The sequence below is a fragment of the Rattus norvegicus genome, chromosome 1, assembly GCF_021556685.1.
Source record: "Rattus norvegicus strain SHRSP/BbbUtx chromosome 1, alternate assembly SHRSP_T2T, whole genome shotgun sequence".
Taxonomy (NCBI): domain Eukaryota; kingdom Metazoa; phylum Chordata; class Mammalia; order Rodentia; family Muridae; genus Rattus; species Rattus norvegicus.
In genome coordinates this window covers 56922745-56976847 of record NC_141534.1, presented here as the reverse complement: position 1 = coordinate 56976847, position 54103 = coordinate 56922745, and the positions used below count along the sequence as shown (strand labels likewise).

Sequence of the window (54103 nt, the reverse complement as noted above, 5' to 3'; positions counted from 1 at the left end):
ACAGATAATGTTTTGTAGGGTCCTTCAGTCAACCACACAGGTTCTATGTTCATTTCTCACACCGTTAATTAAATTAAAATTAAATAACTCTGTTATGCTGAGAAAGAGATGCAGACTCAACTGCGACAAAGTGTTCTTCTAGCACTTAAGTCACAGGAGGCACAGCAACACGGTTCTTCCTTTCCTGACAGTGTATCTACATCTCCTTACTAAATGTTCAAGTTCTGAGATAGCTGTGTTTGCCTGCCACCCACGAGCTCCCATTCTTCTCAGACGTCTTTGCTCCTACCTGCAAGAATGCTGTGTAATGCTTTGAGAGCTCTAGAGCCTTTGGGGCCTCTGAAATATTAGTTAACTTTAGAACGGAATTGTCATCTTTAATTTCCACCAGTGATTAGTCTAATGATGATTTGTATTTTTAAAATTAAATCCCTAGGATCAAATCCAAAATCTTTCTTTAGAATTTTTGAAATTAAATAATGAATTAGATATTCAATCTCAAATATTTACAATAGATAGGGAGGCTCACATTTTTGAAGAATGATATGTTGTGCACCTTACATAAAAACCTCCTTCTAGCCACCTCATGCAAATTAAAGAAGGTACAGCCAACATTTCATCTGCACTGAGAGACTTTATCCTGCAGACAGGGTCCACTATGACACAGTAGTGGTCTGAAATTCTCGGATATCAATCTCCCGTAGGCAAATGGAGTTTGGAGAAAGAAGGGAAAGATAATGTCTAGGCCTACTGACCTTGGAATGACAATGGAAAAGGTAGGGTAGAGGAAACACCCTGTCATCTTTACAGCCCATCATTCTGCCCTCTAAGTCCAAGACTCCCCACAGCTAACAAGAACGGGTACCTTCACCTTAGTCAGATCACTAAGAACTAGGCAGGGTTTTTCTTGGTAAAGTAAAACAAAGTTTCTTGGATTTGGAACAATTGCAACCATTTCAGAAAAAGAAATTAAATATCACTTAGAAGTACATTTGTTCCTTCTTCTTCAGGCCCACTCCCACAAATCCACTGCCTAGGTCAGACCTGCTTGAGTACAGGTGACCTGTCTCTTCTCACTTACTGTTCAGTTCATTCTCAAGCTCTGTTAACTTAAGAGAGACTTTCATTTTGTCAGACACATCAGGACCTTGTGAAAAGTGGGGCAGATGCTCTTTAAATATCAGGTTTTCAGGGGCTCCAGAACTGCCAGGTAAGTCTGCATCGTGGCTGGAGAAGAAGAAAATACAAACGATCATGCATAAAAATACAACTAACTTGCCTAACTAAATTTTCATCAGAATTTTCATGTTTCAGTGAAATTTATTCTTTGTTGCATATTATTTCAGTAATTTTATGTATTGCGGCTGAGACAAGCTACACCTACGCTTTGGTCTGAGCAGAACTTTAAAACCCAATCTGTGCTCATCAACTAAATGTAAGTTCAAGGAAAAGGGCAGGGTTTGTGACATAGGCCTATAACCAGTCTCCCAAAAAGTTATGAATACAACTTAAAATATAACAAAAGTCTAATAAACCAAGAAACAATTCCATGTAGAAAAGGGACAATATATTTTCTTGACAGTAACTTTCAAAAATAAATATGCACACTACAGATGGCCCAGTGGTCAACCGAAGATTACATAAATGCTAGAAAGACAAGGCAAACAGCTTAGCCATTGAGAGACCCTCTTTCAATGAGTAACAGACAGTAATTTGAGGATAATTTCTGTCAACCTCAGGGTAAGCCTCCACGTGCACCTATGTACACAGATATATATGGTAATGCAACAAACCCACACTAAAAATGGAGAAAGAAAATAACGAAGACAGTGTTCTCAATTTCAGTAAGCAGGCAATTTGTGCCACCTAAGCAAGCATAACTACGGGGGTTGTTTAAAAGTACAGCGTTTCCAAAAACTTTCCCCAATCTAATACGGAGAGTCAGAACAGCCCTGATTAATGTAATTCAGTTTTACAAAGGCAGAGGACATCTAACCTGAATGGATGTTTAACTATTTACATATATACTTATGTAGATATATAACCATATACAACAAACAGACAATATCAAACAAAATGGAGAGAAATTTGAAGCAATACTACTAAAATCAGGGACAAGGCAAGCCTTCTCATTCTCCCAGTATCTATACAGTATATTATGGGAGGTTCTAGCCAGAACAATTAGATAACAAAAATAGATCAAAGGAATGCAAATTGGGAAGGAGGAAGTTAAGATATCACTATTGGTGGATGATATGATAGTATCAACCGGTGACCACAAAATATTCTACCATAGAACTCCTTCAGCTGATAAACAATTTAAGCAATGTGGCTAGTTAGAAAAATTCACTCTAACAAATCAGCAATCTTCCCCTACTCAAAGGAAAAATGGGCTGAAAAAAATTAGGGAAACAGCACCCTTAAAATTAGTCGCATATAATATAAAATACCTCAGGGTGACTCTAACAAAGCAAGTGAAAGATCTGAACAATAAGAACAAGACTCTGATAAAAGAAATTGCGGAAGACCTCAGAAGATGGAAAGATCTCCCATGTTCTTGGATCAGCAGGATAAACATAGTAAAATGGCCATCTTACCTAAACCAATCTATAGATCAAAGCAATCCCCATGAAAATTCCAACTCAATTCTTCATAGAGTTAGAGCAATTCTCAAATTCATCTAGAATGACAAAAAACACAGGATAAAGAGAAAATATTCTCAACAATAAAAGAAATTCTGGGAGAATCAGCATTCCTGACCTCAACCTGTACTACAGAGAAATAATTTTAAAAAACCACAGTTATTGATACAGGGACAGGCAGGTAGATCAAGGTAATACACTGTACAACCCAGAAAATAACCCCACACACCTATGGGCACTAATGTGTGACAAAGTAACCAAATCCATCCAGTATAAAATAGACAGCAGTTTCAACAAAAGGTTCTGGTTCAAATGTCAGTGAGCATGTAGAAGAATGCACATGATCCCTAATGTTTATACAAGTCTTATTTATAATACCCAGAACTTGTAGCCAATCCAGATGTCCGAAAATGGAAGAATGGATATAGAAATTGTGATACATTTTCACAATGGAGTACTACCAAACTATTATAAACAGTGACTTCATGACTTCATGAAATTTGCAGGGAAATGGATAGAACTAGAATATATTAATCTGACTGAGTAAACAAGACGCAAAAGGACTCACATGGTATGTACTCACTGATAAGTTGATATTAGCCCAAAAGCTCAAAATGCCCACAATAACCCTCACAAACCACATGGAGCTTAAGAAGAAGGAAGACCAAAGTGTGGATGCTTCAGTCCCACATAGTAGGGGGAACAAAATAATAACAGGTGGTGGAGCAAGGCAGGGACCAGGGAGCAAGAGAGGAGGGGAAGAGAAATATGCAAGGGTTGGGGAGGATAGGATCAGATTTTAGAAGGGAAATGGGCAAATTAGAGTTTCAGAAAATTGATTAAAAATATGTAGCAGTGGGGGATGATGAACTGGGTGTAGCCAGTATAAGGTCCCAGGTGTTAGGGCAGTGAGAGTCTCCTAGGACGCAAAAGGATGGCTTTATCTGAAGTATGCAACAAAGGGACATACAACCTGTAGAGACACCTCCACTAATCTAGACACGGCTCCAAGTTGAAGGATTGGGACACACGACATTCTCAAAATTTTTGCTTAGATATATTCCTGTCAAAAGTAAACACAAAAATAAAAAACTGGAACAGACACTGAAGGAAAGGCCATACAGAAACTACCCCACCTAGGATTCCATCCCATCAGCAGATACAAATTCTATACATTATTCCTAATGCCAAGATGTGTTTACTGACAGTAGCTTGGTATTGCTGATCCCTGTTATATCAGCATCTGACCAATACACCTGCAGATACTCACAGCCAACCATCAGCCTGAGCCTGGGGACCCCAAAGGAAGAGCTAGGTGAAAAACTGAAGTAGCTGAGGGAATTGAACCCCATAGGAAGAACATTATCAGCTAACTAGACCACCCAGAGCTCTGATAGACAAAACAGAAACTAAAGAGTACACATGGAGGGAACCAGGGCTCCAGATACATGGCCTTCGCTGACATCAATGGGAGAGGAGGACCCTGGTCCTGTGGAGGTTTGATGTGCCAGCCTAGGGGGATGTTAGAGTAGTCAGGCGGGAGTAGGGGAGAGAGTGGAGGAGCTCCCTCATAGACGCCAAGCTGAGGGGCATGGGGAAGATGGAATGGGTGGTTGTGGAGGGGCAACAAAGAAGGGGGATATCATTTGAAATTAAATAAATGAATTGATTAATTTAAAAAAAATCTCATGATCATCTCAGTAGATTCTGAAAAGGCCTTTGACCAAATGTGACAGTCCCTCATGTTAAAAGTCACAGAGAGAGAGGGTTACAGAAGAGTACATGAACACAATTAAGGTAACATACAGCAATCCACTAGCCAACATCACATTAAATAGAGAGAAACAAAGCAATTGTCCTAGGCTCAGGGGCAGGGCAAGGCTGTCCACCCTCTCCCTATCCTTTCAATATGGTTCTTGAAGTTCAGGCAGAGCAATAAGACAACTAAAGGTGAACAAGGAGATATACATTGGAAGGGAAGAAGACATCGTATTGGTATTTGTGATGATATCATAGAATATAGAAGAGACCCAAAAAATTCTATCAGAGAACTCCTACATTTGATATATACCTTCAACAAAGTTAATGGATACAACATTAACTAAAAAATTCAGTATCACTCTTTTAAACAAACTATAAAGGGGCTGACAAATAAATTAGGGAAACACCACTCTTTACAATAGCGACAAATAATATAACAAAAAGGTCTCAGTGCAGTTATAAGAAAATGAAAGATCTGTATGACAAAAATTTTAATTTCTGATTAAAGCAATTGAAGAAGATATCATAAGAAAGGTCATGGACAGGTAGGATTAATAATTTAAAAATGACCATCTTACTAAAACCAATCTAAATTGTGAATGCAATACCTGTCAGAGCTGAAAACAAGTCTTTACAGACCTTAAAAGAGCAATTCTCAACTTCAAGTGAAACATTTAACAAACCCAGGATAGCTAAAACATTCCTGAACAATAACAGAATTTCGGGAGGAATCTCCATCTCTGATTTACTGCTGTCCTACAGAGCTATAGCAATAAAACTATATGGTATTGGTATAGGAACAGACAGGCTGATCAATAAAATGAAATCCAAGACCCTGAAATAAACCCACACAACTATGGATGCTTATTGTCAACAAAGTAGGCAAAATCATATGACAAAAAACAAGAAAGCATCTTTAACAAATGGTCTGGGCTAATTGGATATAGACATAGGGAAGAATGCAATGAGCCTTATCTATAAACCTGTGCAAAACTCAAGTCCAATTGCATCAAAAACCGCAACATAAAACCTTATCCATCAAATCTGATACAAGAGAATGTGGGAAATACGCTTGAGCCCATTGTACAGGAGACAACTTCCTGGATAGAACACCCATGGTGCTCAGACATTGAGATCCACAATTAATAAATGAAATTTGATGAAACTGAGGAGCTTATGTAAGGAAAAGAGTACACTTAATGGGAGAAATAACAGCTGAGCTCAGGTGTCCTGGAGTCCTCCCTAGTCTGTGTCAATGATCTCAAGTCCAAGTCACAGCCGCCTGATTTGTAGTATCAAACACAGCAATGTTTCAGGCCGAGGGAGCTATGAACACCATGTACACCTTGCTGTTTGAATTTTACAGGAACTGCTGAGCACCTAAGGAAGCAAGGGCTACAAGGTCAGGTATTACAGGACTGGGACAGAGCTGGAATCCAAGTTCCCTTCTTCCGCTGCTCTGGGCAGAATGTGGGCCTGGTAATTGGTTCTTGCTGTGTATAGGGGACAGAACCAAAGGGTCCTTTTTTTTTTTTTTTTTTTTTTTTTTTTTTTTTTTTTTTTTTAGCTAGGGCCGAACCCAGGGCCTTGCGCTTGAGAGGCAAGCGCTCTACCACTGAGCTAAATCCCCAACCCCCGAATCAAAGGGTCCTATGGGAGCCCTGGCACAAGCCTGCCCAAGCCTGGCTTAGGGAGCCTCACAGCATCCCAGTATTTGATGTGTCCCCAGGTTTGTCTACCACCTTCTGTTGTGTGTCATATTCCCTACCACCTGCAAAGGACTCTAAATATCTTCCGACAAAAGGTTTTCAAGGAGGAGTTGTACAAGACACATGGTGGCTCTGTGGTGAAGTTAACATGACCCAATAGATTAGAGGGCTAGAGCCCCAGGACTGATGCTGGGTGGACACTCTCCTCTGAAATGCAACACGGAGATCTTTGTATAGAAATCAAGAGAGTGCTCTGAATAGCTGTGCAGAGCACCTCTGGCTCAGGGACTCAGGACTGACACCCATAGAATGCTGTAGAGGAGCCATTTGTGATACAATGGGTCATCTTCTTGGGTCCCTGTGCCTCTAGAGATGAGCGGAGGACTGGGCTGTGGCTGGTTATGGGCTCAGACAGGAGGGTGGGAGGGGACTTGTCCTCAGCTCCTGGGAGTAGAGCAGCTTTTCTTTCCCTGCCCCTGCTTTTTGGATTTTTTCCCCTTGGCAAAAAGGAAGGACTGGAAGAAGTCTGTCTATGGAGAGTGAGGCTGGCTGGGAAACTGCTCACTGTTCTCCCTTGTCATCCTGCTGGGGGTTTGGGGTTGTTGGCAGGTTAGCCTCTCCACAATTCCAGTCTGCTTCTCTCCATTTAATCCATGCATCTCTGTCTCTGGGATAGGTGACATGGATGCACAAGTCCTACCTGTAGCTACCACTCCAGGGCATAAGTCCCTCAGTGAGTGAATTCCAGATGGTTCTGTCTAGAGAGAAATTGTACAGGGTCGTTGCTCAGTATGTAGGTACATGGAAGAGGATACTGCACGGCACCCAAACACATTTCATATAACATCAATCCACATACTCTGGTACTAATCGGTTCTATTTACACCTTTCGCCATTACTGCTATTCACTGTACTGTGAAGTGTGAATTTTTATTATGTTTCACTTCTGCAAAGGAAGAGACAGAGTTTAGCACTGGAGATTCCCTAGGGCCTGGCCGGAAGGGAGGCCTTGACACACATGTGTGCTCCTCGGAAAAAGCTTTTTCATAGGATGCCTCGTTGAATCCCAGGATGTGTGGAGGGCTCTATGCCCTATCCAGGGTTGATCTCAATATATTAATGGGAGCTGATGCTTCTCTCTGATAGAACAGTACCACCCTCCTGGAAGATGTTTGTGATGGTTTGCATATACTTAGCTCAGGGAGTGGCACTATTAGGAGGCATGGCCTTGTTAAGGTAGGTGTGTCACATTGTGCATGGGCTTTAAGACCCTTTTCCTATCCACATGCAAGCCAATCTTCCCCAAGCAGCCTTCAGATGAAGATGTGGAACTCTCACTCTCTCTGGCACCATGCCTGCCTGGTTGCTGCCATGCTCCCAGCTTGATGATACTGGACTGAGTCTCTGAACCTGCAATCCTGTGTTCATTAATGTTATCCTTATAAGAACTGTATTGGTTTTGGTGTGTCTCTTGTCAACAGTAAACCCCTAACTGACACAATGTCTACGTTCCTTTCTTCAGCTTCCAGACTTTAGAAGCTTCACACATGAGCAGAATTCTCTTAGGACTATGGCCCTAGGCTCTAGGCTATCTGCTTGATCTGAGAGTGTAAGGACATCCTGCACACCCCTATCCTGTGTTCTGAAAACGTTTCAAAGCCCATTCATCTGAGACTGGTGAGTTCAGGACAGTAGCCCCAAGTGTCTGACAGTTCACTCTCATGAGGCATCACCTGCCCTTGACAGCGGATTTTACTAAAGGGCATTGGATGTGCAGGAGAACTGTGTATGGTGAGTCTAGTCAGATCAGCACAGGAGGGAATCAAGGTCCCGTTGGCTTGTGGTTTTTAAACTCATGGTCCTGGCACTGTCTTGTTGGTATTTAGGTCCCTGTCAGTCCTGAATTGAATTTTAGCATGGGAAGCCAGGGCAGTTGTCTTCAAAGATATTCCTAGCATGGACCACATCTTCACCTCACCAGACATTAAGCACAATAAACACCAGGGGGGCAGAGAACCCTCAGGGGCTGGAACTGGCATGTTCATACACTCTGGCTTGACCTTGGCCAACACAGGTTCAGAGAACAGCCTCTATGTAGAAAGATCTCCTTCCTCCTCTCAGAGTTTACAACATGTAGACTTAAACTAAGGTGGTGGCACACATGTGAGCAGAGGCACCAGCCTAGGCTTGTTCAATATCAAAGCCTACATGCCACCCCTGTATCACAGTCACATCAGCCCATCTCATGAGAATTCTAGGGGTGGTGATATTCTGGGTGACTATTGAATATTCTGCTGCCAGTTTCTTTGCTTCCACATGTCCAACTGTGAGAAGGGATCGAGAAAGGGAAGGTGATGAAGCCCTGCTAATATCTACTTGGTGCCACCAAATACAATGGGGTCTGATTGGCAAGATCTTTGAGTTAGATTTTATAAAACACAACCTCAGGGCAGTTAGTAGGTACTCTCAGGAAGGTGTAGAATGGTGGGTACAATGGGACAGGATCCCTGAGGCTGGTGCAGTGGGCCAGGAACCCTGAGGCAGGTAAAATTGTGTAGGGAGACTGGAACAGGTACAACAGTGCAGGGACCCTGGTGGAGGTTCAGTGGAGCAAAGACTCTGGGGGAGGTGCAATGGGGAAGTTGTCCTGGGGAGGGGACCTTTTATTAATGATCCTGTGGCATGTGTAACTGGCAGGGACCCTGGGGCAGGTGCACTGTGACATGTTCCCGAGCTAGAATGTTCATACAGGTGTGTGTTTGCTTCATGCAGCTGCTGTCTGAAGTAGAGAACACTGGCAACAGCCCCAGAGGGGATTTTGGGAGCTCCTTTCAAGAACGCCATAGCTCCTAACTGAGAAACTATACATTGCACAGATGGGCCTTTATTGAGATGAGCAGATTCTAAGGGGGCTGCCTTGAATAAACAGCCAAAGAAAGCAGAAATGAGTAAGAAGCAATTGCGCAGGCCATGTCCAAGGTGTTTTTGCTCAGATAATAGGCCCTGAAGAAATCAGTTAAGTCAAATCACCTATCTATCTATCTATCTATCTATCTATCTATCTATCTATCTATCTATCTATCTATCTATCTATCTATCTATCTATCTATCTATCTATCTATCTATCTAATCTCCCTGAGGGAAGTCAGCTTTTATTTGTAGTAAGAAGATCACATCCGCGCCCCCTTGTGGTGAATACGAAGATCGCATGTCGTGAGATGGGTTATTTCTTCCTTTGTATCTTTGTATCTTTGTTTCTTTCTTTGTTTCTCTCTCTCTCTCTCTCTCTCTCTCTCTCTCTCTCTCTCTCTCTCTCTCTCTCTCTTCCTTCTTTCCTTCTTGTTTTTCTTTCTGTACTTCTTTATTGCTTGATGTGGGATAGAATGCCATTTTTGGCCAGTCCCTATCAGTATTGTCTGTAACACAGACCCAGTCACAGTGTGACCCAGAAGAGGCCTACCTGGAAAGTTTGTCCTATCTCTAAGATACACTGTATAATACCATAGTCTGGACTGCCGGTCAGACAAGAACTGTGTTTAGGAGAATTGTGGACAGAATGAATGTCTGTGAGTCTGGACGTAGACTCTGTGGAGGGCTCAAGTCTCCTGACTGTCCTGAAGCTTCCCAATGTGATTTTTTTCCCTCCTACAGAGCCAGTCACCTCAGCAACTTCATTTCCTGGTTATCCCCTAATCCTCTTACACTGTGTAGAGTGTTCAATCTCAGGGAGGGCCTGGGAATCTGAGAGACACCACTGAGCCCTCTGGGCCTGGCTGACTCAACCTGAGGCTACTCTGTGTGTCTTCATTTTGCTCACCCTCCAGAGACCTCAAAAGTCAGCAGTAAGTTGCTGAGAGGCCAGGAACCTCCATATTGGCCCAAGAGCAATTGTCCTCTTTCACAGGTTCATCCACAGAGCACGTAATTCTGATTGGTGCAACAGTCTGGAAGAGTGAAAGACGTCATCTCCCAAGGGCAAGTGCTGTGCTAGTGGACACTGAGGAGCTGCACGGATCAGACCCCTCCCCATCCTTCTCCAGCCTCCTTTGTTCTTCCTTGATAAGTTTCCTGCAGATCTAAAAGATCCAGGCAGTCCATGACATGGGTTTGAACTTAATCTCAGGACATTTTATTCATTGCTATAAAACTGAGACCAGGTAATTCATTTGTTTGTTTGTTTGTTATATATAAGTACACCGTAGCTGTCTTCAGAAACACCAGAGAGGGCATCAGATGTCATTAGAGATTTTGTGAGCCACCATGTGGTTGCTGGGATTGGAACTCAGTACCTCTGGAAGTACATTCCGTGCTCTTAACCACTGAGCAATCTTTCTAATTTCCAGGCTAACTTTTTTTAATTCCAATAATGGTTTCTTTATTCAGGTTACATCCTGATCCCAGTCACTCTCCCTCTTCCTTTCTCAGTCCCACCTTACAAATCCTTTTCACCATAATGCTCTCCCTTCTCTTTGGTACTCCCTTTGGTACCACCCCATCCTGGGGCATCTAGTCCCAGCAGGATCAGCCACCTCCTGTCCCACAGATTTACAATCAGTTAGTCCAGAATGCGTAGGGTTCTAGTGGCAGCAACAGAGAATGAGACAGCCCTAAATCTACTTGTCAAATGACCCACATGGAGACCAGCTCCAGATAGCTACATCAGGCTCTGGGGTTGGTTGCCCAGACTCTAGCATTCTCCATGGTCCAAGGCTAATTGACTCTGGGGGTCATCTTGTAGGGTCTTTGACCCCTCTGATTTGCTTATCCCCCACTCTTCCTCAAGACTTCCTGAGCTCCACCTGACATTTGGCTGTGGCTTTCAGCCGCTGAGTGAAGCCTCTCCAGAGACAGGTGTGCTACTTTTCTGTCTGCAAGTAAATCAGAGTAACATAAATACTGTCAGAGTTTGTGTCTGTCACATGAGATGGATCTCATTTTGGGGCAGTCACTCTTTGGTTCTTCCCTCAATTTCTGCTCTGTCTTTATCCCTGCACATTTATTGGCAAGACAGATTTTGAGTTGAACATTTCGTGAGTGTATTGATGTTGCCTTCCTTTTCTAGAAATTCTTTCTTGCTACAAGAGGTGGCCATTTCACTCTCTTGCTCTGGTTTTAATCTAAGGTAGAGTCACCCTCGAAGACTCCCCCTATCCTCTACTTTACCAGGCATCTGGCAAGTCACCACAAATCCCTGCCCCTTCCTGCCAAGACAGTTTGCATTATCAATCCCTTTCCTCTCCCAACTCCTTCTCCCTAGACCTAATCACCGTTTCTATCTCCTTTCCTGTCCCTTCTCTTGTCCTGTTCCATCACTTCATCCTTCTGAGGACTGGGACTATTTTTTTTTCACTTTCTGAGTGAGATTCACAACTCCTCAGATAGGACCTCCTTCTTCCTTCATTCCTATCAATCTGTTATCTTGAACTTTATGATTAATGTGCACTTACAAGTGAGTACACACCATAAATTTCTCTGTGGTTCTGGGTTACCTCCCTAAGGATGACATTGTCAACTTCATCCATTTGCCTACAAAATTCATAATTTATTTATTTTTAATAGCTGAAGAGTATTCCCTTGTGCAGATATTACATGTTTTCTGTATCTTATCTTCAGTTGAGGGACATCTAGGTTGCTTTTAATTCTTGGCTATTGCAGATAAAACCACTATGAACATAGTTCATTAGGCGTCTTTGTGGGATGGTGGGGCATTTTTGGGTTTATGTCCAGGGATTATTTAGCTAAGTCCTGAGGTAAAACGATTCCCAGTTTTCTGAGGAACTGCCAAATGACTTAGAAAGTGGATGTACAAGTTTGCAATCCAAGCAGCAATGGAGGAGTGTTCCCTTTTTTCCACATCCTCATCAGCATGTGCTGGATGTCACTTGAGATTTTTATTTTAGCCATTCTGATGCACATAAGTTGGAATCTCAGGGTGCTTTTGATTTGGATATACCTGAAGACCAAGGATGGTGAACAGTTCTTTAAGTGGCTGCTGGCACTTGGAAGTTCCTCTGAAGAATTTAGTTCTGCACCCCTTGTGTCCCCATAGGCCCAGAGAAAAGGCAGAAATAGAATCTTTATGGGACCCACGTGGCTTCTCAGGGTCAGTCAAAGGTCTTGGCTCCTTTATTCTCTATAGACACAGGGCACAGGTCCTGACCTCCATGCACATGCTGCACACACTAAGGATGAGTTATGCTGGCCTCTGCTGCTTCTGGGAGTACTGAAAAACATAATCCCTGGACCAGGGGAATAATGGGGGACAAGTGAGCTCAAGGCTCCTGCCACCTGCCTGAGGATAGAAGCCCCAGCAGGGTTCTCACTGCTGTGTTCCCCAAGATAATGACAAGCAGCTGTTACAGCAGGCCATGCTCTGGTTGAAAGGGCAGACAGGCACATCCAGGCCCAGAGGTGTGTACTGTTGCCATGCTGGTTCTGTCTGCTCTTTACCGGCATACTCAACCATGCCACCCAGGATTTCAAAAGTTCTGTCTGCAGTGCTTTGTTTCCACAGAAGCTCTGTGGTCATGGAGAGACTGACAAACCAAGGACCAAGACCCTGCCAAGTACCTATCCACACTGGACTCCTGCCAGAAGCCAGCAGTATGGGCAATCATGTAAAAGTGGAGATATGGACTACTTTTTTCCTTGGGAGCACTTGTGAACCCCCAGGGTCAGGTGAAAAGCTTGATGCCAGGCAAGGACAAGACGGAGCAGAGTGACCTAAACTGAGCTTGAGGGATAGGGAACCCTTTGACTCACAAACTTCAGGGACATATGTGGTGGAAGGCGAGGCAGGCTGTACACACCCCCATGGTAGCAGGTGGTGTGTGTGTGTGTGTGTGTGTGTGTGTGTGTGTGTGTGTGTGCATGTGTGTGTACCTCAATGTGTGTCCATGTATGTGTGTGGGTGGGCCTGTCTTGACACCTGTCCTGACTGATGCCAGATACCCACAGTTGGCACAGACTCCACTTAACACTAGGGTTTTTGTTCCCAAAGGTTTTCTAATGGAAGGTAATATGCTTCTCGTCAGGGCTAGTTCACCACATTTTGTATGAATGGGGGACACTTATCTATTGGGATTGCATCCTGAGCTAGCCTTGTGGACCCTCCTCTTCCCGCTGTTCCCAGTCTGTTCGGTGTCACAATGTCCAGGGAATAGAACCCTCAGATCTGTCAGCACCTCTGTGTGGGTCATTGCATCAGTTGACATGCTCAATGGTTGTGCCAAACTCACATGTTCTGGATGAGCTCAAGATGCACACAAGAAGGCCTAGATGAGGAGGTGCTGTACTACCCAGCCAGTCAGACTTAAGTTCCACTCTGACAAACGTTAGGAAGAGGTGCAGATGTGACTCACAAAAATGCATCCACTATTGGGCTCAACTAGCAAGAACCTGTGAGCAGCAGTGACATTCAGTTTCCTCTTATCCAAGTAAAGGGACATCAAATACTTCTTTGGACCTTGGGCAGTCAAGAAATCTTGAAGACTCCATGGCTAAATAATGGACCATGCACCATCCCAGAACCCCAGGACTGAACCTGCTTGATGCCCCTGGACCTCCTTGGCTAAGGTGAGGAGAGGAGACCCCAAACAGCCCTTTACCAGTGCGTCAGCAACACTGTCACACCAGATGGAGCAGACTCCATAGCCTGAGGTGTGCAGTGAGGGCTTTTTTCCATTTCATGCAGTGGTGTCTTGTATGTATGATCTCGTGTGGAACTGAGACATACTGCAAGGGAGGCTTTGTGTTGGGTACAGTTAAAAGCAAGACATGAGAAGGAACTGCAGAGTCCTGATCTAGGAGACCCTGCAGTAACCAGCTCTGGGTCCTTGGAGCCTAGGCAGGCTTTGCAGTCACAGAGCTCCATCTACTGCCCAAGTCCCATTCTGACCCCGTCTCTAGCAGATAAGACAAGAGCCCAAGCTGCTTCAGGGCTAACAAGACACTTGTTTCTCTCAGACACTTTTGCTCCAGAGAATCCTAGGAGCTTGGAGACAGAACCAAGAAAAATAGGGTCAATCCCAAGCCCTAGGCTCATGTCAGAGCAGGGTTCCCCCCCGCCCCGCCGTCTCCTACAAGTGGGCAGGGAAAGGACTGAAGTGGTAGGCAGAAGTGCTGAGGGCCAACAACTGACTTGCATGGAAATGGCTGGAGGCTGATCATGCTGGAATGCTCCCAAACCACCTTCAAGGCTGGCTGGCACAGACAGGACTACTATATGACTCTTGCCCAGACCACAATGTCCTCAAGGGTAGGGTCTTCCCCAGGCAAGTATAGGAAGAGGTAGTTCCTGAACTTCATGCCATTGAGAGAGCGAAGCTCTTGAGGACCCAGCTGGTCCACCAGTGTGCAGTCTCAGGTTGCTTTGGGTGAGATAGTCGTGAGCTGTCTGTATGATTGAGCAGACACTTGTTGTCCAGGCTGAGGACATACTGGTCACCTCTGCGGTCATTCTCTGCCTCTTCAACCTACAGGGAGATACGAAAACATGGAGGTAGTCTTCACCCTGACTTTTGGTTCTTTCTATGCTTCTACAATTCCAGGACTCCAGGTATTCACAGACCACCTAATTCTGGCTATTCGATCTGTCCTGGGCCAGATAAGCCATCCTGTTGGTTTCTCTGTCTCACAACACATTTCCCTCTATGTTGCCTCAGGCTGTCTCCTCCAAGCATCCCAGCATGCATCAGCTCCATATCTTCCCCAACCTACCTTAGGGTCTCTGATAATTCCAGATACTTTAATGTTCTCCCAGGAATGCCTGTGATCTCTTGTGTGCCTCACATTCATCCTAGAAGTTCTTGGGAGCCTCCATGCCATGGCATAGGATGTCTTTGTGTCCTCAATGGGCCAAGTGATTCCCTCCAGTGCAGGATTCTCTCCTTATTGTTGAATTTTGGCACTTATGTTTTTCAGGAATGGCTCTGGATATGTTCACCACACACTACCCTGGAAGACTGGAGAGTTCAAGGACGGCCAACTTTCACTTAAACAAACTTTTCCATAGTCTGTGTGGGTCCCATCAGCTGAGAGTAGCCTCCATATTGCAATGATGTGCAAACTTTTGCTGTTCAGCCATGATGGACTTTAGGATCTGCCCTGAGGACCCTACACAAGCCACAGGTAGGAGATGTGTAAATGGGGCATGTTACTGGGTCAGGTTATCAGTACAGTGAGGCTGTTCCAGATGCTGCCAGTTATCTTCCCACGCAATCATGCAGTCGCTGTGGGTTCATCCACAGACATCTCACACTCTCCCTGCTGGGAGTTAGGCTGGATGCCTACTATGTGGGAGCTGCCTTGGCTTGTGGAGCGGAGTCAGAAGCAGTGGAGGAGATGGTGTCTGCTGCTCTTAATGTCCTCAGTGCCCAGGGCATCCCTGTGATCTGGGTTCAGGTCCAGCTCCAGTGAATCATTGATGTAATTTCAGGCCATAGAAGCTCCAGACACCATGAGGTACAGGGTAGACCAGGAATGAGGGGGAACCAAGCAATCCAGGACCCTGTGGGGACCAGAGAAGCCAATATTCCATGTCATCTCTTAGGCATGATGTAAGGCTAGGAGCTCTGTGTGCCCTGACAGAGGGGGATGGGACCCTGACTCCCACAAAATGCTCCTTCAGACCTATTACACCATCAGCTTTGAGAAGGTCTTCCTCATTAAGAACATTCCACACAGCTTGCCTCTGCCATCGGACTCTATCTTCCATGGGTGAACCCCCTCAGGAATATTGACATGTCTTCTATGAATGATTAATATTCTGTTAAGTCGTTCTCATAAACAGTGCTCAGCAGAGTATGTGTATCCACAAGAAGTCATTTTCAATTCTCTCAGGGAAAAGGAAGCAAAATCCTCCTCCTCCTCCTCATCCTCATCCTCCTCCTCTTCCTTCTCCTCCTCTTCCTTCTCCTCCTACTCCTTCTTCTCCACATTTTCCTCCTTTTCCTCCTCCTCTTTCTCCTCCACATTTCTCTCCTTCTCCTCCTTCTCCTCTCTTCCTCCTCCTCTTCTCTTCCTCCAGCTCCCCCCTCTTCTCCTCCTCATCTTCCTCCTACTCTTCCTCCTTCTGCTACTGCTAATGCTGCTGGTGCTGTTGCTTCTACTCCTGTTGCTGATGTAGCTTCAGCTGGTGTCTTTTCCTTGGCCATGTCTCTGATGTCACCTCCTGTTTATACTCAGGACATGACAGAATTTCCAGATGGCACTGTGAAAGAGACAAGACAATTTATTGCAAGCCAAAAAATACAAAAAAATAATGAGTTAGAATTCTTAGATTACTATTTGGGGCTTTGATTGCCTTACTATTTTATTATTTCTCCTTTTCTACTTCCCAGTTGAGATCTTTGAAAGAAATTATTTAGAAATGTTACCTATAAAATCCTATATATCACTAGGTCTTAGGAACAAAAAATCAGTATGCACAAAACTATGCATGCATGCACGATTCTGACCATCAACAATAACCAGCAAACTAGGCTGTTGATACTTATTCAATGACAAACTTTGTTATTAGTTTTGAGACTTACTGAAATGTGATGTTACTTTTGAAAAGATAAGAATCTGTTCTGAGGCACTTGTAATTAATGACCACATGTGCTAGGACCAGTAGCCCAAGGATGAGGCTATGAGCCCATGACCCTCTAGTCATCACCCTTTGGGAGTTATTGTCCTAAGGGGGAGATAGAGTCCATGTAAAGGGATTGGGCAGCAAGACAATTCTGTAGAGTGGCATACACATCATTTATATTGAGTCCCTGCTGGGAAGAGGAGAAATCAAGAAGAGGGAGAAGGCTTTTTGTTAGGGAAACATCAAAAGAAATTAGAGAAGGAACAAGGTAAGAATTATGGGGAAAATGGAAACCAGAGACAGAGGAAGGACCAGCATAGATCAAACTGGAAAGGACAAAGCACAAAGGTACCTGGGCTGTGCCTGCTGCTTGTACTCTGGACTCTCCCTGTGGCTCATTTCCAGGGCTAGTTGCTGTTCTCCCCCAGGAGAGGTTTCTTTCACCTTGGCAAGCAGCAACACAGCTTTATCAGGGCATTTCCTTTATTCCTGGTCCACCCCTTAAATCCTCTGGGCCAGACCCTGCTCAGGATGGGCTCATCCTCTGCTGGGGCTCTGTGGGAGAGTAGATTGTCTTATTTTCTTACTGCTACTTTTCTCAGTGAAGATGCTTGTTGGTTGAAGGCATGGGATACTCATGGCACATTTGTGATAGTGGTTCTGTGTAGGTGTCTTCAGGAATGGCCTGAGAAGACCAGGGACAATGGATCTTCTGCCTCCTCTTGGAGTAGCCTTCTGGCCATAGCCAGACCTTGACCATGGGAGGATGACAGTAGCAAGGTGACAAGAAGTAGCACAATTCCACTCCTCTTTAGTTGTAATCTGAAAGCAGCAGCAGCATCAAGGCTAGGGAAATGGGGCTGTAACTGGACTCACTTGCTGTGCCTGGGCTATGCAACCATACCCTTGGAGAGCCTGCTCTTGTAGGAAGCAATAAGTTGCCATTGCCTCATTATATTTTCTTTTCATTAAAGAGTATTTTATTACAGAGGCTTGGAATCCAATACATTCCACCGCATCCAAAATTGCAGGGTCTGGTGTGAGGGGGAGTAGTTCTCCATAAGGACTTGGGAAACCCTTCCAGTATTCTTTCAACCAGGAGTGTTTCATCACCTCTGTGGCTCTTGATCTATAGCTGGGAATTACTCTCAGTAACAGACTAAGGAGGTCCTCCAGCTTTTCTGAAACCCCACATGAGGAAGCATACACTCTTGCCACAGCTTGTCTTTGAAGCTCTTGGATGATCAGTGAATCTAATTCGAACTTTCCCACCACCATATAACACAAGACCACTCCTATGGTCCACATGTCATTCTTTGGCCCGTCTTATAGATGGCCAAGGAAGAGTTCAGGGGCACAAAAAGAGTACGCACAGCAGTGCTGGGTTAGCATTTGTCCCGGTTGAAATTGGGTGCTAAGACCAAAGTCGAGGACTTTGACCTTTTCGTTTTATCGATCATAATATCATCTGGTTTGAGGTCCCTGTGAACTATACCAGGCCCATGGCAGTAGCTCACTGCTGATAATATCTGTTCAAATATTTCCCTGGCCTGGTCCTCCTCTATGTGCTCTGACTCTCTGTTGGCCTTCCACCAGCTCCATTATGAGGTATATTCTAGGTTTGCTCTCAATGATTTGGAGGAGCGAGATGATGTTCAGGTGGTTGGTCTTTCTCTATATATTTGCTTCCGTCATAGCTTGCTGGAACCACTGCTTGTACTTTAGGAGAACTTTGACAGCCACCGGGGTGCCTGTGAGCCAGTGGTGGACCTTGGCGTGGCTCCCTTGCCCAATTGTCCTCAATACTTTGTATTGGGAGTGAACGTTTCCCTCCTCAGAGATACTGGGCTTGGGGATATGGAGTGGTAACTCCTCCTCACTCTGTGTAGACATTTGATCAGTACTGATGCTGTCTAAAAATAACATTAAAAAGTAGGAATCAAATAGTGAAAAAGATGTAGCAATACAGGAGCTAAAATTACACATGTAAATAATCAAAACAATAATATTCCACATAAGAACATAAAAACTACCACAATAAATAAAACCAGACACCCTAATAAAGCATAAAAAAAATCGAAACCTCAGTAAGGAAATAGCCAGTGGTCCTCCAAATATATGGCCTAAATCTATCTCTTGTATTCATATAAAAATCAGTCAATCTATAAATAAGAAGCCAGCCATCTACATAGGCCTTTAATCTGATATTATGGGTTGGCATACCAAAGGCCTGGAAGCGACTGGTCATCCAGCCCAGATAATTGGCCAGCTGCAGGCCAGAGAGAGCCTGTCTTGAAAATAAGGTTGAGGACCTACCTCAGGAACAGCAGCCGGGGTGACTTCTGGATTCTACACTCTCTTGCACTGAGGTGCAGATAATATAGATACAAGGAGCAAAAGGGGATGGACACACACACACACACACACACACACACACACACACACACACACATCTCCCTGACATACAGGCCACCACGTAGATGTAAGAGGATACTGCACTGCACCCAAACACTTTCCATATAAAGTCAATCCTCATGCTCAGGTACTAATCTGTTGTATTTAAACCTTTCACCATTTTTGCTATTCGCTGTATTGTGAAGTGTGAATTTTTATTTTATTTTTCTTCTGCAAAAGAAGAGACAGAATTTAGCCCTGGAGACTCCCTAGGACCTGGATGGAAGTGAGGCCTGGAGAGTCATGTGTGCTTCTGAAAACAAATCTCATTCATATGATGCTTCCCTGAGTCAAAGGATGTGTGGAGGGCTCTGTGCCCTATCCAGGGTTGATCTCAAAATATTAATGGGAGCTGAGACTTCTGTCTGATAGAACAGTGCCACCCACCTGCAAGATGTCTGTGATGGTTTGTATATGCTTAGCTCAGGGAGTGGCACTATTAGGAGGCATGGCCTTGTTAAAGCAGGTGTGTCACTGTGGGCATGGGCTTTAAGACCCTTTTCCTATCCACATGCAAGCCAATCTTCCCCAAGCAGCCTTCAGATAAAGATGTGGAACTCTCACTCTCTCTGGCACCATGCCTGCCTGGATGCTGCCATGCTCCCAGCTTGATGATACTGGACTGAACCTCTGAACCTGCAATCCTGTGTCCATTAATGTTGTCCTCATAAGAGCTGCATTGGTTGTGTTGTGTCTCTTCACAACAGTAAACCCCTAACTGAGACGATGTCCGTGTTCCCTTCCTCAGCTTCCAGACTAGATGCACAGAACACATGAAACTCAAGAAGGATGACGAAAATGTGAATGCTTTACTCCTTCTTTAAAAGGGGATCAAGGGGCTGGGGATTTAGCTCAGTGGTAGAGCGCTTACCTAAAAGGGGATCAAGAATACCCTTGGGAGGGGATAGGGAGGCAAAGTTTATATCAGAGACTGAAGGAACGCCCATTCAGAGCCTGCCCCACATGTGACCCATACATATACAGTCACCAAACTAGATAAGATGGATGAAGCAAAGAAGTGCAGGCTGACAGGAATTGGATGTAATCTCTCCTGAGAGACACATTCAGAATATGGCAAATACATAGGCGAATGCCAGCAGCAAGCCACTGAACTGAGATCGAGATCCCCACTGAAGGATTCAAAGAAAAGACTGAAAGAACTTGAAGGGGTTTAAGACCCCATATGAACAACAATGCCAACCAACCAGAGTTTCCAGGGACTAAGCCACTACCCAAAGACTACACATGGACTGACCCTGGGCTTCAACTGCATAGGTAGCAATGAATAGCCTAGAAAGGACACCAGTGGAAGGGGAAGCCCTTGGTCCTGCCAATACTGAACCCCCAGTCAATGGGATTGTTGGGGAGGGTGGTAATGGAGGGAGGATGGAGAGGGGAACACCCATATAGAATGGGAGCGGGAAGGGTTAGGGGCATGTTGACCTGGAAACCAGGAAAGGGAATAACAATTGAAATGTAAATAAGAACGAAATTTTTAAAAAGATTAAAAAAGGGGGGGATTAAAAAAAGAAGTGAATGACTGGGACTGGGTTGTGGCTGAGCCATACATCACTGCTTGGAGTATAGTTATTTTCTCATTACGAAATATGGCCCAAGGCAGCTGAGGGAAGGGAGGGGGCTTGCTTTGGCTCATGGTTTGAGGAAACACAATCTAGAAGAGAAGGCGCTGTGATGGGAGCATAAAGTGGTTGGGCAGATGGTGACCGCAGTCACAAAACAGTGGCTATGGAGTGCTGGTGTTCTTCTCTTTCCCTCTCCTTTTCTCCTTCAGGGTGGGATCCTAACTCATAGAATGCTGCTGCATTCATTGGAAGAAGGGAGTCTTCTCTCATCAGTTAAGCCTCTCTGGATACATCCATAGAAGTTGGCCAGAAGTGTGCGTCCTAAGTGAGTCTACATCCTGTCAAAAGGACCATCAAAATTAAACATCGCATTTAGTATGGACATTACAGAAAAATGGTGGGAACAAAGGAAGGAAGGGGAGAGAGAGAGAGAGAGAGAGAGAGAGAGAGAGAGAGAGAGAGAGAGAGAGAGAGCAGGTGGGAGAGGGAGAAAAAGGGAGAGGGGGGGAGTGAGGTGGGAGAGAGATCTAGGAATACAGTCACTATTGACTTGATTTCATCATTCATTCTACCAGGACTGTAAAGTATAAACTATTCTTGTTTTTAAACCTCTACATTTATGGAGATTTTAAAGGAATAGGTGAAAGGTTTTGAATGGGGAGTCGTCGGGAGGGACACTGAAATGGATCTCTGGGGAGTGAAGAACTTTTCATAGAAGTTATTATAGCTGTGGACAGACAGAGAGGCAAATGCATCACTGTGGCTTCAAGGATCATTCAGGACCCAGCAGCAGAGACAGACTGTGTGGTGGTGTCTTGGAAGAGAGGAAACTATGGCCTCACTGCAGAAGTAGGGATATCTTTTTCTGATTTCTGGAGATAGGGGATGTCTCACAGTACAAGTCTGCTGCCATACGTTCTAATTCCTAGGCAGGTGTCAGGGAAAATGGTGGGAATAGAATGTCTGGCTTCTAATGTGCCCTGTGATTTAACCTGATGTCCCAGGTGAGAGATCCTGATACTGGGAACTCTGTCAGCTTAGGGCCCCAGAAACAGGGTCTCAGTGGGATGCTTGTCAGTATCTTCAAAAAGGCAGTGGTGGCATCTGCAGATATTGTGATCTGAGCAGCAACTGGGTCTCACAGGACATTCTTATAGCAGGAATAAAAAACTGATGCAGTAAGCAAAATATTAGAGAATCAACAACTGACATTGTGGTCAACTGAAGTGAGCACTTAAATGATTTCCTCAGTGTCAGAAAGACCCTAACGAGCCCTCGGAGTCTGTCAGCACAGCACCTTGAGTGGTAACTAGTACAAAAAGTGGGGCCAGGGTCCAGGTGAAGGTGGTGTGCGGGTGTTGGGGTGGGGTGTGTGTAAAACTGTCTCCTCTCACTGGTCAGGTGACTGCAGAAATGCCCTGGGTAGTTGGTGAGCGTGCGTTCGTGTGTGTGTGTGTGTGTGTGTGTGTGTGTGTGTGTGTGTGTGTGTGCGTGCGTGTGTGTTCATGCACACATTTGTGTGTATGTAGAGCCCAATCTAAGCAGGCTTTGGGGATGACTCGATTTCTCTACCTTTTGACCATCACTGCTTCCTCATTTGGAAGATGGAAACAATTCTTCATACAAAGTAGTAATACTGACATGAAAGTCTGCTGTGGAGAATGCTATAGCCTCCATTGGAGACTGACTTCTCAATCTTCAAGGACCTTTGAATAGCCAAATTGAAGTCTTCAGTGTGAGGGAAGGTGTTGAGCTGCTGGGGAGCATGTGAGTCAGGATATGGAGCACTCACTTCCTCAGCAGGTCAAGAAGAGCTGAGGCCTAGCAGGCTCCTGCTAATGACTTGTCTATCTCCACACACAGGTGATGGTTTTAAGAAACATGTTCAAACTGGCTCTTTACTATGTGGGAGCAGATAAGGAGAAAAAGTTGGCTTGGCTCTCTCTGGTGGTACATATTCCCGTGCCATAATGGACCAAGGTACTTTCAACACTGACCTGAAGGGTTCAAGAGGGTTGAACCACTGTTATGACATCCCACTTAATGGAATTCCATTTTTGTGTCTCACTTAGTTCTGTGGTCCACATGCTGATGTCTATTTGGAGTGCCTGGTTTTATAAGATATGCACACAGTCCCTAAATGTTCCTGAACAATGACTGTTATTCTTTACTGGGCTTGGGGCTTGCTCTATGCTAGATGCTCATGGGTTTTCTTCATTGTTAGTTCTAGCTGTGGTTTTGATGGCAATGCAAAGTTGGGTGAATGCCAGCCACTGCAGCATTCCTAGAGGGAAACACTGCTGCTCTCTCGGTTGGAGACATCAATGACTTCATTAACTTGCAGAGAAACCATGCTGGCCAGGGTTTTCTCTTCTGACATCTGGAGACCAAGGTGGAGAAAGTGCTCAAAGGGCCTCAGACTCCTTAACTTCAAACACAGGGAGCTCCAGTTCCTAGACTGCAGGAGACACAGCTGGCAACTGATGCATCACTGAGGAACCAGAGCAAATGTAATCAACTTGTGGGCTTCAAGAGGGCCCAGGGAGTGGTCCTTTGTCACCTGGCCCAAGAAACTGCCTTTCCCACAGGCAACTCACTGTTTCTCAGAGGAATGTTCTCCTCACAGGATTTTACCCAGCCCAGGAAGGGCTTTGGCTGAAATGGAGACTTTGATCTTTTAGTAACAAAAACATCAGAAAAAAAGCTGAATCAGTTGTTTGAGGCTTCAGGAAAAAAAAAAGCCTTCTGACAGTTTCCCCTCCCAGAGCTCAGCACAAGCCAGACAGAAGGCTCAGAAGGGAGCCTGCTCTCCAGGGCAGAGGCAGCATCTGTGTTCTGCAGGAGGCCACTCATTCGAGCTCCTTTCCTCTGGGTTTGAAGCCGTGGGCATCACTGTGACCTGCAGCACTCCCAGGCAGGTAGAACACCCAAGGCCTGGCCTGAGACAAGCCAGCAGACAGTGCCCGGGATGATGGCCACCCCAGTGGAGCTGCCCCAGCTGGCCTGTGTTTTCCCGACGGTCCTGCACCCTGAAGCAAGGCTAAGCAGGCAGGGGAGTCCTGTGCACAGCTTCTGTTTCAGTTCTGATAAAGCTCTTTCCTCTGTCAGAGAGGAATCTCATGGGATTCACTGTCTTGAAATATACGTGTACAGCCTGAAAACAACCTGCACTGCCACAAGTCAAATAAATGCCCAGACTGGAAAAGTCAGGGTTTTTCTTAGAAGATATTCTTTCCTTCGTCAAAGAAATTGCTGAGCACACTTTAGGCCTCAGGAGCTAGAGGCCTGGAAGGCTAAAGACCTTCCTTGCTCAGATTCTTGGTTAAAATGAGCCTGCTGGGGTCTTTGCTGAACACTGTCAATGGTAGTAAACCCAAGTCCCTCAGAAAGACATGCTACTGTGGCATGCTGGCACTATCAGCAACCTGACCACACACACTAAGAAGCATAAAATAGGAAACTGCATTTATTTCTGGGCCTGTGTCTGTTAGTTTACTTTCCTCTGTGTTCTGACAAAAGCCACTTAAGGATAGATTTGTTTTGGCTCACAGTTTTGGACTACAGTCCATCACAGAAAGGGAAGCATCCACCCATCCATCTTCCATCATCCAGGTTAGGGAGCTGCTCACATTGTGTCCACATTCAGGAATCAGAGTTAATGAATGTGAGCACTCAGCTAGCTTTCTCCCTTTTAATTCATCTTAGGAATCTCAGGACATTATTACATGGTCTTCCTATATCTGTTAACTCAGTTTAGAAACTCCTTACAGATATTTCCAGAATGTTCTTTCCTAAGTGATTCTATATCCCATGCAGTTAGCAAACAGTAGTAACCATTACACTCCCTGACCATTCATCTATCCACCTCTCCATCCACTACCCTTCCATTCATCATCAATCCATCCATCATCCATCTCTCCATCACACATCCATGCATCTATCATCCATCCATCATCCATCCATCCATCTGCCATCCATCCATCCAACCATCCATCCATCCATCCATCCATCCATCCATCCATCCATCCATCAATGTATCATTATCCACCATTCATTCATACACCAACTCACGCACCAGTCCATCCATCAATCCAGTGATCCATTCATCCTCTATCCAAGCATTTATTACTCAGTCCCTCCCTTCTTCACACGGTCTATCCACCCATCCATTCTCTGCCTTGTTCCAATACAGGGCCAATTACTGTGAGTTTCTTGATACCTAATGAGTAGAGAAAGAAGTTGAAACCGAACAAAATAGACAACAGAGAAACGGTAAAAAGAAAATGAAAGCAATGTGAAGTCAAGTTGATCTTTTATTGGAAATCTTCCATTAAGTTGAAAAGAAATAAAAAGAGAGAGGGAAGAGTCAAAACACAGTTCTCTGTATTTAAAAAATAAGTCTCAAGCAACATAATGGTAACAATTAATAAAGCATGCAGCTGTGAATTAATATTTATTTATTTATTTATTTATTTATTTATTTTTGAGACCACATCTCACTATGTAGTCTATGCTGTCCTCAGCTGTGGAATCAGTGGGATCAAGTCTCATGCTGGTTTCATATTGAAAGTAAATCAAACACATCTTTCAAAATCAAGATAATTTTCTGCTAGAAATATCTAAATTTATGTGGCTTTTTGCAACAGTGTTTATTTTAAACTTAAAATCACACCAAGAAAGGAATGCATTTTTTAAAATCATTATCAGAAAAAGCACACAGAGAGGGTGTGTTTGAAAGGAATCAGGGACATCTGTCACCATGAAGGTAGAGCTGTGCAGTTTTAGCAGGTACAAGATCTACTCTGGACACGGGCCTCGGTATGCCAGGACCGATGGGAAGGATTTCAAGTTTCTTAATGCCAAATGTGAGTCTGCATTCCTTTCCAAAGGAACCCTCGGCAAATTAACTGGACTGTCCTGTCCAGAAGAAAACACAAGGAAGGACAGTTGGAAGAAATTCAAAAGAAAGGAACCCGCTTGCAGTCAAATTCCAGCAGGCCATCACGGGTGCTTCTCTGGCTGATATAATGGCCAAGAGGAATCAGAAACCAGAAGTTAGGAAAGCTCAGCGAGAACAGGCTATCAGAGCTGCCAAGGAAGCAAAAAAGGCTAAGCAGGCATCAAAGAAGACAGCAATGGCTGCTGCCAAGGCCCCCACAAAGACAACCACTAAACAATAGATCGTGAAGCCTGTGAAGGTCTCTGCTCCCCGAGTTGGTAGGAAATACTAATTTGGTAGATGAGAGTTTAAAAATAAAGATTTGTCTTTAACTCAAAAAAAATTAAAGAAAAGAAAAAAGAAAAAAGAAAGAAAGAAAAAGAAAGGAATCAGATGTTGGAGTAGTTACTGGGTTTGCGTTGGGTCAGATCTCCCCCTCGTCGATGTGTCTCCATCTTCCTTTCATGTCTCTGTTTCTTTTCTGTGACAAAACACTCTGACAGAAGCTACTTAGCAGAATGGGGTGGGTTTATTCCTGCTCACAGTTCTAGGTAACCGTTCCTTATTACAGGACAATCACAGATGCAGGAGCAGGCTCATCTGGTCACATTGCAACCACAGTCAACAATAGAGCAGCCGGATTCCTGGACTACAGACAACTTTTTCAACCTCATGGGTCAGCACAGAAAAGAAGCTCTGTAGAGGCTTTCTGTCACCCGTGGGCAAACAGTTTCAGGAGGGAGAGACATGGGTTATGGCTTCAGCATTTCCTTAGTACCAAGCCCCATACCTGACTCGTGTAAGGATTCATAGTCAGTGTTTCCCCCCTGGCAGGCCCCTCAGTCTTCCTCAGGAGAGAGGCTGCCCCTTTCTGTGTGCACTAATAAACACAGTCCCACCTGGTGAAGGTCGGACTCCTGTGTCTTTCTGTCTTCCATCTCTGTATTCTACCTTAAAAAGGTAAGAGTCAAGCAGCAGAGAGCAAGGCATGCAGCTAGCACAGTCCAGAAATCTCAGCAAACGACACATAGGACCAGGCAAGACAAACTAAGGGACCAGCCAGTCAGATTCCAAGACCTTATGAATTTAACCCACGTCAGGCTTTCAGAGGGTGAACACACTCGAAGACAGAAGGTGCATCAGTAGGATGGGTGGGGGTGGGGATGCGGTGGAATTCCCACAGCTGAGTAAGACCCACAGGAGTCTGGACACAGTAGCCTGGCATATTAAGCTGTGTGCTGGCGAAGACTAAATCCTGCTTCATTTGTTTGAACTGTGGAATAAGGTAAACTTCAGTTTCTCTCTGTGTGACATTTTTCTTCACAGACGGAATCTTAAATGTAAATGTGGGTGTTGTGTGTGGTGGGAAGCATCTGTGTTATCTGAGAGCTTCAGTAACTAAGAGCAGCTGAAGCACAGAATGAGGACTTGAGCACTAGTGTGCTCTTGGGACAAGAGAGTGTCCACGGGACATTCACAAGTATGAAAACCTCAAGAGAGAGGCGAATCCTCAGTGAGAATTGGACATCCCAGGGGAGGGGAGGGGAGGAGACCCAGCAGTGATGGAAGTGGGTGGGAAGGTCCTGGGACTGCAGAGGGCTTTCTCCAATGGAGGTTGATGACAAAACCCCAGGGCAAAAGAAAAGGCAGTGCTCTGACTATGAATAGCAAACAGTACACACAGACTGGTTAGCACTTGATAATAGCAGCTTACCAGCTACTTTGGGGCTGTGACAGCACAGTGCTTTTCAGACCACCCTAGGATCACCTCAAGAGAGACAAGTAGGGGCCCATTCCAATATGTAACTTGAGGAGGGAAAGTTAAAGAACAGAGTTAGAGCTGTTCTGCTATTTAGACTTAGTGATTGCCTTTGTTACTATAGGAGTTCTCCATTGTGGAGTGCATTCAATGGGCTGGGTGCTTTCCCACGAACTTATGAGCTTCATTTTTAGAAGAAGCTACAATGTAGATCAAGTTTTTAATTTATATCACTTAATTAGGTAATTCTTTGAGTACACACACCCACACAAACATCACACACACACACACACACACACACACACACACACACACACACACCACACATTAAACAATTAGCAGAAACAAAGGACTCATAAGGAACAGTGTGTGTACAAACTGCCAACACCAGGGAGTCCCACAGGGAACTCGGTGCTAACATAAAGGGCGGCAGGCCCCGCTGGTGCTCTGCTTGTACTGGATGAGGCTCCCTTCATCCCCACACAGCAGAGCCACATCCTTTGGAGAGAACACTGCTGCTCTGCTGTCTTAACGATTGCATGGAATCCCCTTCTACAAATGAGCTATAATCTATTCAGCCAGACCCCTTTAAGGAATGTTTGGATGGCTGCCAATCCTTTGCTTTTAAACCCCATTGTGCAAGGGATACCATGATTTCACAAATGGTCAACTGCCCAGACTCAGCTTCTCAAATCTGATTCCAGCATATCCCTCGACGTCCTCATGGGGTTTGCTTTTCCAGCTCCAATCCTAAGCAAGGCCATATTTTCTCTCTACAGACAACTAAAACAATACATCGCTGTCTGTGGACAGGAGCAAAACTGGGACCCAGCTGTCTCAGTAGGCCAAACAATGAACATACTGTCATATGTAAAACAGTGCCCTCTTTTCACCGATTTCTAACAGTGTAATTGCCGTGCGATGGAGTTATTTTTATTTTATGATATAGTAAATATCTTTTCAATTTCTCATTTTAGCAAGCTGGGGAAATGAATAGAGTACTCAGTAAAGTGCTCGCCTTGTAAGTCTGAAGACCTGAGTTCACTCTCTAATACACATATTAATAAAGCAAAACAGCTGGGTGGGGCTAGAGCTGCCTTTAATCCCAACACTCGATGGGCAGATGCGGGCAGATCTCTGTGTGCCTGAGGCCAGCCTGGTCTACAGAGAGTATTCCAGGACAGCAGTGGCTACAAAATACACCATGAAGATTGAGAGGGAGAGGGAGAGGGAGAGGGAGAGGGGGAGGGGGAGGGGGAGGAGGAAGAGGAGGGGGGAGGAGGGGGGAGGAGGGGGAGGAGGAGGAGGAGGAGGAGGTAGAGAAAAAAGAGAAGAGAAGAGAAGAGAAGAGAAGAGAAGAGAAGAGAAGAGAAGAGAAGAGAAGATCCAAGCATGGTAGTGCACACTTCCAATCCCGGCACTGGCAAGATGGAGCCAGGCAAATCCCTGGGGCTAAATGGCCAGTCTAATGCTCTGACCAGGCCAACTGGTGTTGCCATTGGCAGGAGTCAGGGGCAGCATTTCTATACTCATGTCCTCAGGCCCCGCTCACCTGCACACAATCAAGGTTCAGGGTCCTCTCTCCCATGTGCTGCTGCTTCTAAGAGATTGGCCAGCTCATGGAATGACAAAGAGGGCACATATGTGTAAGCGGTGTTGATTGCTTTCCTGGGTGTGTACCCACGAAGAGTTCTCCAGCAGAGTGCAAACTGGTGCACAGGGCTCATCATGTGGTACAGCCCTGGACTTCACCCATCCGGCTGATTAAAACCATCTGTGTGTTTTAATTGGCATCTCAGCACTGTGCGTGCACCCAGGCATTTCTGGATGTTTATGGACTGGTGCTGTTTCTGTAAACCATGCATTCTTACCCCGTTTAATTTTCTATTGAGTAATTGAAGCACTTTTTTCCCTCTTGGCCACTTTTGGTCATAGATACTGGGAAGACTACTTTTTTATCTGGGAACAGTCAACCACCCCGACCCCTCATGATATTTTTTTCATCTTTACTTTGACACATGCTATTTCTTCTTTTGTATAAAATGTTTCAGAAAATCTATGTGTCCAAATTAACTAATTAATTGCATCTTTTATGACTTGAAGTTTACAAGCTATTTCAAAAAAAACCTTTTGTGTTGAAGTTTATGAGAAGGAAGTTTTCTCAAGTATCACACAATACACAGGAAAAGGAAAAGTTACTTGAAACAATGTATTTCTAGGTACGATTAGTCTCAGTGGGTGTCTGTGCTTGCTTTGTACAAGCTGCTTTTGCTTCATGAAGAAAACTGAAATGGGTCTGGGAGGTAGTGGTGCACACTTTTAATCCCAGCACATTGGAGATAGAGGCAGGAGGAGCTCTTCCAGTTTAAGGCCAATCTGACCTATGTAATGAATTTCAGGACAGCCAGGGATGTCATTGAAGGACCTCATGTCAAAAAAACAAAAAACAAAAAAGGAGAAAGGGAGGGTATGTGGGGAGGGAAAAGGAAGACCAGGAATGGTGTAGCCACACACTTCATTAGAAATGAGGTTTGCTGGAGCTTCCTAATAGGGAATATGGGGATGAGATGGTGAGGAGGGTGGAACTGAGGTTGAGTCATTCATTACCAGTGCAATTCATGAGTTCTAGTCATTCATTAGCAATGGAAGACAGTCTTGTCTCGGGTCCTTACCATTAACCACACGAGGGAGCCTGGCTCAGGTTGTGACCTAACTCAGGGACTGTGAAGACAGGAGTCAGTGTTTCCAACCTCCTGCTGACCCAAGGAACTCAATCCCAAGTGGCTGTGATGGATGAACCGGTCAGTCACAGGCTCTCCCTTATCCACAGTCCCAGGGAGAGCTCTCCAGGCTGCTCCATAGGCCACCCAATGCTGCCCTTGGCAGAGCACAGGGTCAGCTCTCCTGCTCTCCTGCCCTCAGGGCAGGCTCACCTCTACTCTAGAGTCCAGAGCCAGCTCCCAAGTGCTGCTCAGTCAAGGCTCTGGGTCCACTCTCCCAAGAGCTACAGCCTGGGAGGGACTGGGTGTGTCTCAGGGCGCGAAACAAAATAATTGGGACTAAGGAAAGGAAGAGATGGCAGAAGAATTGGTAACTGACGAAGGACTCTGTAAATATTTGTAAATAATTTTAAAAAATTTGTGTATGAGTGTTTGTGTGTGTGTGTGTGTGTGTGTGTGTGTGTGTGTGTGTGTGTGTGCGTGCACGTGCACATGTGTATATGTAGTACCCACGGAAGCCAGAAAAGGCCACTGGATCCTGGGGCTAGAGTTACTGATGACTGTAAGTCACCATGCGTGCTGGGTAACCTTGGTCCTCTGCAAGAGCAGCAATGGCTCTTTGTTACTGAGTCATCTCTCCAGACCCTGATAGGGAAGATTTTGAAAAACTGTTTTAAACATGGTGGTAGGCACCATTCAACACATGTGCAAACACTTCCAAATCTTATAGTTGTCTTAACTGTCAAGAATTATTAAAATGGACACATGTTTAAAGAATAATTTTTATTTAAAAATCCTAAGTTCTGAGAGGAGCAAAGGAGAATCCTTTCTGTTCCTCGCCAAACAACATCAACAATAAAAAGCTCCCAACTCTTGATTCGTTTTGTGAAAACATAGGAGAGAGCGACTTGATGGGGCATTACATTGTACCTTAATGAAAAATGTCCAGCCGGGACAAGAGGCAACCAGCTTTCCCCAGACTGCCATCGTCCTTGCCTCCTGTGCACATAGCACTCTCCAGCTGAGGTCCCTTTCAAAGGATGGGAATCGTCTGCCCCGTCTTCCTGTCAGGGCAGGTCCCCAGGTGGGACCCTGAGGAAGGGACCTGAAACTTCCAAAGAACGGAGGAACTTGTGCCACTTGATGCAAGCAAAGACAGTTTCTACCTGCCTGAGATTTTTATTACAAAGGTTGTTCAACTGGACAATTACAACTCGAGAATTGCCCAGAAATCCAAGCGTCCTCCTCCTTGCCAGAGTACAGTCTCTAAACACGACCACCACTGTCTGCTAGGTCATCTCTGAGAGTGCTGTCTCACCCAGATGAATACTTGGCCTAGGTAGGCTGTGACTCAGATGGTGAATAATGTGGTTCTCAACTATCCTATTTCTGCGACCCTTTAATATCGTTCCTTGAATTGTGGTGACCCCCTAATCATAAAACTATTTCTGGTGCTACTTCATAACTGTAATTTTCCTGCTGTTATGAATCCTAATCTAAGTATCTGTGTTTTCTGATGGTCTTAGGTGACCCCTGTGACTTGAACCCCAAAGGGGAACGACCTACAGGTTGAGAGCTGCTGATGTAGAAGAATGAGAGCTGGGCCTGTCAGGAGGGGCTCTGAGGGGTTTCCTGGGAGGAAGCCACCTAAGGGTCCAGGGTTGAGGACCTAGTGCTCTGCACAGAGGAACCCACCACACCCAGTCCAACAGTCTCTCAGAGAATTCCAGGGTCTGTCCAGTTTAGGCTGGATCTCAGAGGGCTGTGAGTGAGAAAGGGAGAGGCCCTGTTATAAAAACTGAAGGCCTTAGGAGCACAGTGTCCTTACTGAGCTCTTAGAATGTTCGTTGTCATGGCTCAGTGCTGGGTTCCTGCGTCCACGGCCCTGTCTGTCCATGCTCGTGGCCTCAGTCATTTTAGACTCCTAGGTCTGTGCAATGGTTGTCTCACCATTGCTAGCTGTGCTGAGAGAGCAGAGACTGGGCTGACAGATGAGGCGATTGAGGATGCAGAGCCACTTTGAGGCCTTTGGGCATCCATAGAGGCGATACCGGAAGAGGGGGCTCTGCCTTGTCACTGGTGACAGTGAAGCATGCCGGTGAGGCACCTGAAGGAGTAACAAATTTGACAGAAGGGACAGGAACTCCCAGCGCCCAATCCTATGGAGGCCACTTAGAGGCAGACTATGACCAGCACACAGTGGTCCAGCATGTAAGGACCCCATTAGGACACATGACCTTCTTGGCCCTGAGGTGGGCCCTATTACCCAGTGCTTCCTGGGGCCTTGGAATGCCACAGGGCCAATTTCCCTATGTGAAGAAGATGCAGAAAAATCTACGAGGTCATCTTTCACAAACAGCTATTTTATTCTCAGAGTCGGATAAACACATTGAGAAGACATATATTCTCCACTAAGAGTGAGGCGAGAACTTGTGCCAAGAGGAGGTGTGTGATGTGACCCTGGTCGGCAAAAGGGCTCTGGTCTTTACCAGCTTTGGACTGGTTTTCAACCTCCACCAGGAAGAGTGATGCCTTTGAGGTGCTCTCTTGCCACCTGGCATCTCTTCATTTGCTTTCATCCTTCCACAGCTGACCTGGAAGGTGACAGCTCTCACAGCGCTCCCTTCTGCAGGTCCGTGTCCACACGTGGGTCCACTTCAATACTGGGACTGCAGAGATGCAGCATCCGGCATCCTCTAGTGATCTTCTAAAAGGCAATGACACATGTGAGAGGGACTCTGGGACCTCTGCTGGACAGGGCATCTCTCCAGCTGTGGTCACCCTGTTCCAAACTGCTCTCCAAGCTTCTCGGAACCTCTTCCCCTCATCTCCTAGCCCCCACCCCATACCACCCTCTCCTCCCTCAGCATCTCCTTCTCTTCCTTCTCCAACTTCATCCTCCTACATTGGTTAGTATCCTGCTGTCTCTTTCTAGTTGAATGTATTTTAGTATTCCCATGAGCAGGATGAACATGGGAGTTACTGTCGGCAATGACAGATGTGCTGGTAGCTTAGACTTAACCATCGTCCCACGGTGTTTTAGACCTAGCTTCCCCGTGCATCGTCCCATAGACATACACACTATGATAACCTGCCAGTTGACTCAGACACGAGCAAAATAGATACAAATTCAGCAATGTACCTGGGCAGTGTTGGATGCTTGCTCTCTGGATTCCTTCCATGTTCTTCATTTCTGGGGAACAACTCTGTTGTGCCCCAGGGGAGGTTTTTTTCTGGACGGAATGCAGCAACACAGGTTCATCAGGCCATTTCGGATGTTCTTGAGCCACCCCCTAAATCTTTTGGGCCAGGGCCTGCTTGCGACAGGCTTAACCTCTGCTGAGTCACTGGATTTGTCTTCTGTGCTTTCAGTGTTGATGGTCTTCTTGCCTCTGCTGTGCACTGAAGAAAAGCAGGGGTCACTAATAGAAATTCTGTGGGTTAGCTCCACTGTGGGTGCTATCTGACGTGGCCTGCAGAGAAGACCGCCAGGCCAACTGGCCCTCTTGACTAATCGATGACTAGGAGTCTGGCCGAGGTCAGAACCTTGACTATCGGAGGATGACCCGAGCCATCTAGGCTCGCTTCCTCGACTTCTGAGCCCTCGCACTGAAGTAGCAGGGTAATCAAGGGTCGGGAATGGGGTCATGCATGGATGAGGCCGGGTTGGGTTGTCACACTCCTGAAGAGCCTGCTTTTCCAATAGGTAATAACAAGCCATACTTTGGTTGAATTTCTTCTGATCGAGGGAGTCTTTAACCTCTTGGGCTTCAAATCCAATGTCCTGCATTGCTCTAAGAATGGCTGGGTCTGGCCTGAGGGGGATGAGTTCCTTACAAGGTTGTGGGAACCCCTCTGAGTCTATCTTAAGCCAGGGATGAGTCAAAAGATCAGGAATTGTGGGCCTCTGCTGGGAGTTCACTTTCAATAAAAGACTCAGCAGGTCTTGTAGCTCTTCTGACAGGCCAGGTGGGACAACGTACGTCCCTAACACAATTTGCCTTCGGAGTAGCGGTATGCTGGCAGCCTCAAATGGGACCTTTCCAACTGTCATATAATAAAGAATTACTCCTAGGGCCCACACGTCGACCTTGGGGCCCTCATAAAATTTCCCGAGTAACAGCTCAGGAGCAGAAAATGCATAAGTCCCATAGGGCGTTCTCAACTTTTGCCCAGGCCGCACTTGAGTGGCAGAACCAAAATCAATGATTTTAATTCTTCCCTTGGTATCGACTAACAGATTATCGGGTTTAAGGTCCCGGTGTATAATGCCTTCTTCATGGCAGTATCCCACAGCACTTAATAATTGTCTGAATATGCCCCGTGCTTCATCCTCCTGCAGATGGCCAGCCTCTTTGATGTGAGAATAAAGCTGGTTCCCCTTGGCCAACTCCATGATGAGGTATGTTATCTTTTCAGTGTCAATGACTTGTATGAGAGATACAATATTTGGGTGGTTGATCCTCATCATGATTTCTACCTCAGATGTGACCTGCTGGCACCACTGTTGTCTCTTGAGGAGCATTTTGACAGCCACGGGGGTACCTGTGAGGCGGTGCACGGCCAACTTCACGGCCGCGTGGAAACCATGGCCGATGGTATTCAAAACCAAATATTGAGAGCAGAAACTCTCTGTGCAAGAGCTGCCCTGAGATCGGAGCCTTTCTGACTCCCGTTTGCTCCCGAAGCTCATTGGAGGTAACAGAGTATAAATGCTACCTAAGAGGAAGGAAAAAGAAATAAAGGGAAGAAAGAAAGCTAAGATGGAAAGTAAAATAGTGAAAAATAAGAAAAACAGAAAACTAAAACCAACCAAAACAACAACAGAAACCCTCAAAAGTAAAACAACGCACAAAGCCAAGGAAATCCTAAGTAAAAAACTACATACTAGTCACTAGGAGGGAGGAGCACAGCTCAGCCACACTAAGATCAACATCACTGATTGTGTAAGAAAAAGAATGTACAATGAAATGAACGATTAAAGAAATTAAAACTATTAACAGTTAGAAAACCCAAGCTACAGAAAATGAAATGAAACAAAATCAACCTCCAAACAAGCAAAACTATATAAAAGCTAAATACCTAGAGATTAAAACAAAATAGAACGCACTCATCAAAACTCCTAGAATATAGAAAGTAATAAAGAGACAACTCTAAGGGAACGTCCCAGTGAACAATTGGGATTAATTGAGATAGGGGTCTTCAAAGGGTTTTTCTCACAAGTCATGCATGGCTAAGGAATGTATGGCTAAGAAATATATATGTATATGTTCACCATCTTGGGCCATTAGGGAGATGAAAACTAAAACTAGTTTGAGACTTCATCTTATTCTAATCAGAATGGCAAAGGCAACAATGCTGGGGTGGATGTGGGGGATGGAGACCCTCATGCACAGTCCGTGGGAGGATATAAACTGAGGTGGCCACTGTAGAGTGTGGGGGTTCCTCAGAAAACTAGGTGTGCCACCTGATACAGCTACGCCATTCCTGGGATATACTCAAGGAACAATATTTCCTGCTGCAAAGACACTTGTTCATCCATGTTCACTACTGTTTCATTTGTTCACGGTGCAGGGAATGTAGACAGCCAAGGTATCCGTCCAGCTGATGAATGACTAATGCGAGTGTGGTACCTACACACAGTGGAATGTCATTCAGATGTAAAAGAAACTGAAATTATCAAGTTTCCAACTAAATGCTTGGAGCTAGACAAGGTTACACTAAGTGAGCTCACCCAGACTCAAAATAACAAACACAGCATGTTCTTACTCATATGCACATCCTTGCAAGAAGTCTTCAGATTTAATAGTACAACTCTCATATCTCAGAGAAAGTTCTTGGTGCAATTGCACAGAAACTCATAGCTGCTAAAAGACTGGAGAATACCTGTTGACAAAGTGCTCAGGCAAAACAGGTGTGGGGGGTGTGTCCACATTCCCTCCCTCCCTCCCTCCATGGCTCAGGGACTATAATGGAAAACAAGGGCAGAGACATTGTAAGATCCTGGGGTTGGGAAGAGACGTATCAAAATATCTTCTCAACACAAGACCACCTCATTCATAAACTCCCAACAGCTGTGACTGCCTGCATCAGATCTCCACAAAATCAAGCAGTCCTGCATGACTAACCCAGAGTGGGAACATTGACAGTTGACGACACATAGGGAAGAGAGTCATTCCCCACACTCAGGAACACAGGACACCAGGTTATTAAAAAACCATGAATTTGTGGGTTGTGGCAGGTGACTGTGAAGATGGATGTGGGAGGAGTTGGTGAAGGATGCAGGGAGTGAAGAGGATCCAAATACATTCAATGGAAGATGAAATTCTCCAAGAATTTATATAACATTTACAAACCACAAATAATCACAAACTCAAATCCCCAGTTAGAGTAAAAACAGCAATAACCAAAACTCCCATGCATAAAGAATCCTATGAGAGGTACCCAAATCCCATGGGGGAGACAGCTGGACTCTCAGAAGTGAGGAGAATTCTGGGAGCATGGGGGAGGCCACCACTTCTCCTCACGTTCCTGGCAGAAGAGGAACCTGCCTAGAGCCCTGTGCACCCAGGATCCTAGGAGCAGTCAGGCAGTCTCTCCCTGTGCAAGAATTGAAAGCCATTCACAAGGGGCGAAGACACACTAGAGAGCAGTTCTAAGACCATCAGTTCTGCTCCAAGGGTCCTGCCTGAAGCCCTCAGGACACACCAACCCAGGAGCAGTCTGTGATAGAACCCTTTCAGTTCCTGCCTCCAACCAGAGCTGAGCCAGTCCCAAAGCTCTCTGTACCCAGAAATGACCGTGTGAAAGCCAGTCTCCAGGATTGCTGATACACAGGCTTACAGGAGGGTCAAGCCACTGTTATCGTCAGCAAGACCAGATAACACCAGAGACAACCAGATGGCAACTGAAAATTGCAGCAACCTAAGGATAATAGGGATGGAAGAGAGAAAGATTCCCAACTTAAAGGGCCAGTAAATATCTTCAAAAAATAATTGAAGGTAACATCCCTAACCTAAAATAAAAGATGCCCATAAACATCCAGGAAGCCTAGAGAACTCCAAATAGATTGGACCACAAAAGAAACACCAAATGCACAAAACAAAGACAGAATATTAAAAGCAGTAAGGGTAAAAGGTCACGTAACATATAAAGGCAGACCTATCAGAATTGCCGCAGACTCCTCACCAGAGACCTTGAAAGCCAGAAGATCCTGGGCAGATGTCAAACAGACCCTAAGAGAACACAAATGCCAGACCAGGTTACTGTATCCAGCAAACTTCTCAACTACGATAGCTGGAGAAAAGAAGATATTACATGGCAAAACCAAATTTACACAATATCTTTCCACAAATCCATCCCTAAAAAGGATAACAGATGGAAAACTCCAACACAAGGAGCGAAACGACCCCTTAGAAAAAGGAAGAACGTAATCCCCTTGCAACACACACAAAAGAGAGCCACACAAACATAATTCCACCTCTCGCAACGAAAGCAACAGGGGACAGCAATCACTGTTCCTTAATATCTCGTACCAGCAATGGACTCAATTCCCCAATAAAAAGACGTAGTCCAACAGACTGGACATGTAAAAGACGACCCAGAATTTTGCTGCATAGAGGAAACATACCTCAGTGTCAAAGACAGCCTCTACCTCAGAGTAAAAGTCTGGAAAACAATTTTCCAAGCACATGGTCCCAAGGAACAAGCTGGAGTCGCCATTCTAACGTCTAACAAAATTGACTTTCAACCAAAAGTTATCAAAAAACTTTCATATTCATCAATGGAAAAATCCACCAAGATGAACTCTCAATCCTGAATATCTCTGCTTCAAATGCAAGGGCACCTATATTCATAAAAGTATACTTAGTCAAGCTCAAAGCACACATTGCACCTCACACAATAATCATGGGAGACTTCAACACCCCACTCTCATCAATGGACAGATCATGGAAACAGAAACTAAACAGAGACATAGCTAGTCTGACAGAAGTTTAGGAACCAAATGGATTTAACATATTTATAGAATATTTCATCGTAAAACAAAAGAATATACCTTCTTCTCAGTACCTCAAGGTACCTTCCCCCAAACTGACCATATAATTAGTCACAAAACAGGTCTCAACAGATACAAGAAGATTGAAACCGACACTAGCACAAAATTCTCCAAATTGTAAACATAAGAAAAACAAAAGAATTAAAAAAAAATCAACAACTCTGAAAGCCAAAAACAATCCAAGCAAAGAAAACCAGAAAATAAAATCAGAAGCATAAAAGGTTAAAACTCAAATAATCCCTGGGTCATGATGGTCCATACCTTTCCTCCCAGCACTCAGGAGGCAGAGGCAGGAAGATCTCTGAGTTTGAGGCCTGCCTGGTCTATAGAGAAAGTTCCAGGGTACTCAGGGCTAAGCAGAAAAACCTATCCTTAGGAAAATAAACAACGAAAAAACCCATCCCAAGCACAAACCCAAACCCTCCAATATCCCCAGGCTAGGGAGATAGTTCAGTAGTTAACTAGCAAAACTCAAGGGAAAATGTTCTGATCTTTAAAACTAATATAAAAACTGTCAACTGTATAATTTTAATTTTGGATTATGAAGTAGATCAAAGACCTCAACATAAAATCAGACACACTAAATGTAATACAAATAGTATTGAGAACTCATTGGTTCAGGAGACAACTTCCTGAACACAACACCAATGGCTCAGATACTAAGATCAACAATGGGACCTCATGAAACTGAAATCTGAAGTGTAGAGGACACTGTCTTTAGGACAAAACAACAGCCTAAAGAGTGTGGAAAGATCTGCATGATCCTACATCTGACAGAGGGCTAATATCCAAAATACATAAAGGAGCCAAGAAGCTAGACATTGTGAATGCAAACAACCCAATTGAAAAGGGGCACAGAGCCAGAGAATTGTCAAGTGAGGAATCTCTAAAGGCTGAGAAGCACTTAAAGAAAAGTTCAACGTACTTAGTCATCAACGAAATACAAATCAAAATGACTCTGAAATTCCATTTTACACCCATCAGAATGTGTAAGATCTAAAACTCAAGTGACATCACATGCTGTTGAGGATATGGAGCAAGAAGAACACTCTTCCATTGTTGCTGGGAGTACCAACTTGCACAACCACTCTGGAAATCAAATTGGCCGTTTCTTAGAAAATCGGGAATAGTTCTAACTCAAGACCCACCTATACCACTCCCAGGCATATACCCAAAAGATGTTTCACCATACCACAGGCAACTTCCTCAACTGTATTCATAACAGCCTTATTCATAACAGCCAGAAACGTGAAACAACCCAGATGTCCCTCAATGAAGAATGGATAAGAAAATGTGGTTCATTTACACAATGGAATATTACTCAGCTATTAAAAGGAGGACACTGTGAAACTTGAACGCCAATGATTAGAAACTGAACATGTCATCCGGAGTGACGTAACCCAGACCCAGAAGGACAAACCTAGTATGTATACACTTATAAATGGATATTAGCTACAAAGTGCAGGATAACCATGCTATAATCAACAGACCCAAAAAAGCTAAATAAGGATGACTCAAGGCAGGATACTTGAATCTCATTCAAAAGGGAAATTCAAAAAGTTGAGTGGAGGGAGGGAACTGATGGGGAGAGGATTGGGGAGAAGAACAGGGCAGGGCACAGAGGAAGGAGAAAGGAGAAGGCTGGGTTTGGGCAATGCATCTCTGGCATGAAGGAGACTGGGGGTGGGAGGCTCCAGGGAGTCTCTTAGAGTGATGCTAGCTGAGCCTACTAGCAGCTGGGGTTGGAGAGACTGACATACCCATGTCCTGTAGGTAGAAAGGATTTTCACTAGGGGAAGGGGGACACTAACCAACCCACAAAACCTTCAACCCAAAACTTGTCTTACTTATAAGATGTTTAGGGATAAAGGTGGAGCAGAGATTGAAGGAAAGTCCAACTAATGATCAGCCCAACTTGAGACCCAGCCCATGGGACAGAGCATTGTTAATTATATTCTATGACTTGCACACAGGACTTAATATGTCTTCTGCTCCTAACAATTGGAGCAGAGCTTGTCTCTTACTCTGTTGCCTGCCTTCGGATCCCTTTCCCCTACATGGGCTGTTTTTTCTGGCCTCAGTGGGTGAGGATAAACTAAGTCCTGCTAGGAATTGATGTTTCAGGGCAGAGTTATACCCAAGGGGTTGCCCACTTCTTCTCTGAGAAGGGAAGGGAATTATAGGAAGAGGGGCATGTGAGCTGGGAGTAGGAGGAGAGGAGAGAGGGAGAGGGTATGATTGGGATGTAAAGTGAATAAACAAATAAACTTAAACCAAAATATGCTTACCTTAGAAACAATGGCCAAGCTGACTGCCGGCCTCAAAACTTTTCCTCACACAGGTGTTCTCACACCTACAACTAGTGCACCAACAGGGCACAACAGACACTCACACACAGTTGGGCACACACACACACCCACACTCACAGATGCACCCACAGTCACCACCAAGTATACCAACACACACACACACACACACACACACACACACACACACACACAAAAGCAACCGTCCACACAAACACTGACCTAGACACACATACACAAGCTACACACAAATCAATCAAATGCAAAATCCACACACTGCTCACTAGATCCACCAAAATCACCAAAGTCTCCACTCCACCACTCCTCTAAACGCACTCAAGGAAATCCAGGCCTGGCTACAGCTTAACATCTGTTGGCTGGACCGCCTCACAGTCGCTCCTCATGAGGTCACAATAGGACCTGTCCTTGCATGGTTGGGAAGGACTCCAAGGCTCTGGCTTAGGTTGGCTATGGGGAGCCTTTAGGCTTTTAGAAATCAAAGCCTGCAGGATGGTTTGCTGTCCTTAGTTCTCTGTTTGAAGGCTTGCTGTGCCTCCTGCTTTAAAATCCTTATGTCTACCTTCCATAGGTCCCTTTTGCATTTCAACTATGGGTTTAAGAATAAACTACAGATACATATATATATATATATTAATTATATACACACACACGCGTGTGTGTGTGTGTGTGTGTGTGTGTGTGTGTGTGTGTAATCTTCTCTTTAAGACGGAGGTGGCTGCTGCCTTTCTGACATTACTCTATCCACTTTAATACCTGTCGCCAGCCATCTTACATTATTACAGAAGACCTTTCTCATGCCCAGCTAATCATTAACTGCATATCGCACTAAGTTGTGTGGTCTGTTGTTCCTGGAAATTACCCTAACCTGTGCCCTCCTTTAGGGCCAATCATAGTTAAGGTCAGTTAGAATTGCTTTGTATGCTAGCAACAATAACCTTGGACCCGAACCAACCACCCAACTGCCTGGGAAGACTTTCGGCACCTGTGTATGAGCTCTTAGTTGCTAAGAGCTTCTGTGGTTTTGCCTTTCATACTGCAGTCCTTGGAAATAGGGTTGCAGTCTCTACTCCCCTGTGTGACATGTGTCCCTGACCAATCAGTCCCAGGATATATGTTCCATAAACTGTCCCTGCTTGACTGAAATGGCTGTCTGGTTTGTGGAGTGATTCCTGCACCCCAACACTGCTCATGAGACATAATAAAGAAACTTATTACTACCTGTAGGGTGACAGGAAGATGCCTTCCTCACAGCTTCCAAGGCTTTTGATTCTCATCTGCCCTGCAAAGTGTGAAGACCTGATTTTGAACCCATGCGAAAGTTGAGCACACACCTGTAATATCTGAGCTTTTAGGAAGCAGGAAAAGCAGGAGAAACAGAAATTTGCCTGGGAGCTTGTCGTTCAGGCAGCCTGCCATGTGCAACATCAAACCACACACCTAGTTCCAAACAAGGTAAGATAAGGTCTGACAAAAATGTCCTCTAACCTCCACACACATGGTGGGACACATCCATAACAGTGTACATACAAGATTGCTTCATTCTTTTCTCTTCTCTTCTCTTCTCTTCTCTTCTCTTCTCTTCTCTTCTCTTCTCTTCTCTTCTCTTCTCTTCTCTTCTCTTCTCTCTCTCCCTCTCTCTCTCTCTCTCTCACACACACACACACACACACACACACACACACACACACACACACAAGCACACACATACCACACCACACACATTCCCACCCTTTATTACAAACACACAAACTTACACTCACACGGACACACAGAATGGGTGAGTATACGCAACACTATACAAAAACAACAACACAAACACTCTTTAGGAACTATGATTTTCTAGTAAAACTTTCCTTCAAAGTTGAGGAAGAAAACTAAGAAACTCCCACAGATGAAGACCGATTTAAAGGATTTCAGAATCTCAAGAAGAAATAAAGAACAGGTGATCCCCGGACAATCCCCAAAGGCAAGGTGAACTTCTGCTTCCTCCAAGATGTGAGAGATGCCATGTTATATGACCACAAACAGCAGTGCCACCGAGGCTCATGTACACAGACATCTCCTTCATTGACATCAGTAACTGAAGAAGTTGGTCAGGGCTGTCAAAATAGCAGTAATACAGTTCACATAGGATTGGTAGTATTTTAGCATTTTCGGTATGATCTCCATGGTAACAAAGAAAAAAAGAACCAAGCCCCAGATTAACAGAAAGGAAGAGAAAGTCAAGCATTTCATTACAAAATACCCAACACAGCACAAAAGGCAATAATCAGGGAAGAGAGAAAAAGCTGTAAGGCTAATGAAGAATACAGGAATGCTTCTTTGGTGGCTAGTGCATATTATCTCTGTCTCTCTCTCTCTGTCTCTCTCTCTCGCTTGCTCTTGCTCTCACTCTTGCTCTCTCTCTCTTGTTCTGTCTTTCTCTCCATCCATCTCTCTCTCTCTCTCTCCATCCTTCCATCCCTCCCCTCCCCCTCTTTACACACACAGGTTGGCAGGTTTTTGTAGAAAACCAAGTCCATCCTGAGTGTAGGGCTCACTTTAAATATTAAGGTCCAATGATGGAACAGGCGTGTATGAGGACAAGGAGCTCTGTGCAACCTGGAACAAGAAGGAACAGAGTGGTTATGCTGACACAGTTAAAATAAACTCTCAATCACAGTCTGTGACAGCCAGGTCACAGGACTCAGGCTGCTGTGTTATTTGTGAGCACCCAGTGCAGCCAGAAGCTAACTATTGAGCACTGACTGGCCCAAACCCCAAAAGGGTCTCTGTTTTTCAGAGTGCTGGGGGCAGTGCAGTGTGTAGCACTTTCCTTCTGAAGACTCTTCTGGGGTTTTGAGTCCCCTGTAGAGGACCCTCATGGCTGCAGACACTAAGCCTGGGAGGAAAGATCCTCATCTGTAGAGTTCATTGAAAGGCCTGAGAGCAGAAAAGGAAAGAAACAGCAAAATGTGCCCCTTCTGCTCACTGTGGTTCAGTTTCTGCCTTTGCAGCTGAGCTCAGGTACCCTGGAGTCCTCCCTAGCCTGAGTCAGTGATCTCAAGTTCAAGTCCCAGCCTCCTGGTTTGTAGTATCAAACCCAGCACAGTGTCAAGCCATGGGAGATGTGAACACTATCTAGGCCTTGCTGTTTGCATCTGAGTGGTGCTGTTGAGCACCAGAAGAAGCAAGGGCTACAAGGTCATGTAGAGTACTGACAGGCACTGGGCTACTAGTGACTATTAAGTCACCCTTCACCCCCACCAAGGTGTTCAGGGACATGCAGCCTTGAGCTAACCTTCCTCCCAACCTCGATTTTCTGATCCCTCTAGCTCTATATTTTGGTTCTGCAACACCTCCTAGCCTCTCCTCAGACAGTTGTATCTCTGAAAGAGAAGGTAAATTGCCCTTCACCAACCCCTCCTTTGAAAGATGTCCTTTCTAATACACAGTGGCACCGCAGAGACTGGAACAGAACGAGACCGCCCTTCACGGTGGCATGGTCAGAGCAACAGGGTTTGCTGGTTCCCTGAGCAGCAGCCCTGAGTCCGTGTGAGCACTGGATCCTGGAGACCTGCATTCAGAAGGAAGATGGGACAGAACGAGTTAGACTCTTTGGCATGCTCTCCATCCTGTCCTTAATTCACCCAGTGCCACAGGACAATCAGAGACACATTACTGACTTGTATTAGACCTTTATATGTTGTTTCCAGTTAGAAAGGAGACATTTGTGTTGTCTCAAGCATTCTGCAAGCACTGGTTGACTTAATGTACCATTGGTCAGGAAGGTGGTGTGGTGCACAGCCAAAAGCCTAAGTACCCAGTCCCCAAGCCTGCAGTATCCTGTGGAACTGGGAATGTCCCCATTCTGCTGTGCTGGCACAGGCCACTCACAGGTCTAGAAGGGCAGAAAAACATCCACTAGGTTCACAACATAGAGGGTAGGTGCTCAAGTGTCCTCTCTACCCCACACCTCCTGATTCCTTGGCCACAGCATGGGCTGAAAACAAGAAACACCCTAAGTTGCTAACATGGCATCCAGAGGGTTCTTCCCACGGATACGACATCTACTGGCCTCATGCTTACTATCGTGCCTATTGGAGTGGACAAGCCAGAGTGCCTTACAGCATTTACATCTGCATACCATGCTCTGCCTTTCCATACTCCAGGACCTGTAACTCTTCTGAGTCCTCAGTTCACTTCCCTGAGATGTGGCCTTGGTGTTCCTTCTACACAGGCACTGGCCCTGTTGTGAAAGTAGCTAAAAGACCAGACCACAGTTGACTGTAACACAGAGGGTAGTCATGCCCAAGCCTATCATACCCTGACTGCACAAGCCGCCTTTAAAAATCTCTTCACTCATTTTGGTGTTTCTATATACATGTGTGCATGGCAGGCATGTGTGTAGAGTGAGGTGTGCATGCATGTGTGCATATAGGTACAAATGTCACGTGTGATGTGCACAGTGTATATATGTCTGTGATATATGTAATGTGCATGCACATCTGACACGTGATGTGTATGATGTGTGGGTTTAGGAATATGGAAGATATATATATGTATATATATATATATTTGTATAGTGTGTGTGTGTGTGTGTGTGCATGCGTGAGTTTGTGTATGTGTGTTGTGCACTGTGAACATCTGATGGGGTCCTTTTCTTCTCATACTAGCTGGCCTGCTGCAGAAAGGAAACAGGTCTCCCCAGGAGAGTCTAAGCATCCAGCCGTCCAGGGATGGGCCTGCACATGAACATAGTCTGGCCAGAAACGCCCTCTAAGCTCTTAATAAAGAACATTCTCATTCCAGAAGAAGCAAGAGAAAACTGAAAAGAAGCCAGACAGCAAACTGAGCTTCCACCACAGAAAATTCTTATATGGGAAAGCTCCCAATTCCCTGAGAGTGAGATGTTTACGACCCCACTGCCTGCTCTGGAAGCAAACCCACTCCCCTGCTGAAAATTGGGGCCTTCCTGTAATCTCCTACCCTGAAGACAGGCAGAGGGAGAGTGGCTGGGATCAGGATGTAACCTGAATAAAGAATACATTATGGGAATTTAAAAAGTTAGTCTGGAAGTTGGAAAAATTGCTCAGTGGTTAGGAGCACTGAATGCTCTATCAGAGGTCCAGAGTTCAAATCCCAGCAACTATATGGGGGCTCACAAATATCTCAAATGAGACCTGATGCTGTATCTGGTGTTTCTAAAGACAGCTACATTGTACTTACATATAACAAATAAATAAACAAACAAACAAATGAATTACCTGGTCTTAATTTTAGAGCAAGGAGTAAAATGTCCTGAGATTAAATTCAAATGCATGTCATGGACTGCCTGGATCTTTCAGATCTGTAGGAAACATCTCAAGGAAGAACAAGAGAGGCTGGAGAAGGATGGGGAAGGGTCTGATCCGTGTAGCTCCTCAGTGTCCACTAGCACAGCACTTGTCTTTGGGAGATGACGTCTTTCACTCTTCCAGACTGTTGCACCAATCAGAATTACATGCTCTGTGGATGAACCTGTGAAAGAGGACAGTTGCTCTTGGGCCACTATGGAGGCTCCTGGCCTCTCAGCAAGCTCACTGCTGACTTTTGAGGTCTCTGGAGGGTGAGCAAAATGAAGACACACAGAGTAGCCTCAGGTTGAGTCAGCCAGGCCCAGGGGGCTCAGTGGTGTCTCTTAGATTCCCAGGCCTTCCCTGAGATTGAACACTCTACACAGTGTAAGAGGATTAGGGGCTGACCAGGAAATGCAGTTGCTCAGGTGGCTGACTCTGTAGGAGGGAAATAAATCACAGTGGGAAGCTTCAGGACAGTCAGGTGACCTGAGCCCTCCACAGAGTCTAAGTCCAGACTCACAGACATTCATCTGTCCACAAGTCTCCTAAACGCAGGCCTTGTCTGACCTGCAGTCCAGAGCACTGTATTATACAGTATCCCTTAGAGAGAGGACAAACTTTCAAAGTTAGGCCTCTTCTGTGTCACACTGAGACTGGGTCTGTAGCACAGTGGATGCTGATGGGGACTGGCCACAACTGGCATTCTATCCCACCAAAAGCAAAAAAGAAGTAAGAAGGAAAGAAGGAGAGAGAGAGAGAGAGAGAGAGAGAGAGAGAGAGAGAGAGAGAGAGAGAGAGAGAGAGAGAGAGAAGGAAGAAAGAAAGATACAAAGAAACAAAGATATAAGAAGACTCAAGGAAGGAAGAAAGAAATAACCCATCTATCTCACTCCCTGCAATCCTGGTTTTCACCATAATGGGGCACGGATGTGACCTTCTTCCTACAAATGAAAGCTGACTTCCCTCAGGGAGATAGATAGATAGATAGATAGATAGATAGATAGATAGATAGATAGATAGATAGATGGATGGTTGATGGATGGATGGGTGAATAGATAGATAGATAGAGATATAGAGATACAGAGATAGAGAAGTGATTTGACTTAATCAGTTTCTTCCAGTCCTATTCTTCAGAGCAAAGTCACCTTCGACATGGCTGGTGCAATTGCTTGTTCTTCATTTCTGCTTTCTTTGGCTGTTCCTTCATGGCAGCCCCCTTAGAATCTGCTCATCTCAATAAAGCCCCATCTGTGGAATGTATATCTTCTCAGTAAGGAGCTGAGGCATTCTTGGAAGGAGCTCCCAAAATCCCCTCTGGGGAAGATAACAGTGTTCTCTACTTCAGACAGCAGCTGCATGAAGCAAACACACACCTGTCTGAACATTCCAGCTTGGGTGCACGTCATAGTGCACCTACCCCAGGGTCCCTGCCAGTTACACATTCCACAGGGTCACTACTACAAGATCCCATCCCAAGGGCTCTTGCCCCATTGCTCCTACCCCAGGGACCCTGGCCCACTGAACCAACCTCAGGGATCCTGTTCCATTGTACCCACCATGCTGCACCTTCTTGAGAGTACCTACTGTCCTGAGGTCACTTTTTATAAAATCTAATGCAAAGATCTTGCCAGTAAGACCACATTGTCTTTGGTGGCACCAAGTAGATAATAGCAGGACTTCATCACCTTCCCTTTCTCAATCCCTTCTCACAGTTGGACATGTGGAAGCAAAGTAACTGGCAGCAGAATACAGAATATTCACCCAGAATATCACCACCCCTAGAATTCTCATGAGATGTGCTGCTATGACTATGATACAGGGGTGGCAGGTAGGCTTTGATATTGAACAAGCCTAGGCTGGTGCCTCTGCTCACATGTGTGCCAGCAGCTTAGCTTAAGTCTACATGTCGTAAACTCTGAGAGGAGGAAGGAGATCTTCCTACATAGAGGCTGTTCTCTGAACCTGTGTTGGCCAAGGTCAAGCCAGAGTGTTTGAACATGCCAGTTCCAGTCCCTGAGGGTTTTCTGCCTGCCTGGTGTTTGTCGTGCTTTATGTCTGGTGAGGTGAAGATGTGGTCCATGCTAGGAATATCTTTGAAGACAACTGCCCTGGGTTCCCATGCTAAAATTCAATTCAGGACTGACAGGGACCTAAATACCAACAAGACCGTGCCAGGACCATGAGTTCAAAAACCAAAAGCAAATGGGACCTTGATGTCCTCCTTTGCTGCTCTGAAAAGACTCACGACACACAATTCTCCTGCACATCCAATGCCCCTTGGGAAAATCCTCTGTCAAGCGCAGGTGATGCCTCATGAGAGTGAACTGTCAGGGTAGGACAAGACACTTGGGACTACTGTCCTGAACTCACCAGTCTCAGATGAATGGGCTTTGAAAAGTTTTCAGAACACAGGATAGGGGTGTGTAAGCAAGTGCAGGTAATCCTTGGGAAATACATAGTTCCTGAGGAGGTTCTGAGAGCTGTTGGATCCACTCCTGGAGAAGACAGCATTGTGTTCAGTGGGTAACAGAGCAGGAGCCTGCTGATGCTATTCACAGTATTGCAAGGGAGCGGTAACAATGCCCTTAGGAGCAGGATGTCCTAGCACTCTCAGATCAAGCAGACAGGCTAGCGCCAATTAGGGCCATATCCCAAGAGAATGCCGCTCATGTAGCAAGCTTCAATGTCTGGAGGCAGAAGAAGGGAACATGGACATTGTTTGAGTTAGGGGTTTACTGCTGAGAAGAGACACACCACAACAAATGCAGCTCTTATAAGGACAACATTAATGAACACAGGATTGCAGGTTCAGAAACTCAGTCCATTATCTTCAAGCTGGGAGCATGGCAGCATCCAGGCAGGCATGGTGCCAGAGAGACTGAGAGTTCTACATCTTCATCTGAAGGCTGCTTGGGGAAGATTGGCTTGCATGTGCATAGGAAAAGGGTCTTAAAGCCATGCCAATGTGACCCACCTACTTTAACAAGGCAAAGTCTCCTAATAATGATACTCTAGAGCTAAGCATATACAATCACAGACATCTCCAAGGAGGGTGGCACTGTTCTATTAGAGAGAAGCATCAGCTCCCATTAATATATTGAGGTCAACCGTGGATAGGGCACAGAGCCCTCCACACATCCTGGAACTCATGGAGGCATCCTATGAAAGAGCTTTTTCCCAGAAGCACACATGTGTGTCAAGGCCTCCTTTCCAGCCAGTCCCTAGGGAATCTCCAGTGCTAAACTCTGTCTCTTCCTTTGCAGAAGTGAAATATAATAAAAATTCACACTTCACAGTACAGTGAATAGCAATAATGGCGAAAGGTGTAAATAGAACCGATTAGTACCAGAGTATGTGGATTGATGTTATATGAAATGTGTGTGGATGCTGTGCAGTATCCTCTTCCATGTACCTACATACTGAGCAACGACCCTGGACCATGCTGCTCTAGACAGAACCATCTGGAATTCACTCACTGAGGGACTTATGCCCTGGAGTGGCAGCTACAGGTAGGACTTGTTCATCCATGTCACGGAGTGAAGAGACAGAGATGCATGGATTAAATGGAGAGGCTAACCTGCCAACAACCCCAAACCCCCAGCAGGATGACAATGGAGAACAGCGAGCAGTTTCCCAGCCAGCCTCACTCTCCATAGACAGACTTCTTCCAGTCCTTCCATTTTCCCAAGGAAAGAAAAGTTCAAAAAGCAGGGACAGGGAAAGAAAAACTGCTCTACTCCCAGGAGCCAAAAACAAGCTCCATAGCACCTCCCTGTCTGAGCCCATAACCAGCCACAGCCCAGTCCTCTGCTCATCTCTAGAGGCTCAGGGATACAGGCAGATGAGCCCTTGAATCACAAACGGCTCCTCTACAGCATTCTATGGGTGTCAGTCCTGAGTCCCTGAGCCTGAGGTGCTCTGCACTGCTATTCAGATAAGACTTCTCTTGATTTCTGTACAAAGATCTCTGTGTTGGATGTCAGAGGAGTGTGTCCACCCAGCATTGGTCCTGGGGCTCTGGCCCTCTAATCTGTTGGTCCATGTTAACTTCACCACAGAGCCACCATGTGTCCTTGTACAGCCCCTCCTTGATCACCTTTTGTAGGAAGATATTTAGAGTCCCTTGCAGGTGGCACAGAAAATGGCACATGGCTGAGGGTGGTAGACAAACATGGGGACACATCAAATGCTAGGATTTTGTGAGGATCCCTAAGCCATGCTTGGGCAGGCCTGTGCTAGGGCTCCCATAGGACCCTATCTTTCTGTCCCCTATACACACCAAGAACCAGTTACCAGGCAGGGGGAGAAGGGAACTTGGATTCGAGGCCTAGCCCAGTCCTATGATTCCTTACCTTGTAGCCCTTGCGTCCTTTGGGGCTCAACAGTTCCCCTACAATGCAGACAGCAAGGCATACCTGGTATTCACAGCTTACCTGGGCTGAAACTGGGCTGCGTTTGATACTACAAACCAGGAGGATGTGACTTGGCTTGAAATCACTCACTCAGGCTGGGGAGGACTCCAGGGTACCTGAGCTCAACTGCAAAGGCAGAAGCTGAACAACAGTGAGCAGAGGTGGCACATTTTGCTGCTTCTTTGCTTTTCTGCTCTCAGGCCTTTCAATGAACTCTACAGATGAGGATCTTTCCTCCCAGGCTTAGTGTCTGCAGCCATGAGGGTCCTCTACAGGGAACTCAAACCCCAGAAGAGTCTTCAAGAGGAAACTGCTACACACTGCACTGTCCCCCAGCACTCTGAAAAACAGAGACCCTTTCTGGGCTTGGGCCAGTCAGTGCTCAGTACTTAGCTTCTGGCTGCACTGGGTGCTCACACATAACACAGCAGCCTGGGTCCTGTGACCTGGCTGTCACAGACTGTGATTGAGAGTTTATTTCATCTGAGTCAGCACAGCCACTCTGTTCCTTCTGGTCCCAGGGACCACAGAGCTCCTTGTCTTCACCCATTCCTGTTTTAACGTTGGACCTTAATATCTAAAGTGAAGCCCACACTCAGGATGGACTTGTTTTTCTATACATCATGCCAACTTCTGTGTGAGAGGGAGTTTTTTCGTGTATATGCATACCCCCTTATGTGCCTAGGTGTCCATGTATACCCATGGTACCCATGGACCAACTGTCTCCCGTCCCCAACCCCACCCCGCCCCTGGGATGCCCAGCACAGCCACAGTACAGCCTTCTGTGGGTCTGGATGTGCCTGTCTGCCCTTCCCACCAGAGCATGGCCTGCTATGACAGCAGCTCTTCATTATTTTGGTAAACATAGCAGTGAACCCAGGTGGGGCTTCTGGTCCTCAGGGAGCTCACTTGTCCCCCACTAGTCCCCTTGGTTGAGGGATTGTGGTTTTCAGGACTCCCAGAAGCAGCAGAAGCCAATGGACTCATCCTTAGTGTGTGCAGCAGCTAAAGGTGCATGGAGGTCAGGACTTGTGCCCTGTGTCTTCAGAGACAAGAAGGAGCCAAGACCATTGGCTGACCCTGAGAAGCCACTTGGGCCCCATAAAGATTCTATTTATGTCCTTCCTCTGAGCCTGTGGAGACATTGTGGGGAACTATGCCAATTTTCTCTGGACACCAGGCTGTGCAGAGCTCCAGACTGTGGTCACAATCAATAGGGAATGAACAGGACAATTAAAGGCCAGGCTCTGCCATGTCTCTGCCAAAGAGAGTTCAGTGGGGTCAAGGTGTGGGCATAAGGAGGAGCCCAGGCAGATTCCAGAGTCTCTTTCCTATATTCATCTGAAGGCTGGGGAAAGAAAGTCACCACAAAATCATAGTGACTTTACATGACTGCCTATTAAAAGAAACATCAAAGATGACAGGCGTAAATCATGAAAATGGCATCTGTGTGTGCGGAGACAGCTGTCTGCATGGACAGAGTGTACCCACACTCCAAGCAGGGACTACAAGCATGGGGAGTGTCTGTCTACACTTGCAGCAGGGCATACATGCTACCAAACACACAATAAAAGCCATCATGCGGGGCTGGGGATTTAGCTCAGTGGTAGAGCGCTTACCTAGGAAGCGCAAGGCCCTGGGTTCTGTCCCCAGCTCCGAAAAAAAGAACCAAAAAAAAAAAAGCCATCATGCCCAAGCCTTGGGTCTATAAGCCACTGAAAGCCTCTCACCCCTCAGTGGGGTCCGATCTCCAACACCTTAGAGACATCCACAGACTGTGCCTGTCAGAATATGGAGAGCCATGATGAGAGTCTCCCCCGGGAACTCTGTAGTCTTGCTGGAAAATCAAGAGGAAAGCCCAGCCTCTAGGCCAACGTGCAGCACAGTTAATACACAGTGTAAGCTTCATTGACACACAAAGATGCTGAAGACAGAACATGGGAGGGCCTGGCAGAACCGTAACTCGGCCAGAGGTGGTGCGGCTTACAAAAAAGAGCAATCATGCCTGTGGTAGCTCCCTAAAGCCCAGCTCTCTGCCCCCTGTATTTTGGGGTCTCTGAGGAAGACAAACCGATAGAGCATCCTGTTGACTAGCTTGCTGTTCAGATGTGGGATGTGGTCACAGTGCTCTGACAAGGCCACAAAGGCATCTGCTAGGACAGCCAGACTCTAATTGATAAAGAAGGCCTCCTTCAGGGCAAACCCAGTCACCACAGACACAGCTGTAAAGTAAGCAGTCCAGTCGCTTGTGAGCATGCTATCCAGACAGGAACAGGCAAACAGAGGTGGTTCTTGGGAGGGACCATGGGACCCACCCACTTCCCAGACAGGCACCATGGCCTGGTAGTCACTGAGGTCCCTTGTTGGATACCACAGTCCTTTTAACTGCCGGTAACCCTTTTTCTAGACACAGAACAACATAAGGCCCATCATGGGGTATAACATGGCCTTCTGTTGACAGTTCACAAGCTCTCTCTACTGTGTTGCCCTTTGATGACTCTGGCATTCTTGACTGGGCAGATGTTGTCCCCCGTTCACCTGCATACACACTGCTGGCCCAGTCCATGTGCTGAAACCTGCCCCCCAGGAGCTGCCCAGCATGGTCGGGTGGGTCCACTGGAGATGAAGCCCAGTGCAGTGGTAATCCACAAATACCTGCCCTTGCTTTCTCGTGAAGGTCAGCTTGGCTGGACTTTGGGGCTGTGGTCCGGAGAGTGGAAAACAGAAGGGTCACAAAGGTCTGTCAATCATCAGACAGAGCTGAATGTCTGGGAATCCATTGGCAGACAACTGAGACTCCCTAAGCACCATGAGGCAGGCTTTGCTCAAGCACTGTCCATAGGGGGCAAGTCCTGGAGGTGGATGTGCCTACTAAACAGACAATGCTGCCCTAAGCAGTCTCGTCCCTTACAGAAGTGTCACTGTAGCAAGATGGAGAATGTCCATCTATACTGGCTTTCCATAGGAGTGAAAACTAGCCTGTGTGTCCTGCTGTGCCCAGGGCTCTGCACTCTGGCTTATGATGTGGAGGCCCAGAGCAGCTGTCCAGCATAGCATGTGAGAACTTGAACGCACTGCATTTAAGTCCTAGGGTGAGTATCATGTGGTCAAACTGCATGACTCAGGTGGCTGACATCTAACCTGCTGTGATTGACATCGCTGGCTTTTACAATGAGGCTGTAGCCTTAGGGGCCATGTTCTCTGAGTTGCATACCTCTGTGGATGAGGCCCACAAACTCCAGGGCACTGGAGACAGAACTGGAAAAGGACAGCATGAGTCAGAGGTAACCCCCTGGATGATCTGACAAGGGATAAGCACTCTGCGCTCAGGGTAACCTTATCTTACTCATCTGACAGACAATTCTCATGTGAACCAAGTGTGGTAAGTTTAAGAAAATAGGCTGGGGCTGGAGAGCAGGCTCAGTGGTTAAGAGCATGGCTGCTCTTTCAAAGGTCTTGAGTTCGATTCCAGTCACCATATCATAGATACTAACTATGTATTATTAGATCTGATGCCCTCTTTGGACACACAGATGTACATGCAGATAGAGCACTAAAGTAAATGAATCTTAAAAGAAAGGAACAAATGAATGAAAGAAGGAAGAAAAGAAAGATAAAGAATGAAAGAAAGAATGAAGGAAAGGAAAGAAAGAATGAAAGAGACAGAGAGAGAGGGGGGAGGAGGAGGAGGAGGAAGAGGAGGAAGAGGAGGAAGAGGAGGAGGAGTAAAGAAAGGAGGAAGCAAACAAGCAAGCTGCTCAGCTGTAGAGAAATGGGCCTGTAATCCCCAGACACTCAAGACACACAGTAGGTAGGGGGATCAGAAGTTCAAAGCTAGCCTGGTCTACAG

At 45.6% G+C, this 54103-nt stretch overlaps 1 protein-coding gene and 1 pseudogene across 1 annotated transcript; one reads left to right on the top strand and one right to left on the bottom strand.

Annotated features, from left to right (window-relative positions):
* The first annotated feature begins 25475 nt into the window (after positions 1-25475).
* Positions 25476-25953, top strand: LOC134484148 (large ribosomal subunit protein eL24-like; annotated as a pseudogene).
* A 6529-nt stretch (positions 25954-32482) lies between these two features.
* Positions 32483-40886, bottom strand: LOC134485001 (sperm motility kinase 3A-like). Its single transcript, XM_087598751.1, has 3 exons — positions 40485-40886; positions 33283-34859; positions 32483-32847 (listed from the first exon to the last, which is right to left on the bottom strand). The coding sequence occupies exon 2, from the start codon at positions 34831-34833 to the stop codon at positions 33328-33330; it is 1506 nt and encodes a 501-aa protein (XP_087454877.1). The 5' UTR covers positions 34834-34859; positions 40485-40886; the 3' UTR covers positions 32483-32847; positions 33283-33327.
* Positions 40887-54103: the final 13217 nt, after the last annotated feature.

What these genes read in the sequence shown, in the direction of transcription:
- LOC134485001 (XM_087598751.1), bottom strand. Translation starts at nt 34,833, where the DNA reads ATGAGCTTCGGGAGCAAACGGGAGTCAGAAAGGCTCCGATCTCAGGGC.